Raw genomic sequence first — 72,089 nt, forward strand, 5'->3', positions numbered from 1 at the left:
ATTAATATAATATTATTATCAATATATAAGTTTTAGCCTATATCAGGGTCATCAACTATATTTGTCAAAGGGCCAGAATTTTTCTCGGCAGACACTGTAAGGGTAAACCGCTCCAAAATCCCGAACTGACTCAAATGATTTGTGAACCCGCTTTGAACTCCCGAACTGACTCAAATGATTCGTGATCCCAAACTCACTCAAGTGATTCGCAATCCCTCTACGAACTCCTAAACTGATTCAAATGATCCGCAAAGCCGCTCTGAACTCCCGAACTGACTCAAATGATTCGCGAACCCGCTTTGAACTCCCGAAACTGACTCAAATGATTCGCTATCCCCAAACTGACTCAAATGATTCACGATCCCGCTACGAGCTCCCAAACTGATTCAAATGATCCGCGAAGCCGCTCCGAACTCCCGAACTGGTTTTCAAATGATTCACGCTCCGTACTCCAAACTCCCAAATTGACTTAAAATGATTTGCAAACCCACTTTGTACTCCAAAACTGACTCAAATGAATCACGCTCTGAACTCTATTGACTTAGTTCTCTTATTTCATAAACATTTACTGATTTTAAGATACGAAAAGTTATGTTGTTAACAAAATAAAATATCAATATTTCCATTCCAAACTGCTTTTCCATATCGAAACATACCACGAACAGGGGCGGACTGGTCATCTGTCCTGTGATCTGGAGAACGGCGGGATACTCCATAACGGCCGGCAGGCCGGCCCACCACCTACCAAGCATGAAGTCATCACCTCATTCAGACTATAAGTCTCACCTTAGTATAAGTCGCATCAGTCCAAAAATACATCATGACGAGGAAAAAAAAAACATATAAATCGCACTGGATTGTAAGTCGCATTTATTTAGAACCAAGAACCAAGAGAAAACATTACCGTCTACAGCCGTGAGAGGTCATGTCAAATTCATTTTTATAAATAAGTCACACCTGACTATAAATCGCAGGACCAGCCAAACTATGAAAAAAAGTGTGACTTATAAGTCCGTAAAATACAGTAAGTATGGAACATGAGAGAGAAAGAGTTACTTGCTAGGGATGATGTCAGGAAGTGATATTCAAGTTGCTACATTTTTAATGATTACAGTAGTTAAAACAGCTGAACTTAAACATTTTAGCTGTAAATGAATATTAAGAAATATTTTGTGCTTTTACTTTTTAAAATGTTAGGTAACGTTACAGTTAATGCTTACAAACTTTGAAGATTTTGAATACAGAAGTTACATTTGCAATGGTGTATTTTCATTTAGATGTGGGTATTATTATTTGTGCAGTAAGATTAATTACTGCATAAATTAATTAAGATTATTAAGTAATAAATTCATTTTAAGACAGCATGGAATAGATTGTATAATATGTTGTTATAACAGCATATTATATAATCTATTCCATGCTATCTTGGAATAAAACTTTTTTTTTTTTTTATCCATTTCATAATTTGTTTATTCAGGTTGAGCTTAGACCAAGAGCAGAGAAAGACACTCACTCCAGCTCAACTTTAAATTACTTTTAAGCGCCCACAAGTCAGATTTTTTTTTTTTTTTTTTTTTTTTTGTCAACCACCCTCAGAAGAAGACAAAATACTTGACAGTACAGAGAGTGTTTAAGTTGAGTGTTTAAATCAACAATACACAAAGATGGCGCTGACAGACAGACTTTGGGCTGGGTTATGTCCAGGGCCGTTTTTTTATTCCCAGTCCGTCCCTGGTGTATTATTGCACATGTTGTATGCATGTATTGACAAGCAAATTTTTGATTTTAAATCCTACATGGCACCTGATACAAACTAGTTTAATTAACTGAATGCACACCTGCATTCCAGGTACACCTGGAGGACCTTTGTCTCCTTGAAACCCATTCTGGCCTGTGGTCCCTGAACAGACAAAAAAAAAAAAAAAAAGATCAGGGAGGTATAACACATCATAAAATCAAACACTACCATCGGACATCTCTTTATCTGTGCAATTCGATTTAAATAAGGGTGAAATGTACTCAGTACTCACCACTTGTCCAGGATAACCAGGAAGCCCTGGCTGTCCAGCTTCTCCCTTTGGCATTTGAAGATGCACCCTAAACAGATACACATGTTTACCATCAGCACATTACAACAGCAGTTTACATACAACAATAATGACATAATTATATATATATATATATATATATTTAAATAAAAACACAATCAAGTAGAATAGATGATAACTGATTAGAACTGATTTCTATGTGTATTTGTCATGCTACATTACCGGCGCTCCTGGTCGGCCTTTTCTTCCTGGAGCACCCTAACCAAAATAAACTGAGAAGTTATCTGAAGGATAAAACATCTTTATACTTATTTAATTTATTTCCTTTTTGATAAAAAAACATCCCAGTGTCACATCAAAAAACAGGCACCATTCAAAAGTTAGGATATGTAAGATATTTTCATATTTTAGAAGTCTCTTATGCTCACCACGGCTGCATCCACTTGGTCAGAAATACAGTGAAAAATATTATTATTGCAATATTATATATATTATATATTTTGCAATAATACATAAATAGAAATCTATTTAAATAAAACTTAATTTTTCTTTACTCCAGTCCAGTTTCACATGATCCTTCAGAAAACATTCCAATATGCTGATTTGGCAAGAAACTTTTTTTTTTATTATCACAGCAGAAAATGGTTATGTTGTTTAATGAAACTGTGCAAACCATGACACAGTGTCATTTTTCAGGATTCGTGGATGAACAGAAAGTTTGAAAAGCAGCATTTATTACTAACAGAAATCTGCAATATTATAAATGTTTTGATCAATTTAATGTGTCCTTTTTGAATAAACGTATCAGAAAAAAAATGAACCCAGTCTTTTGAATGGTAATAAATATCTACCTGTAACACCTATGAAATCAAAAAATGCAATTTGATAGTCCAAAAAGGTGTGAGCAAGATAATTCATCTCAGGATAGAGTGACACTGAATAGTACAGAAACTATACATTTTCAGAAAAAAAAAGTAAACAACTAGGATTTTACTCTTTTAGGTACCAATATGCATTTTAAGGTACAAAAATATATACCTTTTAGATTTTGTATCTTACAATACTGCATCTGTGACAGCTTTGTTCCTTTCTTCTGAGAGTAAGTCACAGTTACAGTAAGTCATAATGACAGTTCTATGTACAGGTGATACTCACAGGATCACCGTTATCTCCAGGTCTGCCTGAGGGTCCAGGAAGGCCCTGGTCACCCTGAACACACAGAACAGAACAGAACAGTCATAATACACTTTTACTGATAATGTTCACACATCGGATAATCTTAAAAACACGTCGAAAAATGGAGACGAATGTAGATGTCTGTTGTGCATCTGTCAGTTTTGTCGACAAATACAGGCTATACATTTATTTTTGTGAATTAATAGTTATGTCTGGTTGAAGTAATTTAGGCTATTATATAAGGTGGAACTGTATTATACTGTACCTGTACAGTATACCTGTACAGACGCAAACAAAAGCTATCAAAATAAATACATTTAAAATAAAGACACTCAAAACAGAACAATTCTATAGATTGTGTTAAAAAAAATGTGATGTGATGGCTGTTGTCAGTGGTTTGTTCATTTACATGTGCCATTTCATCAGATTTGTAAGGTAAATCATTTATAAACTTATGCAAACACAGGAGAATACATCAATATCCTTCTGAACATACGAGCTGTTCATCGCGACTTTAAAATAAAATCTAAAACTCTCACTCTGAGTTTACACATTTTGATGTCCATATATTCAAGAGATGACAGCAGCTTTAACATTTCTGTCTTAAAGAAATGGTCCAATATTAAAGTTTAATTAAATGTATTTTAGTCAATATTAAACAAGGATTAGGTCACGCAGCACTGGTAGTGTGCCGACATTATAACGCTGATTTACAGCACATCGTTAGAAACATCATTTCATTCAAACTGAGTTAACATTTTTCAGAAGGACTATAAAAAAAGACCCTCACCGGGAGCCCAGTATCTCCCCTCTCGCCTTTTGGACCTCGGATTGTGTTGTCTCTTCCTGGTGCACCCTATTAACACAAACAGAGAATCAAGCACAGACAAATCAAGTTGGTCTGTTTAGATGGCAAAAAAAAATTAGCTACTTTAAACACAGAGAAATCCTTACAGGATCTCCTCTCACTCCGCTGTGTCCCTTAGGTCCAGGACTGCCTCTGAAACCCTTCATATTCTGAAAAACAGAAATACTACTGTAAGGAAGCCACTGGGTTGTTTTAACATTTTTTCTGTTAATATTAACAATGATACATAAATAGACAGATGTGAGCAAACAAAACAGGCATTTGTTATGTGTGTTATAATGTAGTTACAGCACTGCCCGGGTCTCCTTTAGGTCCTGGAAGCCCATTTAGGCCAGCATCACCCTGCACGCAACAGAAACAAGAGTACAGTCAATCAAATGTCTTAATAACTCTTTTAGTGAGGACGTGTTGCTCTACTGAGCAGTTTCATACAGTAGGTCAAAAAAGAGAAATATAACCAAGGAAAACATGATATGGTGTGCAAGACGGATTATTTTCCAATAAAATGTTAGTTGTGCGCAAAATCATTTTAAATGTGTTTAAAGTTTTGTTTCATGCTTATTATTATTTTTTAATGCATTATTAGATTTTGGATTTATGCTTGTTATTTTTTGACCTGTGACAGTTGTTTGCTATTCTGAAAACTTTGTTTCCATTTACTTGCATTTTTTTAATTTTGGTTTCACACTTATTCTTTTTTTATTTGTCACTCCAATTATTTGGCAGAAAACTTATTCCATACATAACAGGCAAATCAATCAATCTATCAATCAATCAATCAATCAAAAGAGGGAATTTTATACTTGGAAGGTATAACTTTATATTTAATACAATTTAGGATTTTAATTCTTTTTTTTTTTTTTTTTTTATCAGACATCAACAGTTGCATTTTTATTCATTTTGACTTGTGTGGACACCAATGTTGACTTTGCTTGCACATTTAATTTCATGCACAAAAACAGAAAACGAGACTCAAACTGATTTGTACAGAACGAAAGCCTGATTTCCATCTAGATAGCAGAACTATCAAAAACATGGACATGGACATGCTGTTGCACCCCTGATAAATTTTAAGGCTTATTCTGCAGCGATTATATGTGCTTTTTGACCGGTTGTGTCATTAGGCTATAAAAACAGTTATACTCACTAAGTGAATGAATCGCATTTGTGCCACACTCTTATTACAATGCAAAACAAACACTCTCCTCCAATGCATGAACGTTTCTCTCAGATAATGCATGCGATTTCACACAGTCTAAAGTGCCTGTCATTGCATATCAACACATGCTGCTGTGAATGATTAAGCGAAGCATCTATTCAAACGATAAGAACACTCATTCTCATGAATAAGTTAATAGACACTGAAGCATCACCAACATACTATAGTCGATTGCCACGTCACAAATTCTGATGTCAACATGATGTGGATTTTAAACCAGGAAGATGAAAAGCGCAAAAAAAGCTTTAAATGGACCTTCTCCAATAGTTACAATTATTGGATGCTGCTAGCATTGTCTTCTATGATGTGAAACACAAATACCTCTGCTAAAATCTCAGAAAAAGTAGGCTGGGGTTTCATGACCCTTTAATAAAGTACATTTATTTGCATTTGTGACACTGTGAATTTAAGTGTAGAAAATAGGCAGAGGAGAGAAATAAAGATGTGACCTGTTCTCCATCCACTCCATCCAGCCCATCTTCCCCAGCTTCTCCCTGTCAGACAGAGGTCAAAGGGTCACACACTTAAAATCTCTTTAGGGAAGTCATTAATAACACTTAACAAATAAAACGTATACTTGCACTTATGATCCTAAAATTAAAGCAATTAAATCTTTCTCAGTCTAGATTTTTTTCCAAAAAGTAAACTGTTTAAGTGGGAGCAATGATATTACTAACAGCCAGTGAATAGAATAATAAATCTTGTTACTCACTTTATTTCCAGCGATGCCTCTCTGGCCCTATTGAAATTGAATTTGAAAACATTTCCTTTACTCAGCACAGCTGTAAAACATAATCTCATCTGTCCTCATACACAGGAACTTTATACGCTGACATAATCATATCCTAGCCATGCAGTTAGTAATAGGCATGCAGGTAGCATATATCAATACCTAAAACAATTAATTCAGTCCCACTTAATGTATAAATGTGTTTGCGCCAAATAACAAAATATTAAACCATTTTATTCTAGATTCATGGTAACTACTTGAATGTAAAAACAGAAAAAGTACCAGTTTATAGTTTTATTTACAAGTGGTGTATGAAGACATAGACTACAGTATTGTACTTTTTTGCATACTAAGATAAATCCTGAAATTCCAATCAGGGGCCTGTTCTTCATACGTGGATTACACAGTTAGCTGGATTTTATTGTTGATGATTTGACATGATACAGGATTGTAGGTTCCTTGGACCTCATCCTGGAGTTGCTGGAATAATTTTTAGTAATAATAATAATAATAATAATAATAATAATAAATAATTTTTACAAGTTTACCCATTGAGAGGTTTATTCATGAAGGAGTAACCATCTAAATAGTTTTTTCAATCATACACACATTACATACAGTTCGTCCGAGCCATGCATTATTTGAATGGTGAGCTTTGATGTGGGTGGCTTTAATGCATCGCAGGAGATGCACACTCAATTCTCACTTCTCAAATCTCAAAATTATTTTATAATGCACAATTAATTTAAACACAGTCAATTATGTCATAAAATGGATTGTATGGATTAAGAAACTGTAATTAATGCTGTCAGTAATCAGTCATCATGATTAAATGATCTGGCATCTGTCAAATCATCTCAGATGTATTAAGCGAGGCACGAAGAACGGACCCAAGATCACTGCACTAATAAAAATGACATCAAGAGATGCATCTCCAATGATAATTATATGTTACATTACCTTCATTCCTCTGTTTCCGCGGCAACCATTGTGTCCCTTAGATCCATTCGGTCCTGGTGGTCCTCTCTCTCCCTGCCAGAAACAAGAAGGGAGAAATACAACGTTCATCCTCTCTAAACTGCCTCATATGTAGCTATTAGTTCGTAAAGTTTACAAGCACGAAATGTACATTTTTGTGCATTTTGATTGTTGCTGAAACTTGCAATTTGGATGTATTGCAGTTTTTAAAATGTAATTACATTGTATTTAAAGCAAAAAAGTAAAAAATTTTAGATCAATTTAGATTTATATCAGTGCATTTTATATTTTTTTTCGAAAAGCTATTTCGATTTTTAGCCCCCTTTAACCTACCCCAAACCTAGGCATTTTATAGTGTATATAAAAAGATATAAAATGTATCTGACTGAAATATACATGGAAATGACCAATTTAGTAACAATAGAGGATTAAATAGATTTTTTTCGCTAATCCCTCTCCCACGTATAAACCTAACTAGTAATAATTTTATTGCTTAAAAATACAGTATAAAAAAAAACACGACAGAAAGATAAGCGCAATCACAATAATTTTATTTATTGCAAAAATGTCAAAAGCAGAACCAAAATAATCAAAATGTTTATGCGTTGCAGCCACAGTCCTCTTATTCAGAATACAATAGTTTTGTGTGAGGTGCAGAGCAAAATGAAGTTGTTAATCCCTGAAAACATTATCTAGATTATTATCCCGATCTACTCCATGAAGGCGTGCATGGCAAACATAGTAAATATTACATGATAAGTAATGGTTAGACGATTGCAAAAATTTTATTAATTTTAAGGGGTATAGTCTTGTTTAACATTATTTATACTTTGAAATAAGTCGGCAGCAGAAGTTACACAGAACAGAACAAAATTAGATCATATTTCATATTTAGTAAATGAGTAAACTTAATTTAATTGAAACTGCAATTGAAAGCATAACGCCATTTACAGGATAATTTACGCCATTTATATAATAAAATGATAATGCCACGATTTCAGTATTCATTAGGATTCAATTATAACTTTGTAAAGTTGTTCATATGTAAATCATTTATGTTTTAGGTGTCATCAATGCATCTGTATTGTGCTTTTACAGTAGATGCTGTAAATGTGTCAGTATTGTACATTGTACATTTGGTAGAACCACATTTTACATAAAATACATATGAATTCCTATGAGATCAGGTTGCTCTTAAACTTATTTTAAAATTATTTAGATGTTTATTGCACTTTATCTATTTGTGTCAGTAGATTTCAATTCCAACACATTTTTTTTTTAAATCCCTTTCCCAAAATGAGTTTTCTCCACTTCAGTAGCCCTTGCAAACACCAAAATTTCCCATCTATATTCTGACGTTTTACAGAAACATTTGTTCATATATAATTTGCCTTATTTTATATAACATTTGATCCCTAAAAACATGGTGATTCTTTTTTTCTGACCTTTGACAGTATTTTCTGATTTATGGAGGGTTTCAAGAGAAAATCCAATCTGTAAAAGCTTTTGAATCTAATATGTCAACAAAATGAAACAATGAATTTCCAATAATTTTCAAACCAGATGAAAATCCAGTAAACAGATTTCTGTTTTGGAAATGTATGCAGATTTGTTAGATACACACAATCTCATTTGATTATTTAAACATAACTTTTCATTGAACTATTTTTAATTTAATCAATCAACTTGGGAGTACGGTGACATCTATTAGTTCTTTTTTTACCGTATTAATCTGTGATGTCTTGCCTTCAGTACATGTTAGCTGACAGTTTCACTTACCATACTACCTTCATCTCCTGGAAATCCAGGATGGCCTTTCTGACCATCTAAGCCCTAAATAATAAAAGAAAAACAGGGTTGTTCCTGATGCGAAGGCCATTAAAAATCATACTGCCTTTTAAGATATCTCATTTTAGTTAAATTCTAAAGCAGCAATGTATTTAAAATTGACATAACGACATAATGCTTCAAGCTTAGTGAGAAAATAATCCATCCAAGGGAAACAAAGCAAGAAAAAAAAATATTTACTGTAAATCCACAACATTTATTATCTACATTATAAGAATTGAGGGGCTTTGACCTTTTTACCCGGGTTTCCAGGGGGTCCTCGTGGTCCAGGATCACCAGTGCATGAACAAGGCACATCGCAGCATTCCCTCAGCGCTACTGTTTCCTGAGGGGAGAGAAAAGCATACAATGGGTGAAACTGTTTGTATTTTGTTGCTGAAGTCACAAGCAAGGCATCCAATCAAATTTTAGGGTACTTTACTAACAAATGTATGAGTCACTTGGTAGTAGCTTAAGAAAATTACAGTGAAAACTATAAACACATATACAAGTTACAATTAAGAATTATTTAAATGTTTGTCCAGTTGCAATAGTTTGTGTTAACCATAATGTGTTTTGTGTGGTGATTTAAAGCCTACTAACAGAATCTGGAAATCAAAGATGTTAATAAACATCAATATTTGATGATTATACAATAGACAATTTTTTTCTGTGCAATGTAAAATGGGGGCCAGGAAGGAAGGCCACAGAGCAGAACTAATCCAAAATAGTAAGAGCTCATTTATTTAATAAGAAAATAAAAAATAAAGCTGACAATACGATTGTATCTAAAGAAGTTCAAGGGAAGTAGCTATGAAAAGCCTTCATTTAAAATACACAAAATAATATTTTAGGTTCAATATAAGATTTCTTTCAGAACAACTGCTGTTGAGTAAAATAAATTAATACAGTAAATAGATAAGCCATGCAAGAACTTCAAAATGCTTCTTTAATTTATTTTGAGTGAAATGCACCTTTAAGCATTGTTTTGATACTTACAATCTGTTTCATGAGAGCGTTGCCTACATTTAGCATGTTGATGGACAGTGGCTGCGATGGGCCGACACTTCTGCCAAATTCCAGCTCGTGAAAGTCTACTGTTCCCTCCAAAGACACAATCAGCAGTGCACTGACCCCTAGTTTACACATCAGAAATGAGCACACATGGGTTTAGTACAGAGTGAATGCAGTAAAAATTATTCAGTTGCCTTAAAATTTTTGCAGAAGTAAAGACCCACAAAAAAGGCCTGGCACAGGCGTAAGTGGGGGCCACTTACACAGGACTGCTAATTAAAGCTGCTTTCCATAATTTATTTTGGTTAAAAATTTTCCAAAATCAATTACTGTGCAAGTTCATAATGAATCAGTGTTCAATCTTCATACCTTTAACTAATTACCAATGGTAAGCGTGTAATAATGTTTTGAACAAGGTGGTGATGGCGCAGTGGATAAGACGCATGCCATTGGTCGGAGAGACCTGGGTTCAAATCTACTGTGAGACACCAATGTGTCCCTGAGCAAGACACTTAACCTCTGGTTGCTCCAGAGGCGTGCGACCTCTGACATATATAGCAATTGTAAGTTGCTTTGGAAAAAAGCGTCAGCTAAATGAATAAGTGTAAATGTTTTCTAATTTGAATGGTCTGGGTCATTCGTCTTTGCATTATTGCATCACGTCTGTAAACATAAATAAACAGTCCCAGCCAGTAGGCTATATTGCATGTGTAGATAATTATAGTCAGGGCCTAAAACTAACACTTTGCCACATCTCTCTGCGCTTGAGTTCATCCCTGCACCACCGTGACAATTATATATGCATAAACTATGTAGATTCATTTTTATTCAAGATATAAAAGTGGATCAGTGACTAGAACAGTCCAAGGATTTCTCTTTTTCTTTTTTTCTTTGATTTACATCAATGACAGACTTCAGCAGGTTTCACTTTAAAATGTCTCTTTAAAACCTGATGCTCTGACTTTATCAGTCCGTTTGTATCCTATTATTTAATTCAGATAATATTATTTTATTCGCTCATGTCAGAAACAGCAAATCTTTTTAAAAACTGGTTGTTGTTTTACTTCATTCCATTACTCTAATTCGTAAAAGTTGTACCCGCTAACTGGCGACTGATACAGTTACATATACTCGCCAAGTCTGATTTTTACGCATTTGAGTGTTAAGAAAATTAGATTAGACTACAAAGACATAAATCTACAGATAATGCTACACACTACATTTACCTTCTTATTTTGTTCATACTTCCAAGACATCACATTACTTTTAATTTCACAGTCCTGCAAATATGACAGAAAATTTAATTGTGCATTTAAAAATAAATGCAATAGTGATTTAAAGTGTGACCTGGATTTTTCTAATAAAACTGTAACTTTTTTATGTTTAACCTTTTTTTATAACTCAGAGAGCTTACATTTTACATATATGCAGTGAGGTGATAGATGCATTTTCAAACATTTCAATGTGAGCGTGGAGTTTTCAAATAAATCCAGATTAATGTGGACACAGCCAAAGACATCACTTACCACTTTGCCTAAGTTTCTCTGACCTCTCCTTTAAATGCTCAATTTCATCATCCAGCCCGTCTGTGAAGATTATCAAAACCTAGACACATGAATAAATGTCAGGGGATTGTGAACACTGTTTTCAAAGTGCCATCAACTAAATAAGCAATAAATATTTAATGGCATCTAGGTGCCCGATATGAATCTAAGGGACCAAAGAAAAAGAAAAAGTAGACCAATGAGCTGAATCTGATTTCCCAACCATGTTTAGTTGGACTCTAATATAGAGTTGACAATCACTTTGATGGTTAGTTTTATATCTCAAAAACACTCCCACCTTTGCCTTGGCTTTGGAAGAGACAAACTTTTCTCTGAAGGAATCTAACAGAAGCTTGTTAAAGTCCAGGGGTTCAGTAGGTCGCCATGACATCACTTTCTTCACCACATCCTCGCTGTACTTGTCAAAGCCATAATCTTCCAGAACTCTCGCATCTGTCCCAGACACAAGCCTATAGCCAAATCTAGTTGTAATCTTGTCCTTTGCGACGCAGCACAGATCACCAATCATGGAGATACGATGGATGGCTGCAGAAACCAACTGTTCCACCTGAGGTCTGAACAGAGTTTGTGTGCTTGTTCGTCTGGACACGTCAAACCCAAAGGCAATGTCAATATCACAATCTGTTTGAACAAAACATTCGGTCACAATCTTCAAGAAAGGGTATAGACAAAATAATATACGTCTATAGAAGAATATTCTGAATTAATTTCCAAAGGAATTGCAAATTGTATTTTCAATTGCATTTTCCATATGTGGATGCAATAATTGTTACATAATCCAAACGCAACGACCAAATTTCAAATGTTAAAACAACTGTATTTCCCCCAAATTTGCCAAAACTCAAACTAAATCACAATTCCTTTTTCATTTTAATTTTCGATGCCTTACACAATGAGAGCCACAACAGAATGACAATTTTCACCATTAAAGGGACAGTTCACCCAAAAATGAAAATATTATGTTAATATGCTGACCCCCAGGGCATCCAAGATGTAGGTTACTTTGTTTCTTCAGTAGAACACAAATTATCATTTTTAATGTCAGCCGGTGCAATCTCTCAATTGTACAATGGATGGCAATAGTAACAGAATCTATGTATTATTATAAGTGCATTACCGTCACCTATCTCTCAAGTGGACCACTGACACTCTATCTACAATTATCTACAATATCTCAATTAGTATACATGGGTTTAGTCAATGTCCATTTGAGAGACAGTAGGGCACTTAGAAGTCTGCGATCCACCATAAAGAAAGTAGAAGAAGATGATACCTCAGGTGCCTGCTGCTGTGAAGCACTTTCACAAAGGTTCTAACAGTTCGGGTATTGCGTGAATCAGACCCAATTTGCACTGTCTGTTCGCTCAAACGCATCTATCAGATAGGCAGCTGCCTTTAACGATGCCTTATTATTTTGTTCAAAGCATTGGGCACAATCGTTTGTGAGTAATGTCACTTCCCAATACAAACACGGCACATAGTATATTTACATTGCAATTCCATTTGAGTTTTGGCAGGTTACATCCCACTGCGTGTTTGTGAAAACGCAAACAGTAATTTTGCGATTGCATATGGATTATGTCACAATTAATGTGCCCATATATGGAAAATGCAATTGAAACTGAAATTTGCAATCCATTTAGGACTCATCATTTTTTTACAAATGCATACATATGTACACTCCTCAGTATATTACCATGTTAGATTATTAATTTTTTAAGTAGTAAGGGTTTTCCAAAATCACTTACAAATTTTCTGCCATCCACAGGTGATTTCAAAAAGGACATTAATTTTGTATCTTTTCAGGACATCTGGCAAAAATTAATTCCAAAATTCTGAAATGTACACATACGTATACTATAAAATCTAGTCACTTACCACGTGTGGGTTGATCGTCTGGGACATGGTCACAGAGTAAATGTAACACTCTCCTTCTGGTTGTCATCAGTTCAAGGCCATCAAAAGATTCAATAAGGACCTGATTCTCTCCAGTCATTTTCTGCAACTCATGTTTCTGTATTTCTTTGCCTATCCCAATGCCAGTAATTGATATGCCCTTGTCTCTGAGATATTTTACTGCAGTCAAGTCTTCCTTATCTTTAGCATCTCCGTCTGTGATCAGCAGGAGATTCTGAGCTACTCCTTCATCTATTCTGGATCCATTCTCTTTTGTGAAGTAGTATCGAATATTTCTCAGGGCATTCCACGTAAATGTGCCCTGTTCTCGCTGATCAATATTTTTTATAGCTTCCTTCACTCCTTCAAAACTATTGTATGTGTTCAGGTAAAAGTAATGCATGAATATATCGCTGAACTGGGCAACAGCCACTTGCCATTTGACTTTAGCAATATCCAGCTCTCTCACAATGCCAATCATGTATCTTTTGAGAGCAACCCAACTTTCATTTTTAATAGACTCTGATCCATCAATTAAAAAAACAAGATCTAACTGTGTCCTCTCACAAACTAGAAAGAGAATAAAAAAAAACAAAAAAAAAAAACATTAGAACTACATTAATGGACAGTTCTTTAAAGCAACACTGAAACTGTAGATTAGCAGGCCACAAGTTTAATCATTTACTGTAGGGGCTATTTATACTTGGTCACTTCAAATCACACATTTTTTTTTTTATACCGATAGTTACAGATAGTTCAATAGGTGGTCTAAGACCCCGACCCCCGAGTTCCCCAGATCCCTTAGAGGGGCACAGACTGACCACCAGGGCTGCGCAAGATAATAATTTTGATGACCATCCATCTCTCTAAAAAGTGTGGGAAGTCAAATTATGTTTTATTGATAGCTAAAATTCAGATTTTTTTCTAATATTCAGTCAGGGCTTGACATTGACACCTGCCAACCTGCCAAATGTGGGTGGATTTCAGCAGTGGCGGGTAACATGGTTACTCCGACTTTGATGGGTTAAATTTATACAATAACAGAACTTGACATTAATGCTTGTCTGGGACAAGGGGATTTTATTTATTTTTTTGAAGGGGCATGTGAAAGAGAATTTTACATGCCTGACTGGACAATTAACCTAATCAATACATCTAAATACGGAACGGAAGCACTGTAATTTCGGCAAGAATGATTGTAATTTTATTACATTTGATGTAAACGTGATTGATAATGGATAATGTATTGGCAGCAACAAGGTTTCTTAAATCTTAGTGAGGAGGCGGGGCTGACCCCGTTGCTAGCTATGACAGTCCTTTGAAGACTGTGATTGGATGGTTGTCCAAGAGGGAAATAAAAGAGCTGTTTTAAGAGTAGTGTTTATTATAAGCCTTCACTTTTAAATTACAGGTGCAATTTTCATGTTTTACCATACTCTGGCTCTCTCTTTCTCTCTCACACACACACACATTATATAGGTGTATATAAATATTATTTTTTATTTTTTATTGACCATGATGTCATACTTAATGTATTTTATAGGAAATGAACAGTGACATAATAAGTATTGTAATTGTTTGTGTGATCACTTAAGGTTTTGACAGACCCAAATCATCGCTTCTGCATAGTTGTATTTTTCCAGTTGCCAAATATGCTAATGTGGTTAATGTAGTGATTTACTTCCATTTCTGGCGCTATGGTGTTTCAATGCGGTGTCGGAGATGTTAGCATGTCTTGGTCACAAACATAATCCCTGCACAATCTAATGTTCAGCGTCTTGTTAACTCTCTGCCATGCATTGTGTGCAAAATATTTCTTCTCCCTCTTCATGTTTCTTCCATTTTCTCCACTGCTAAAGAAACCATTAAGCCTCTTAAAAGTCCTTAAAACCTCCATTAAGGGTGAAGTTGTTTTTTTAATTACTTTTTTTTTCTTTACTACGATCTTTTATTCTAAGAGGAAACACCCACATTTCTAATAATTTTTTTTACTAGGTTACTAGGAGCAACTTTTAGCACTACGATTTTTCATGAGTGTGGGCCCTGATTGATAATTTGACATTGATTTTATTGTCAGTGTTGATTGTTTTTTACCCAATTTAGTTAACGAAAATAGAACCAAACCCATATTGCATGATGAGTGGACATTTAAGCAGTTTTTATAAATGTGCCATAGATAAAAACACTACTTTTGTGCAGACAGGGACAAAACAATGGAACTGACATGTTTTAAGATTATTCAGAGCAAGTTACTTTCAGTTAAAACGGATCATACATGCATTTTAGTCTGGGACTGGGGGGTGGGGGTCTGTACTGTGATAAGGGGTGTATGGTGATAAGAATAAGATTTACTTGGTTCGCAGAGCTCTTGGGCGACCTGTTTTTGTAGTCCACACAGATCATTGTAGGTGTTCGCATAGTGCACTGTTCCTTCATATCCCACCATCTGATTTAGCTGTGTCTTATCGGCATCTTGGATACCAATAGCAAAAAAGATGACATTTGACTCTGCAAGGGTTTCAAGCCATTTTGCCAGACCATTAAAGTCATTAGCCTTGCCATCTGTAATCAGTAATAGCACTTGGGGAACTTTCTCTTCCCGTCGTCCACCATGAATTTTATCAAAGTAGTTGAGTGTATACTTCAGGGCTCTGGCCGTGTTTCTGCGTCCTCCTGAAGCTTTGAGGTTTGAGATAACCCTCTGAATATCATTTTTACTGTAGTACTGTTTTAGTGTGAACTCCAGCTGCGGGTTGTCAGAGTAGGTGATGGCCCCAAATCGTACCTGTTTTTCTCCAACTACAGATTTGCTCACCATATATTTCATTAAGTTTATAATTTCTTGAAAACCATCTTTATTGGGACTTCCAGAGGCATCAACAAGGAAGATTATGTCAATAATTTGTTTTGTCTTGCATTCTGCAAAGATATAAAATGTTAATCAAAAGTGTTAAAGTCATTTGGAAAAGTCACTTTAGCAGGAGACAAACACACTTTAGCTAATATTTGAAGTGATTTTTACTGTAATACAATTACAACTGTAACAAGCAATTACAAGCTTTTAGTGGATGTACACATTACAAATGTGCAATCCTTCTCTTTAAGCTAAACAGACATAAGCCATAAAAGTCTACATGCTACACTAGTCAGATTCATATAGTCTCAGGGGACTTTGGAAATGGAACAGATTTTGAGTGCAAGATGTGTTATCAGTACTTTTGTTCCATTTTAATGGAGAAGAAAGACTATTATAAATGTTTTCACTTTTAGGAGTACACTTGCATGTAGATGCCCTCAAAGATAACAGATATTGACTAAAAACATTTTTTTTCAAGTGGTTTAACATCAACTGACAGAAGTTACTGACATGATGTGAACTCTCTTGATTTGATTTACATACCTGTGTTGCAGATCGTGGGAAGGATGGCATTACTTAAGTCTTTTGAGGAAGCAAATGTTTCTTCAAAGAATGCTCCTTCTTCGGATCCATTATGGGATCCAGCAATGGCAAGAATCTGTAATTTGTTTGCATGTTTCATACCAATGGCATTAATGTTGATGAAATTGTCTCTCAAGACTTTAGCAGGCTCGGCTACATCATCCCTGCTCTCTCCATCTGTAAGAACTATCAATAGCTTTAAAGCACTGCAGCGTCCTCCTTTAGAAATGGAGAAAGATTTTAATACTTCTGTAAGTGCGTTTCCAGTCTTCGTTTCTCCATTCATCTTTTTAATATTCATAATTTCCTCTGATAATTTATCTTTATCTTTAAATGTATTTAATGAAAACTCCTCCTTTGTGTTTGTGCCGTACTGAACAACCGCAACACGCTCCTTGTCCAGTCCAATTGCAAACTTATCTATCACAAGCTTCATTATCTCCTTCATATTTTCAAAGTCCTCAGCATGAACGCTTTCTGATCCATCAAGCAGAAAGACAACATCTGCCAAAAGACCTTCACAACCTAAAAATAAGAAATTCATAAAATGATCACTGCTCCTGTGAAAGGAATCTTGAAACAAATTCTAATTAGGCCAAGAGAAAATTTTTATCGGCATGCACTGTATTATTTTGCAAATCAGGTAACTGTGCAAAAATATCATACAAACGTATGCCATAAATTTCTCACCGCATATTTCTGTAATGATATCTTTCTTGATTTCATTAAGGAAATCATAGTTTTTGACATAAAATGTTCTTTCTGTGCTGCCAGATATATCTCCCAGCTCTGGCACAGATGCATTTTTCACACCAATAGCATAAATGATGACATTATGTTCTGTTCTCAGCAGATTAGCAGGTACTTTTACGGGCTCGGCTGTCCCTATTGACTCGCCATCTGTGATGACAATAAGAATCTTTCGGACCTCTTCCCCATGTGTCCGTACAGCTTCTCCGAACAGCGGGATCATTTTTCTCAATCCCAGATCAGTCCTGGTGCCCCCTCCCTTATGTATGAGGGATGTCACTGCATTTTCGATATCAGCTTTTGAGTTATATTCATGTACTCTAAAAACTATGTTTGCATTGTCTGCAAATGTAACCAACCCAAAGCGCACATGGTTTTGTCCAATCTCAAATGCTTTAAGCAATTGCTTAGTAAAGGCCTTCATATCATCAAACTCATTATTTTGAATACTTCCTGAATCATCCAAAAGGAAGTATATGTCAGCTTTGGTTGTTTGCTTGCAACCTGCAGTGGAGTGAAATGAGATTTTGAAAATTATACAGATATTATTATTATTTTTTTTTTCATAATTACTGTGCTCTTAGTAATTTAAAAGAAATTTAGTAAAAACATCTTACCAACCTTGCAATGCAAAGCTCTGTGAGCCTGTAGGTATCAAGGAATCTGTGATTTCATTGCAAAGTGTTTTGGTTAAAATATTTGAAAGTGAATTTAGTTCATCAAATTCTTTCACATTGAACACAAACTTTTTATATGGATATGATGCAATCTCTCTCAAGTCCTCCTCCTCTGTGTCTTTGATACCAAGCGCAAATACAGTGACGCCAGATCGCCGCAATGCTGCCGCAGCACTGGCCACCTCATCTGTTGACTTTCCATCAGTGATCACAACAGCAACCTGCTGAACATTCTGATCTCTTCTGCTACCTCTTTCTTTGGTGAACACTTTGTCTTTGGCAAACGTGAGAGCAGCTCCAGTGTATGGTTTACCACGACCATATGGCATGCTGCTGATATAGCGCAGGATGTCAGTCTTATCATCGAAGGTGTTGAAGTACACATCTGCTCGAGGGATGTCACTATAGAGGACCACAGCTATTTTTATTTTTCCCTCACCCACGTCGAGACCTCCGATGGTGTTCTTGAGAAAGTTGCGCACCAGTTGGAATTTTTCAGATCTGATATTTTCGCACTGATCAACAATAAAAGCAATATCTGCCACCCTGTCAAACATGCACTCTGTCAAAAAGACAAGAGAATTTTAGAACTTTTGTATTGTATATACTACATAATAGTTTTTCAATCTTAAACTCTTAGCAAATCAAACGTTTATAGGTTTTAAGGAAAGATTTGAAGATTGTGCACGCACTCACCCCTTGCGACAGCAGCATCTTCCCATTTGTCAATGGAATACGTAATTTGTTGTAGTACTTGTTGGATGTTACCTACTAACTTGTAGTTGTGTGGTGGACTAGAGATGTCCTTCATTTGATTTGCATCAGCTTTGCTCAAGCCAACAGCAAAAACTGTCACTGCATCTTTTCTGATTCTGCGGGATGCTTGGATTACACCATCGGCGGATTCTCCAGCTGAAATTACTAACAGAAACTGCTTAGAGCCTTCAGAGACTCGGCTTCCAGTGGCAGTACTGAAGAAATTTTTGTGAGCATATTCAATTGCATTGCCAATTCTACGCTCCCCTGTAGGCCTCAGTGTCAGGCTGCGAACAGATGCCAAAATCTCATTCCTGGTCTTATCAGTATTTAGCAAGAACTCCTCCTTGACATTTTCGCTGAACTGAGCCAGGCCGACACGATTAGTATTCTTTCCCACATTGAGCTGCTGGATCAGTCTTTGAAGAAAATTCCTTATTATTTGCAGCTCTTGTCTAGATGCTGAACTATCAACCAATATGAAGAGATCAGCAAATTTTGGCTCAAAAGCTGAAGAGAATGGAAATCAATGAATAAAATAATTTGCATTTAAGCAATACATCAATAAACTGTGCCATACTAGAGCACATAAAAGAGCAGATAGGAGTTCACTGTATTATGGGAGTGGGACTCAAAGCTAGTACATTTAAGAAAAGTTTTTGTTTTGCTTGTACTAATCTTAAGGTTTTCATATTAAACAATCCCACAGTAAAGACACAAATAGGAAAGCATAGCAAATAAAATGTGTTACCTTGTGACTGGAGTGTGACAGTAAGGCACACCTTGTTGCGAAGACTTTCTTTTAGACCTTGCAGTTCTTGATAACTGTCGATACTGAATAAGAACTCTTCATGTGGGATATTAGCAATGGTACGCAGTGTTTCCATGTTGGCCCTTCCCACCCTGACGACAAAGATTGAAACTCCTAGGCTTCGTAGTCTTTGGGAAGGTTCCTCCACATCATCATTTGATACCCCATCTGTGATGACTATGGCAATGCCAGGAACTTTCTCTCTGGCCTGTGTAAAGTAATTCTCACGGATGAAAGTCAGAGCCTGACCAGTGTTGGTGCGTCCTTTACGGTAGATGAGATCATTCAACTTTTGGTGCAGGTCTCCCTTATCTGAATATTCACCGAGCAGGAACTCTTGGTACGGTCTGTCACTGAACTGAGCAAGTCCCACTCTCACCTTGTCGGGTCCAAGGTTAAAACTGTCCACAAAAAAATGGAGGAACTTCCTCACTTCTTCGAAATCACTCTCTCCAATGCTACCAGATGAGTCAACAAGGAGCACAATGTCTGCCTGAGTTTCGGTGCAGCCTAAAACAAATACCAAATATAATGCCAAGATTATTTTAAGGGTGTAATCAGTATTTGCTGCAAATGGGCCACTGTTTTTATGTTGCCTTAACTTGAGACTTAACAACATAATTTTAAATGTCTGCCTGTTCTGATTCAACTTCCTATGTCTTTTCTAATGTAATCAGAATTCATATACAGTATATATATATATATATATATATATATATATATATATATATATATATATATATATAAATCTCTTACAATTCCATGAAAAACTTATAATCTGTAGCTAGCTTTCAAGTTATGTGCATCAAAATTAGCACAGTCCTTCAGGCTGTTCTGACGTAATACATTTTATTTCTTATAAATGATTAGACTTGCACATGGCAGATTCTTAAAAATCCAATTTACATTGACAGAATACTCAGAGACTTGCTTGGAATGGTTTTGATTTGATACAAATATTCAAACTATATAACCTTCGGACTTCAAACTAACCCTCAAAATGTTTTTAACACCCAAGCAAAGGCTTTGTCACACTAATATTAAAAGGACAAAAAAATAATGAAGTTTTAAGAATTTAATTTATTTTTTGCCACTGATTTCTCATCAGGTTCTCTCACTCAAATATTTTCCAGTAAAGCTGTGACCCAGAGAAGCGCAGCAATTTTTCAATGTAATACGTTACCTCTTGACATCAGGATGACATCTTTTTGGGTTTCCTCTACAGTGGTACACACTTTCCCAATTACCCCCTGAAAGATTCCTTGCAGAGCTACAAAGTCTGATACACTGTAGAGATGCTGATCGTACGGCTCACTCACGATGTCCCTCAGTAACGCCATGTTTGCATCTTTGATCCCTATGGCGAATATTTTGATTCCCCTTTGCCTCAGCTCCTGAGCCTGTGACTCGACCTCATCTTGAGAGTCACCATCTGTGATAACAATGGCAATCTGAGGAACATTCTGCTGTGCTCGACTTCCGGCCTTTTCAACAAAGTGTTGTTTCAGCATAAACTCCAAACCCTTGCCGGTAAATGTCCCGCCGGTTTTATAACGCAGATTTTGGATGTAGCTGAGAATTTCCTCTTTGTTCTGGTAAGTGTTGAGTGTGAATTCAGTATATGGTGTGTCAGTGTACTGGACCAAACCAATCCTGATTCTGTCAGGAGCAACTTCAAAGTTCTCTACGAGTGAGGAGAGGAATTCACGGATTTGCTGGAAGTTCTCTGGCCCAATACTGGAAGAGCCATCCACCAGGAATACAATGTCAGCCACTGTGTTCTGTGTACAGACTGAGAGAAGGAAACCAGAGACTTTTAATTCAATCAACAACTAGATCAAGTGGAATATGCAGAAATTGTGCTGAATAATCTCATCAAGTAAAATCTGTCCCTACCAATGTTTTGACCATTGCTGACAAGAAAACATAATGACAGAACAAGGAAACCAAGTAATCTCCACTCCTTCTCCATGCTCGAGTACCCTGTTCCTGAAAAAAAGCAACCAATGAGTTTAAAAGTTGCTGCACAGCTTATTTCACAAAATAGAATTGCAAATACAGCACGCATAAAAAAAAAAATTACACGCTTCAACTTCAAGAAACACATACAAGTAGAAAGAGACTGAGATCTTCCCCTTTTCCCATTTCCTGTTTTGTATGAAATGCTTGTAAAAATTGTCAGGTTGAGATGTGAGAGCCAGTGATGAGCGGGTTGATCTGAAATGAACGGGTGCCTGCGGTCACCCGCGGTTACCCGCGGTTACGAGTCATCCAAAAATATTTTTAATGATATTCGGGTTGCGGTCGGTCGGGTCGTTTGAAATACCTTTGTAATTTATATAGTACTAGACACAATTTTGAAATACATAGGCCTACACTTTATTGGCTGAATAACTGGCACAAATAGAGTGACCACCTGTCCCGCTTTGTTGTACTGTACAGCATTTTTACCCTTTGTCCCGCCTCATGCAAATTGAGCATCTGTTCCGCTTTTTCATTTGACCCTGCCTAATAAATACACGGATACGCCCATAGGCTTACTGTTAACTTATGTCCAATAGTTCAGATGAGAGCAATAAAAGCGTCAGTCAATAGGCTGAGTCGTACATCAATCAAACTGTTGACTGGTGCACGAACGCCTCCTCAACAATCTCAAATTGGAAAGTGAACGCGTTGTTCGGTCAGGTTAAGCAGCCATGGCCAGTGTGGCCATGAAAATGAGAAGATGCACTTTTAATAGAGAATGGACCGCAACATAATCTTGGTAAAGACCTGTAGATGGCGAAGCAGAGAGAGCTTTTTGCATTTTATGCAAAAGCAGTTTTTCTGTGGGACATGGTGGAGAATGTGACGTGAAGCGACATGATGCATGTGAGTAGGCCTACCACAGAAAAAAGCGCATCATCAAGAAACAAAATGCACTCTAGTACAGCATGCATGCATCAACACTTACCGAAATTAATTATTAATTAACTGATTCATTATTTTGTATAGTATTTTAAAATGTAACGACAGTACGCCATATTAAGTTAATTGCCTGCGAGCTTCTCCTCCTGTCTGTACGGTAATGCGACAGAGAGACGAGTGGTTATGACGCAATTGTTAGCCTATTTTTACAAAAACTGTTACTACGGGGCCATAATGTAACATAGAAGGTAATGGAGCCCTTTATACATTGTTGTGTATCTTTAGAAATAATGGACAAACGGAGTCTTTAAACGCCTCAGATGTAAAGTTATTCGCTGTAATTGTAATTGGCGCGGAGAGAGTATAAAATGCCAGGAGAGACAGAAGCAGTCGAGAGAGAGACACCAAAGCAAGGCACCAAACCCCCAACTGCTCCCCGGGTGCTGCAGCATAAATGGCTGCCCACTGCTCTGGATGTGTGTTCAAGGTTTATGTGTGTTCACTGCTGTGTGTGTGCACTTTGCATGGGTTACATTCAGAGCACGAATTCTGAGTATGGGTTACCATACTTGGCTGAAACAAGTGCATACTACAGTTAAGCCATTCTACAGTATAAGGTGACATTTAAGCACTTGAGAAATGGATTGCAACTCTTAAGTAAAATTTAAAGCACGGTTATGTGCAATTGCATTAAAGGGGTTTCAAGTTTCCCTTCTCTTTGGAGTGTTACAAGGTGATTGTGCATAGATAAGATTCCTGAAGATGCAAAGATGCAAAGTCTCAAAACCAAAGAGATGTATCTCTTTATCAAAGTTAAGACTTTGCCACACCTCACTAAAATGGCTCATTCAAACACGCCCCCACACGTCTACATCAAGATGTAGGAATATTTGCATAATGCTGCCCAAATGTTCACGCAAAGAAAGTAGTCGTGGTTTCAGTAACCTCAGTTAGTTTTGAAGCAGTCGTGTCACGGAGACGCTGTGTGTATCTAGGCGAAAGCAAAAGCACTTGGCCTTCCAAAAGAACAGTAAATGCATTTAGGAATCTTAAGATTACAGTACTTACAACAGAACTGCAACGCATTTGATAGACAACCGTTTGGTGAACCTAGGAGAGGAAGTCATTCTGACTTTGCTACGACAATATGGCGCTTCTGAATCAGCTACTTTAAGTATATTTGCTATTGACTGTTCAAATGCAGAGTTTTGCACAGTGTGTGTGAGCGTGTGTGTGTGTGTGTGTGTGTGTGTGAGAGAGAGAGAGGGTCACACAGTGGAGTCAGCTGTCTTAACCGTCTGGGGCTTGTGTTCTGCAAACAGATACAAGCTTCATCACTGTGTCTGTCATGTGACTCTGTTCCTCTTTCAGGCTTGAACTGATGGTAAAAATAAGGACATTATTTCTTATAGTCTGTATAGTCTTTACATTTATTTTGAAAGATGAAGCTTTTGATTATGGAAAGGATCGTTTGAGAGAGGCGGGGCATAGAGGACCTACAATAATGTACAGTATTTCAAAAATAATAATGAGTAAAGAATGTCAGCATATTCTGTTACACCAAATACACAAAATTATGATCTTTAAAAAAGCATCATATGACGCATGTGAGGAAACGCACGTGAAATAATAACAAACGATCGTAAAATGACGTTGTTGTTCTTGTTGCTTTTTAGTAATTTAATTTAAATGTGTATTTCTATTTTTTTTACTGCCCTTTTTAATTTATTAATTTATAAATTAATAAAAAATAAAGAAAGAAAACAAGTCATAAAGTGTACAATAAAGCACAACCAAATCCTTATATTATAATCACATTGCACTTGAATCAAGTTAAAGGTGTAATCTGCTGATTGTCCTGCAGGTGACTGCATAAATCTGTCTTTTTAAGATGCATTTATGGCTTTGAGATTACTCCAGAGCACTCGTAGATCTACGATGATTTTCAAGTGCTACTTGAGTTACGAAGCTTTTGGGAAACAGACTGTGATATTAAGATCATTTGTACAATCGTTTTTACAAACTTCTTAGACTTACGATGCCTTTGGGAAACTCAGCCGAGATCTGTTCCACCAAGATCAAATGCATTAACATTGTCGGTAACACTTTAGTATAGGGTGCAGTTCACACTAATAACTAGTTGCTTATTAGCATGTGTATTATTAACATATTGGCTGTTTATTAGTGCTTATAAAGTACCTAAAATGCATGACATCCATAATCCTACCCAATACCCTAAACTTAACAACTACCTTATAAACTATTAATAAGCAGCAAATAACGAATTAATTGAGGCAAAGGTCATAGTTAATGGTTAGTTAATAGTGAGAATTGGACCCTAAAATAAAGTGTGACCACATTGTCATAACTATTACCATACTAAAATGTTCAGAGAGATTTCATGACTGAAATGTATTTTATAAAGATCACTAATATAATTCATGGAAAGATGGCGAAATATTTTTTTTTTTAAATATATGAAATAAAAATGTATGCCAATATTTTCTGTAAAATAAGTAAATAAGCCCATTTTGTTTAAATTAAGGATTACATTAATGAGTACACCCTATATTTAATTCAGAAAATAATAATATTCTAGTACTTAGTATGTACTCCAGAAGAACACTGCTCTGACGCTTCTTGGCACTGAGTGTTCATGTTCACAACTTCATGACAAATTTTCACATCTGTCCTGTTTAACTCCTGGACGACCTCCTTAAATGCTCTGATCTTTAATGAGGAGTTTTGCTTATCTCAACTCAACAGAATCCCCCACAGCTGCACAAGAGCATTGAGATTGGGTGAAATAAATGTCCACTGAAGGATTTTAACCTTGGGAGAATGAATGTCTTTAATGTCATGCTAAAAAAAATTGCCCAATAATGCAGGGAATAAGGGGAGGGTAGCATCTTCTGTTTCAAGTTTTTGTATTACATCACACAGTAGTGTGTGAATGCAAGTGTTGACAAAGCACAACTCCCTCACACCTTCAGCACTCATTCATCCCTAAAAGCTTTACTACCACTGAATGTCACTGTGGCTACCAAGAACTTCTCACTGTACACCTCTAGCAATATTTCTGATTCTTTTGGATCTGAAATGATTGGCTTGGTCTCCTGAGACCAGAGTATGGATTCACAGAAGTCTCTATTGTGTAAATGTGAGCATTGGAAGAGGTTAAATCAGTTTATCAGTCCCTCCAGGATTTCATATAACCTTTTTCTGTTATTTGTGGCCTAAAATTACTGATTTTGCTGCTGCTTTTCTCAAAATTTGCAGTAATATTGGTGGCATTTAGTATTTTTTTTTGCAGTGAAAATATACCACAGACAACATTCATCTAACACTGTTATAACTTTTCTGACTTCGAGAAACATTATAGGGCTCCAGACTAATGTTTGAGGAAAACCAGCACTATGCCATTAAGTTTTACAGAGGGTGACACCAGCATCTGACAGTAAAGCACCCAAATCGCACATTTACATCTCGGAGATGTCTATTTGATGTCTGCATTTACATATGCAAGATGTACATTTAGCCACAGGCTCATCATTTCTGCCACAAGTTGTTCCAGTAGTTTTAATGTTAAATCCATGGTGAATATTGGTGATTTGTCTTTATGATGTGAACGCAAGACTGTTAATTAAAATTTTTGGAACTGAGAAACAACCTTTCTTTGAAAATCTGTGAGCTTTTGTGAAAATTGCGGAGTTTGATTGATTTAGCTTAATCCTGAAGGGACTGGTTTATTTTGCTTTCCTATAGTAGGTAATTCTAGTGGTGACAACAAGCATGCATGTAGCTAAACTCGAGAGGTTGTTGATCTGAATGTGAGAACTAGTCATATTAATACTTGTATTTGTAAGTACACTCACGGCTCTGATGTGAAATGCTAAATCTTTCAATTTGCACACACAATGATCAAAACACCCATCACTGCAAGAAATAAATATATATTTTTTCATGTATCAGTTATTTGTAAAACACTGCAAGCTATTTTCACTGAATATCCTTAGCTTTGACAGGATTTTAAGACTGCATTCATCTTGTCATTCAGGTATTATATGGTACACAAATAATACAACATATTTCAAATGTATATCCCACTGCATATCACTGTACCAGAGTTGTGACATAACTCTGTTGTTTTTATCATTTAAATGTTAAAAAAATGTAAAAAGAATTTAAACTTCTTCATTGGGTTAAATTCCTAATTTGCTTGTCAGTAAGGAACCGTTTTATATGCAACATTTAAAAAATCTAACTTATAAAAATCTAGTGTTTGTTAATGTATAGATGTACATTAAAGAGCAAAACCTAAAAAATAAGCAGTTATGACCAGGAAAACTGTTTTGAGCAACTAAAGTAGAGCTAAATATATGTAGGCTATTTATTAAACATCCATAAGACCATCTAGTGGTTAAACAATGGCATTACATATGAATATTATCTTTGTGGCCACCGAATGCCTCTAATTTGTCTCTTTGCACTGGAATTTAAATACATTTTCTCTATTTTAACCCTAAATACTACACTCATTGTAATATAAATAATAAGCATATTAGAAAATGTTATATTTTGAATTGTAATTCATGGACCATAATTATTGCCCATATTATTTAGTACCAAAATCTCTTCAGATTAACTAAACAGAAATTATCTAAAATGTGGAACAGTTATTTTATTGATTAAAAGTTACACTTAAGGTGTTTGATCACATTTGACTGCCAAGGAGTATGAGAACATAATGTTGTTTCATCGCCCAAAATAAAATGCTATCGTAAAGCATTAGTCAGCTTATCAATGCACAATCAATGCACTTTATGTGCTAATAATTACTAGAAATAGCTGCAAACATAGTGAAACTGCTGTCTGTCCTGATTAATCCCATTCAAACATAATGACAGCGTGATTTGTGTAAAATGATTGATAGCTCCATGAAGCATGTGACCGAGTGGTGGTGAGATCAAAGCATGTCACAACTGTTTCTCAGCTGCTGTGGTACAGCGAGTTTACTGTATACAGTACATGGATATAGACAGGAAAGATGTTGCATTATTTGTCTACCAGATAATACCTGAATGACAAGATGAATGCAGTGTCTTAAAATCCTGTAAAGGCTAAGCATATTAAGTAAAATAGTATGAAATGTTTTACAAATAACTGATACATATGCATAAAACACAAATTTCTTTCTTGGCAAGTCATGATGGCTGGCGTTGTACACTGGCCTGGCATCGACCAATAAAATGTCTTCATTCGCACCAAAGCCTCGCCCCCGGCTCTGCTCTATAGAAGCAGATTAGTCTCAAATATAATTCACGCAAATAATATGATTCACTCGTGCGTAGACAATTTCATATGCATGAAACCTAATTCACGTACACACAAAAAAATTCATGTGCGTGAAAATATATATATATTCACAAAAAGCAATTCATAAGCGCAAAATAAAATTATATATTTATAAAATACATTTCACAAATGCAAAAAACAATTTGTAGATATACAACTGTGCACAAAAACTTTTGAATATTTAAAATGTACGAGTGTCTGAATGTACAAATCGTCATTTACCAGGGGGCAAGGAACTCGACCGGAAGTTGGGGGCTGCGATCTTTTAGCAGAACTTCACTTGCGTTAGCATTCCCATTGAATCCCTTTAATTTTGGCGTCACTTTGACAGTGAATAACTTTACATCTGAGGCATTTAAAGACTCCGTTTGTCCATTATTTATTTCTAAAGATACACGACAATGTATAAAGGGCTCCATTACCTTCTATGTTACATTATGGCCCCGTATAAACAGTTTTTGTAAAAAAATAGGCTAACGATTGCGTCATAACCACTCGGCTCTCTGTCGCATTACCGTACAGACAGGTGGAGAAGCTCGCAGGCAATTAACTTAATATGGCGTACTGGCATTACATTTTAAAATACTATTCAAAATAATTAATCAGAATACTTACTCCTGCTCACTCACTACAAAGAACTCCCCGCTCAAGCTCGCCATCTCTGCAAGATTAACGATGGCAGTTTGCACGCACAGCCACTTAGAAGATTTACATCTGTGAGACAGGTTGCTGACGTCGTCAAGCTTCGTTTGAGTCTGCGCGTCAGAAACGGAAGTGCTAAAAAACGCTAAAAATGGGCTTCACTTGTCTCAATTGAGTTCCAATGGGGTCGCTGTGTCCATTTCTTTTACTGTCTATGTCATTTACTATGAATCCACTCAGATTTGTGTGTGTGTGTTTTTGAGACTTTCCTGGCAGAGCTCTCTTCCCACGTGGGTCTGTCGTACTTTTTAGCCAATCAGATGCGAGCTTACCGTTCAACCAATCATATCATAAGCCACTGATAGTGCATTCAAGGAGCACGATTCTGCGCACCTTTTGCGCAATATGGATTAATTCGAACGGAAATTAAGCCTTTACCTCAGTAATCCAGCATGGCGGGATGCACGGGTAAGAGTTTAGTTTATTTCATAAAAGTCTGAGTTTACACATTTTATCGTTTACACATTCAATCAAGACTAGTTAGAAAACTAGTTTTAAAAAAAAGTTGTAACAGGACAGTTAAAGTAATTATAAATTAAACTACAATCAGGATAAAGACAAAAGTAAAATTTGGAGAGTTGTGAAATTATAATTCTAAATAATCTTGTTTTATAAATTGATGTCTGTTAGGTCAGTGTGTACTTTCTTACAGTAATACATTTTAAAACATGTAGCCTAGCCATTGTTAACCACTACGTTGAAGCAATGTAGTTCGATCAAGATAAACAACATCAGATATTTAGAAAAGTTGTTTAATTTGTAAATATATGTCTGTACATTGAAATGCATCTTTCTCTTCTTATAATTTAGGAATATCTAAAGCAGTATATTCTTCAGCGACTTTATGATCGTTTAGTTCAGGGATTCCCAAAGTGTGGTGCGCGAGAGGAAAAAAGTAATGGCGGTCTGCTTTTTTTTAATGGGATTTTTCCATACAATAAAAAAACATGAACAGTAAACATTTCCTTTGTAATCGCTTTTATTTTAAACAAAAAAAACCTACAATTTATTAGTTTTCGATGGAAACGTAGAAGATGGATGCTGTGTTCAACGCACTGTTCTTCTTTTATGTACTGCAGGCTTATATGCGTGCCAACTCGTATATTATATATTATATATTATAAATATGCTTGAAATCAGAGAAACTGTCAAGTTGGACATCTTATGATAAAGTTGTTAGTCAGGAGGAGAGGGGCCAAGAGAGAGTGAGGATTTGGAGGCAACAGAGATGAAGAGAATAGAGAAAGAAAATGAGCAAATAAAAAATCTTGAGGAAATCTCTCTCTCGCTGCAGGCTGAGAGACTTTTGCACTGCACTCGAAAACTTCCAGATGCATCCTCTTTCATTTTATTTTATGTTTGAGCCTATGCTCTTTGCAACTTAATTATGTTGTGGATCGTGTGTAGGCTAATTTTATTGTCGCACTTGAAAAGTTTCAGATTGATCCTAGTTTTTACTTATTTTATATATTTCTGAGCTTATTCTCTTTAATGATGTGGATCGTTTGTAACTTCATTACAAATCCAGTGGCTTATGATATGATTGGTTGAATGGTTGAATGCTCACATCTGATAGACCCACGTGGAAAGAGAGCTCTGCCAGGAAAGTCTCAAAAACACACACACACAAATCCGAGTGGATTCGTAGTAAATGACGATTTGTACATTCAGACACTCGTACATTTTAAACATTCAAAGGTTTTTGTGCACAGTTGTATATCTACAAATTGGTGTTTTGCATTTGAGAAATGTATTTTATAAATATATAATTTTATTTTGTGCATATGAATTGCTTTTTGTGAATAGATTTTTTTTTTTTCACACGTGAATTTTTTTGTGTGTACGTATAATTAGGTTTCATGCATGTGGAATTGTCTACGCATGTGTGAATTGTGTTTTTTGCGTTATTTATATTTGAGACTAATCTGCTTCCATACTGCTCTCTCACATCTAAGTGCGCAAAGTGAGTTTTGCAACAGCAATACTGCAAAAGGAGTAGCAAAAGTCAGAGAGCTAGGATTTGAACTTGTACTGTCAGATGTGAGAGGTTTTAAGTGCCGACTTGGCACTGAACTGAAGTAAAGTGCAAAAGTAAATATGTCGTAAACATTTGTGTCCGTCATTTTCTTTATGTGAATATCATTCTACACATTTGTAACTATTAATTTTCCAATTCAAAACACAGGTGTTTTGATCATTGTCAGTGTGTGAAAATTCAGCTTTTCACATCAGAGCTGTGAGTAAAAATGTTAACTTACAAATACTAATGTTAATATGACAAGTTCTCACATTCAGATCAACAAGCTCTCGAGTTTTGCTACTGTTTTACCTTCATACTGTACTTCTGCAGGCTGCGTCATACTCCGTGAGATAATGTGTCATTCTTTTCATAGCTTTTGTCAGCTCTTAGACAAGCATTTTATTTATTATGCTCTTATTTTAGAAAATTTCACCCATCACTAAATAAAAACTTAAAGTGAAGACCTGATTGTTTATGAAGCCTTATAACAATTTATTTATTTGTTTATTTATTTTTTGGAATGTCGGTGCCACTTCTGCTATATTTTCACACTTAAAACAACTATATGGTATTCCTCTTGTACCATTGTCCTCTTTTATGCTAAGTCACCCGGCAAATCTTTCCTAAGTGCTTCCACTGCTGCCAGCATTAAGTTTGAGTTTGATTCAGTGGACTAACACTTTTATTTGGCAGGAAATTACATGTCTTTAACATTTTTGTTTCAATACATTTACTTATACATTTTTTTAGTAACTTTCAGAAGGATGTAGTCATATTTGCAGCAAAATTTTCCAAAAGAATTGTAAAAGGAAATGAGCATCCCTATAGCCTATCCTCCCCCCTCTGAAAGGCTGAGCCCTTGATGTGTGTTCTTTGGCATTGCTGTCTCATAAAAGCGTTTGTCATTATATAAACTCCCTTGGCGAAGGGAATGACTGACCAAGTGTTACCTTGACTATTCTGCCCCTGCAACATTCAGCCCTCCATCAGTTGTTGCAAATAAATATTTTTTTATTTGAATATTGTCAATTTATGTCTTATTTACTTTTAAACTTTTTCCAAATAAACTTGCTTGCACTACCTTCTTACATCATATTTCTATCATTGACGAAAAATATTTTGTCTTACATTAAAATAGACAAATTTAATTAGTCTATTTTATATACTTTGTATGTGAACTCGAAATCAACCCCAACTTTGCTTTTAAATGCATCGCAAGATTTCCTAACTGCAGATCACATGATCACAAACGGATATCTGTGTGAAATGACCATCGCATGTTCCTTCGCTAACGGACTTCGAGAAGGGATTCAGCGGTTCATTTTCGTTTGGAGCCTCCCTACAAATGGCGTCCCCTTCCCGAAATGAAAAAAAAAACGTCTGTAATTCACCCCATATTTCCAAAGAACCCTAACATGTCTTCTAAGTAAAGAGTAATTGCTGAATTTATTAAGTTTAAGAAGGGGTGTACTCATTTATGCTGTGCACCGTATATAGGCTGTGTGTGTGTGTGTGTGTGTGTGTGTGTGTGCTGGTACGAGTATCGGTTCACTGGGTAAATTCCAAATGGAAGTGATCGCCCCTATCCCCTTGGAATGGGGACTTGGAGTGAGCAGGGCACGTGCGTGCCATTATGTAGTCGTTTAGAATGCACTTGGCAGAGGGAGCAAGGTAATTTTCTCTATTATATAAGCGCGTTCGACTTGAAGCAGCGCTGCCCAAAATGATCACTGCATGACATCAAAGTACCGCGAGAGCGGTAAGAGAGCACACTGATCCAACGCATTCGAATCGCTCTCGCGGTACTTTGATGTCATACAGTGATCATTCTGTGCAGCGCTGCTTCAACTCGAATGCGCCTATTATCTTCAGCTGGCATGTTCACGTGACACCGCAGCAGTTTCCGTCAGCAGATAGCGCTGTTTTAATGTCATAAATGTATTTTTATTGTTGTTAGCATAACTGTTGCAAATAAACATACATTTTATATTTTAAAAAGTTTTCTTAAATATGCTATATATATAATATATGTATATGTATATAACTTTTTTTAATGTAATTTTTTTTTTTTTTATGCCTGTGTCCATAATCGAATATGCTGACAGACACCGTGCTTCGTTGTCAAGGGAACATACCAGCTAACGTTAATGATAATGATAAGATCCCTCTGGCAAGTGCATTGCAAATTATATTTTGCAATATGAACTGTACAGTACCGACACTCATACCGGCACACCCCTAATATAACAAAACTATATACCTTAGTGCTTTGATCAATTATGACAATCCAAACTCAAAGCGGAGCCTGAACATTCATTAACTAAATACCATGACAGTCCTATTTAAATAAAATGACATATCTGAATCTAGAAACAGGGACTTGAATAAAATCTATGCTTAAGATTGCTTTAATAATATTTGTTTATAAAAACACACCTGGAAAAGCCAATCATCTTTTCTGAGAAGTGTCTCTTATAAATATTCTTCAAGCTAATTTTTTATAAAAAAAAAATAAATAAAACACTACACATAATAATATCATCATGCTTTTGTAGTATACTCCAATTGCCTCTCTCTGAATGATCTAAATATAGGAACAGAGTAAAGAGGTGAACTTACACAGAGCCCAGGCACGGATGAGATGAATTTAAACCGAAGACACTGGATGAGAAACTAAAAATCAGAAACAGAAAAGGGCACTTGAATAAATTATGTAAATAAAATCTATGCTTAAGATTGCTTTAATAGTTTTTGTATATAAAACAGACCTGGAAAAGCCAGTCATCTTTTCTGGAAAGTATTACTTAAAAAAACATAGGCATCTCTGCAAGCTAATAGTAAATTTATTTTATTATTCAGATTAAAAACACAATACATTATAATATTATCATGCTTTTGCATGGTTTATACTCCAATTACCTCTATGCAAACAGCTCAATCTAAATATAGAAATAGAGTAAAGAGGTGAACTTACACAGAGCCCAGGCACGAATGAGATGAGTCTAAATCGAGACTGTGGATAAGAAACTGAACATCTGAAACGGTCCACAAAAACCTATCAAGCCACTCCTCAACATCGTAATTTCCTTTTAAGGAGAAGCTTTTTTTTTTATTAGTATTTTGTACTAAACATGTATATACAGACCCACACATGGATTATATATTTTTAATTTGTTTAGCTTCACATTACAAAGCTTGAATGAAGTGTGTTCATATTACACTTTTGGATTATTGGAGATGTTTACAGCTTTGTGTTTGTTGTTTCCATAAAGTTCTTAGATAAAAAATAATTTAGTTCACAAAAAAGTTAATTTCTGTCAATTTCTTAACCTAATGTCATTTCAAAAAAATTTTTTTTTGTCTTTTTCTCTCTCTCTCTCTCTCTCTCTCTCCCTATGGAATAAGCACTAAATAAAATGTCCCATATGCTTTTGTTCTAAATTTGCAGATCTACTGAACTCATTTGATAGCTGTAAGACACAGACTGCCTTTAAGTCGTATTCACTGAAAATTTATTGCCATTCATACTGATTTAGACACATTTGAGAACAAAAGGTAATTGCCCTCAATGACCTCAAACTTGGTGTTGATAATAATAAAAACCATTAAGAACAGAGCATCAGTAATAACTGAGCAGCAAATTTACATATTTTTATGATCATGTTGCACTGAAGACTGGAGTTATGATGCAGAACACAGAAATAAATAACATTTTAAAATATATTAAAATAGAAAAGTTATTTTAAACTATAATATTTCACAATATTCAGTTTTTTTTACTGTATTTTTGATCAAATAAGTGCAGCTTTGGTGAGTGAGTTCTTGCAAATCCTTAAAAAAAAATATTTTGGCCACCATTATGTGAAGACAAGGGGTCATATGATGTTGCTAAAATGAACATTAATTTGTGTATTTGTTGTAATGAAATGTATTTATGCTGTTTAAGGTAAAAATAAATAGAAAAATATTATTTTCCACATACTGTACTTCATTGTTTCTCCTCTATGCCCCGACTTCTGAAACGCATTGATTTTTACAAAGCTCATCGTTCTGAAAAGCGAGGTGTGCTCTGATTGGCCAGCTATCCAGTGCATTGTGATTGGCTGAATATCTCAAGCGTTGCATGTCGTGCCACTTAAATACAAAATCCTGTCTGCATTTGTGATTGGAGAAATGACAAACAACAAGCTCTACTCTACACTGCTCAAAACTCACATTGAATCATCAGTGGCAAATTTTCTTATGTAAACATACTAACAAACTGTGATTTAAAACAGCCGGCATTGTAGTTCACCCTCCCAGGACCAGGAAACAGTAAAATTACATAAAATAAAATGTGCTGCACACATCTGAATATTTGGGTTGAACTGTTCTGGAACAATGTTGTAAATACAACTTAAAGGGGGGGTGAAATGCTATTTCATGCATACTGAGTTTTTTACACTGTTAAAGAGTTGGGTTCCCATGCTAAACATGGACAAAGTTTCAAAAATTAAGTTGTACGTTTGAAGGAGTATTTCTGTTCCAAAAATACTCCTTCCGGTTTGTCACAAGTTTCGGAAAGTTTTTTCCGAGTATGGCTCTGTGTGACGTTAGATGGAGCGGAATTTCCTTATATGGGTCCTAAGGGCACGTTTGCCGGAAGAGCGCGCGCTCCCGTATAGCAGAGCACTGAGAGCACAACAGACCTTCACTGATCAGAGCGAGAGCGTCGCGAAATGTCACAAAAGGAGTGTGTTTTTGGTTGCCAGGGCAAGACAACCCTGCACAGATTACCAAAAGAGAAACAGCATTAAGGGACCAGTGGATGGAGTTTATTTTTACAGAGCATCAACCGAGTTGTGCAAGTGTTTGTGTTTGTTCCCTGCATTTCGAAGATGCTTGTTTTACAAACAAAGCCCAGTTTGACGCCGGATTTGCACATCGTTTATTTCTTAAGGATAATGCAGTCCCAACGAAAAGGGTCACGACCGTGTGTTGGAACCGCATGCGGTGAGTAAAACTGCTTCAAATATCTCTGTGTTGTTAACTTAGCTATCGGCGCATAAGCACATCAAGTAAACAACAACGTTGTTGCTGATGCTGCTCTTGTTAAATTTCAGCCTCTGGATCTGATTCTGGATCATAAATATACGCTGAATCTGACTGTTAGCCATGGTTTGTTTTGGTTGGTTTTGTCCTCACGGTGTCACAGCTTCCAAACGCTCTCAACGCAAAAGCCTACTGTCGCTCGTGATTCTTTAGCTCCGCCCACACGTCACGCCTCCAGCCGGTCGTGTTTTTCCGGGAAAAATCGGTACAGACTATCTTTCTCTTATGAATATAATAAAACTAAAGACTTTTTGGAGTTATAAAGGATGCAGTACTACTCTATAGGTACTCAAGATTAACAGGATATTGAGTGAAAACGAGCATTTCACCCCCCCTTTAAAGGGGTCATATGATGCAATGTCAAGTTTTCCTTTCTATTTGGAGTGTTACAAGGTGATTGTGCATAGATAAGAAGTTGAAATTGCAAGACTAAAATCTCAAAGCCAAAGAGATATTCCTTATCAAAGTTAAGACTCTGCCACACCCTTCTGAAATGGCTCGTTCAAAACTGCTCCACATCTACATCACTGCATGGAAATATTTGCGTAATGCTGCCTAAATGATCATGGAGTTGAAGCAGTTATGTCAGGGAGATGCTGTGTGTATCTAGACAAAAGCAAAAGTACTTTATTTGGCCTTCAGAAAGTAGAAGGCAGAAAGTAGAAAGTAGAAGTAGAAGATTTAGGAATCTTTAAGATTACTTACAACAGAACTGCAATACATTTTATGGATGACCGTTTTGTGAATCTAGGAGAGTAGATCATTCTGACTTTCCTACGACAATTTGGTGCTTCTGAATCAGCTACTGTAAGTATGTTTTGTTATTAGTTTAAGCATTTTCTATCGAATGTTCAAATGAGGAGTTTTGCATTTTGTGTGAGTGAGAGAGTCACATCACAGTCTTAACCGTGGCTTGTGTACTGCAAAAACATACGAGCTTCATCACTGTATCTGTCACACAACTCTGTTCCCCTTTCAGGCTTGAACTGATGGTAAAGCTAAGGAAATTACTACTGTCTTTACATTTATTTTGAAAGATGTAACTGACGTTTATGGAGAGGGACGTTACATTTCTGTCGAGTGCTTCCGGTGTTCGGCCAATCACAATGCACTGGGTCAGCTAGCCAATCAGAACAGACTGTGCTTGACGGAAGGAGGGACTTTGTAGAAAACAACACATTTGAGAGAGGCGGGGCCTACAATAATGTACAGTATTTGAAAAATAATGTGTTTTTTGAACATTAAAGCATGTCAATATTTTGTAACACCAAATACACCAAATAATTAACTTTAAAAAAGCATAATATGACCCCTTAAACCTCTAATTTTTAGTCTTGTCCTATTTTGAAAGGCCAAACAAAGTATCTGTGCTTTCGCAAGTATACACAAAGTGTCACAACATGGCGGCAGCAGTGGCAGCACAGGAAAGTTGATAACTCAATCCATCTGCAAACAGCATTTCTGTAACTGTATCTGGAACAGATACTTGTTTTATTTATTTTTTTATGCTGAATCCACACTGACTACACCATTAAAGGGATCCTGAACAGAGAAATAAAAATTCCTTTGATCTTTTGACATATAAAATGTCATAGCACTATAAAAACATCCTGTAAGTTTTACAGCTCAAAACTCTCTCGTAAAAACAGATTTTAAAGTGACGTGTGCCAAAGTATGGTGACACATACACAGAATTTGTGCTCTGCATTTAACCCATCCAAGTGCGTGCACACACACCGTCAACACACACCTGGAGGAGTGAGCAGCTATATTGGGAGCAGTGCCTTGCTCAAGGGTCTCACCTCAATCGTGGTATTGTGGGTGGAAGAGAGCCCTGTTGATTCACTCCGCCCACCTACAAATTCCTGCCGGACCTGAAACTCGAACCCCAAACCTTCGAATTACAAGTCCAACTCTCTAACCATTAGGCCATAAAATAAACAAGAGTAACAAAACAGTACTTCATCAAACAAGGCTGAGTCCACATGGTATATATTAAGGTGAGCTAAACTGGCTATTATTACACACATCTGGATATGATGAGGCATGATAGTCTGGCAAAGTTTAATGAGAATTGTAGTCCAAAACAAGAGGCTGTCATCTGGGAAGAGTGCCCTCTGGTGGCTCTCATGGACACATGGGTTAACGGCTGTGACAGACAGATTGTTGAATGTGCCATTTTATGTCTTAATAGTGTGACTTAACCTCACCTCTGCAGAAGATTATCGCCATTTTCGACATCACTTCCTGCTTTATTCATTATTTTATTCACTTAGCTCAGGTTCAGATGTCCTGCGTGGATGTGTACAGTGTTGGTTCAGTTATCAAAAAAACTTGGCTAATTTTTTTGATTTTATACAATATTATTTATATTGTTATTTCTTAAGGGGTGGGTCACCAATTTAATTCTGAAAGGGTCAATTTAATATTTGAATTTAAGGAGATTTTTGTTTAGTTTTGTAAAGAAAAACCAGTTGTGAACCACTGTTTCTGACACATATTCTACAATCTTGAACGATTTCATAAACCAGAGGAATCTCAATAGGCATTTTATTACTTGACATGTTGTGTTTCGTTAAGAAGTAAATGAATAGTTGACCCAAAAATAAAAATTTGGCTTAATTTACATAGCAGATTTACATAGACAGGGCCAACATGTAAACTTACCACAGTTCATTGTATTTTATTTTCTGTGTGTTGTTTAGGGCCATTCTGAATGGGAATCAAATACAGCAGATGTTCTAATAGACAGACATGTTAAAAAAGCAAATAATAGAGTAGGAGTTTGCATGGACAAAAAATAAATGTAAATTTGCTGTCATTTCGTACTTCTATCTACCATTGTTCTTATGAAATGATGCAGTTTCATGATTAAAAACTCATCAAGGACTGATTAAAAATCACAATTGCTTCATCTGATAAAAGAGCTTAATTTGAGAGAAATTAGAAGTTCCTACATATAAACAAAACACATTCAGTATGGTACTCCAATTTCACCTCTTTTGCCCGTTCACACATACAGTATTGTGTTGCTCTTTTCCAAAGAAATTTCTCAGGAAGTTCCAGGCACACACACTGAGCTACTAATAGCTTACAGCTGTTAAACTCTCTACTCTCTTTTCCAAAGAAATCACAAATTTATCGAGTTAGGATGGTCCAGTGGCCAATATATATATTTTTAAACAATTAAAGCTAACATTCTTGTACTATTTAATTGGTGCAGCTCCCAGTGGGACATACTCCCCCACATTTTGGATATTTACTTTCAACCTAATGCTTTATTTTGTCTCATCACAAAAGTTTCTCACATACAAGTTTAAGTGTTGTCGTATTGTGAGGCTGTCAGCTGTCATGCTTTCTAGTAAAATAAAGAAGGCCTTCTAGCTAATGGATAAAATGGGTACTGTATTTGAAATTCTAAATAATGGAGAGAGTTGTTTCTCCCGCCAGCTCTTCCTCAGATGCTCACATGTGTTCCTAGATTGAAAACAGGTAACAGGAATAAGAACAATTGACAATGAAAGGTGACAAGACTTACGACTGTAATTTGTTTTGAAACTGGTCGTGAAACCATTTAGATGGATGCCAAAGCTTTTTAGGTCATGTAGAATTTGCAATCTATGTCCCAGATTGTTTGCTGTATTCCATGGCTTCCCACCAACTGGCAACCTGGGGTTTTGAAAATACTTTTGGGTAAATTGGCAGCGGAGGAATCACATATACCCCCCCAAAAACAACATATGTTTAAAATTATGGTCACTGAGAAGTTCTGAAGAAATTTCTCTGGAAGTTTCAGACTAAATGAGACTGATTTCCTCAGTTCAACAAAGCTGAGATGCCTGCTGATCATATGTCCTTCAGTCTTTTCTCTTTTCCAAAGAAGTTTAGAGTCAATGTATTCCAGATGCCAGAATTAGACTTTCCTGCTCAGCTGCAGAACATGAGTGGTGCAAGTTGATGGTTAGTCCCAGTGCTGGTTTTTAATGTGTAATAAGGAGAGATCATGTGTGGATTAACAGGGCATTGGGTTTTCTCAGTAAACACAGATACAGGTGCATCTCATTTAATTAGAATGTTGTGAAAAAGTTAATTTATTTCAGTAATTCAACTCAAATTGTGAAACTCGTGTATTAAATAAATTCAGTGCATACAAGTCTTTGGTTCTTTTAATTGTGATGATTTTGGCTCACATTAACAAAAAAAAAAAAACAATTCACTATCTGAACAACTTAGAATATGGTGACATGGCAATCAGCTTATCAACTCAAATCACCTGCAAAGTTTCACCACTTGCTGCAGCCTGTAGTGCATTGACGTCACATACCTATGTCAGGTATGTGTTTACCGTGCATGCGAAAAGTGACATAAGGTATGTCTATAACACATGGTGCCTACACATGGTGACTGCACATGTATTTGTAATTTGCATTGCATGATGACGTTAGTTGTTTGCGTCGTGCATGATGTCACACGTCGTTAAAGTACTCTAATAAACTAATAAAATGTTAAAGTAATAAAGAACATTAGGATGGAAAAAAAGAAGGGAAAATTTTAACCATGTTTCATCTGATGTAAAATTAAATGGAGTTTACAATTTACAATATATTAACATTCTGTTGCACTTTACTTCACTGTGTATGCTGTAATATTACACTTTAATGGCACCTCATATATTTCTTATTAAGCTAGTCATCATTACAACATATAAAGAACAGTTGTCTGTTATAGTGGTGTAGATGGTAAAACGTGTGGTTCACAATTTGATGGGAACGACCCGGCTTTGAATCTGCTTTTTGACTATGTTTTTTTCCCTTTTCAAATCTCAAATCACACCAGAAAATAATTTATTTTCAATCAAAATTAAGGAAATAAGGGCTTTATTGTCCCAATAAGGTAGCATCCATTTAACAATTTGAATTAAAATTATAATTTACATACTGTTTTATGATGTACTACAGTACTGAGCTGCAGATAATTGCCACTATTTGCAATAAGAAGTATAAATAGCAGAAAATTCTGCTATTTTAACAGTGTAAATAGAACATATAGCTATTTGCATTTGGAAATAGCCACTGCCTTTCTTATTTAACTTTTTCCTCTGCCATGGTTCTTGTTTATTTATTTATTAACTCTAATTTTGGTCATTTTTCATTTGAGTCAGTTCGGGAGTTCGGAGCGGGATCGCGAATCATGAGTCGGTTCAGGATTTCGGAGCGGGTTCACGAATCATTTGAGTCAGTTTGGGGTTCGCGAATCATTTGAATCAGTTTGGGAGTTCAAAGTGGGTTTGCGAATCATTTGAGTCAGTTTGGGAGTTCGGAGCGTGAATCATTTGAGTCAGTTCGGGAGTTCGTAGCTGGTTCGCAAATCATTTGAGTCAGTCTGAGGATCGCGAATCATTATAGTCAGTTTGGGAGATCGGAGCGTGAATCATTTGAGTCAGTTCGGGATTTCGGAGCTGGTTCGCGAATCATTTGAGTCAGTTTGGGAATCGCGAATCAATTGAATCAGGTTGAGAGTTCGGAGCGGGTTCGCGAATCATTTGAGTCAGTTCGGGAGTTCAAAGCGGGTTTGCGAATCACTTGAGTCAGTTCGAGAGTTTGTAGCGGGTTCGCGAATCATTTGAGTCAATTCGGGAGTTCTGAGCGGCTTCGCGGATCATTTGAATCAGTTTGATAGTTCGGAGCGGGTTCGTGAATCATTTGAGTCAGTTCGGGAGTTCGGAGCGGGATCGCGATTCATTTGAATCACTTCGGGAGTTCATAGCGGGTTCGCGAATCATTTGAGTCAGTTCGGGGGTTCAAAGTGGGTTTGCGAACCCTAAGGTTCTATATAGAACTCCAATGAAACCTTTTTTCTAAGAGTGTTGTCCAGTGTTGGGCAGTAACTGTAAGTGTAACGCAGTTACTTTTGACAATAACTAATACTGTAATGCATTACTTTTTAAATAAATTAACTCTGTTACCATTACCATATGGTGCATTGTCTGCTACTTTTTTTTAAATTAATTAATTTTGACTGAAGTGCAGCCTAATCTGTTTGCAGCAGCGACGCATTGTAAACATCCACTGTAAACATGAAGACGCACTGTGGGCATGTTTCCGTTTATTCAGTATGTGCGGCAGTCATGGCGAGTCAAGGCGAGAGCAACACAAGTTTCTCAAAGTGGAAATATGCTCATTATTTCACTTTAGTTGAGCATAAAAACAAAAACCTTTTAGTCAAATTTAAGCTGTCTTTCTGGTTTGAATGTCCCATCTTAGCCCCACGAATTTCTAATCCGTGCGCTGAGATTTTGTAAACCGTACCCTCGGTTTTTTAATCTATACCCACAAATTCATAATCTGCGCGCACACTTGCGCAATCCGTTCCCATGGATTTGTAAACTGTAGCCTACTCACGGATTCATGCAGCAAGCTCCTACATGTTAACATACAGTTTTAATGAATATTATTATGTGGAATGGGTCTACAGCAAAGTGTCTTAAGTGATTCTCTGTATGTATGCAAATATTTAATCGTTTTTGGAGCTCTAGATTAAAACAAACACAGTAAACAAGTGCACAAGAGGTTGCACTTTATTCTTATTAGTCTATGCCAGGGGTTGGCAACCCACGGCTCTTTCCTCCCTCTATGGTGGCTCGCTGTGGTGTACAATACACGGGGGAGGAGTCCACCCGATTTTTAATAAAACCTAAACACTTTCCCATGCACTTTTTCTCAGGAAAGTGTGTTCACATAGAGGTTTTCAAGGGCCAATTTGAATAAAACTTTTTGGACACCTTATTCTCATCCAAAACGATGTGAACATCAAAGAGCGCTGTAAACTAGTGCGCTGTGTTGTTCATTCATACTCAAAGCCAGCAAGGCTGTTTTTGGTTTGTTCCAGATCGGACTCATATGATAGAAGTAACTTTTGACGCCAGGAAATCCCTATGGACAAAGGCATCCCATTATGGCTGTAGCTAAGCTGATTAGCAAACATAAACCTGCTTACTGACCTGACTGAGGATGATGGTTAATGATTTGCAATTCCTCAGCACCACTGACAAACATCTAATAATGTAAACTGTGTGGTAAGTACTGCCGCTCCATGAATAAGTGTGATCGTGAATCTCGAAAATGAAAGTGAAACTAAAATGGATCGTCTTAATAAAATAAACACAAAGAGATAACTCACTGCTCTTGATTGAAGAACTTTGATACAGTTGCTAAAGTTCAGTAGTGATAAAATAACTTGAAATTTTCAACAATTTTCACCTCATATCTTTTTTGACCAAATAGTATTGATAACAATATAAATAAGTACCAGTATCGATACGCATTATCTGTATCAATAAATTGTAAACGATACTCATCCCTAAACCTGAATGAAGCATGTTGAAGGGTGCCCTCTCGCTCTCTTTGCTTTGTTTGCACGCTCTTCCAGGAGAAGTGTCCATATAAGCAACTCTGACTTTCATGATGTCATACAGGGCCATACTCTCACGAGAAGTGAATCTTCCTCGCTCTGTTGCAAAGCCATTCATGGACACACGCTCCACAAACTTAGGATGAAAGCCTGAGCTGACAAAGAAAGTTGATGTTCAGCTTGCATTTATTTATAAATGTGATTTATATTTTATCTTTATAGCACACGTGTGCAGTATTAACAGATTTGAGTAGTGTTTAGTCTTTTAAAAGTGCATTCATTTATATTTTATAACTCAAAGTATGAATTGCAGTTTAAACAGTTGTTTAAAAATTATGGTCACTAAAAAGACATATGTTGTGAAGCCTTCTCTCTTTTCCATGGAAATTGCTCAGCAAGTTCCATACACCAAAATGAGACAAAGGCAAAATGCCTGCAGAACATGTGTTCATCTCATTCACAGCTAGCAGTCTTCATACAGTCTTTTCTATTTTCTAAAGGATTTTCTTCAGTCAAGATGTTCCAGATGCCAAAATTAGACTTTCATGCTCAATACCACAAGAGATGGAGGATGTTTACACCCTTCAATTCCCCCTTCAACTTAATGCTTTATTTTTTGACTTGTCACGAAAATCAAGTTTCGGATGCAAAAGCCTTGCCAATTAATGCATCCAAATAGTTTGAAACCTTATTTTAATCCATTTTCATGCAAGAAGATGCTAAAGAGAAATCAATTAAGTATTCATGCACTGTTTTCCGTGCATGCACAATGAGGGCAGCATCCACAGCACACAAATGACCCATCAGCAAGCCCCCCCACTTTAGTTACTGTTGCACCCTCGGACAAACAAATGGAGCTGCTCAATGTGTCACAATGAGAGCTGTCAGTGTGAAAACCTTGTCTCACAATGTTTTTGCACAATTTTGGACACAGAAGGGCAACCATTCAAGTGGGAATTAACAGAGGTGGAAAGTAATGGATTACATTTACCTGCGTAATTGTAACTAAGAAGCTTTTTTTGTGTTCTACTTTTTAAAGTATTTTTTTTTTAATCTGTAAATTTACTTTTACTTAAGTATATTTTGTTTAAAGTATTGTACTTTTTTTAAATTTTGAAACACATTAATTACAGAGTTAAAAACTGGTGGATGAAGTACACCAATCAAGTACTTGAGTATAAGTACAGATGCGTATTATAAAATATTACTCCAGTAAATGTAAAAGTACTCCTTTTTAAATTTTACTCGAGTGAAAGTTCAAAATTACTCAATTTTTATGTACTTAAGTAAAAAAGTACTGCTAGATAGATTTATTTAGCAAATTTTATATAGGCAACTTAATTTACATACAGCAGATTTATTTCACAGACAGTTTTGACCTAAATATGATTTTCAGTTACATTTACATTAATATTTTACATTTAATCATTTAGCAGACTCTTTTATCCAAAGCGACTTACAAATGAGAAAAATAAAAGCAATCAGAATAACAAGAGAGCAACAACAGTATACAAGTGCCATGACAAGTCTCAGTTAGCCTAGTACAGAACACGTAGCCAGGTTGTTGTTCCTTTTTTTTTCTTTTTTATAAATATGATAGACATGAAAAGAAAGGTTAAGTGCTACTATTAGTTGGTTAAGTGCTGGCGAGTCTTTAATCATTTTTTTTTAAATGATTAAAGACTCGGCAGGTCGAATTGAGATTGGGAGGTCATTCCACCAGCTGGGCACAGTCCAGAAAAAGGTCCATTAGAGTGATTTTAAAACTTTTTGGGATGGCACCACAAGGCGTCTTTCCCTTGCAGAGTGTAAACTTCTGGAGGGCACATAAGATTGAACTAGTGAGTTTAGGTATGTTGGTGCCGTGCCAGTGGTCGTCTTGTAGGCAAGCATCAGTACCTTAAATTTGATGTGAGCGGCTACTGGTAGCCAGTGTAACCTGATGAGGAGAGGAGTAATGTGAGCTTTTTTTGGCTCATTGAAGACATACATACCTGCTGCATTCTGGATCAGTTGGAGAGGTTTGATAGTACATGCAGGAATGCCTGCCAGGACAGCATTACAATAATCCAGTCTAGAGAAAACAAGAGCTTGGACAAGACATTGGGTGGCTTGCTCTGACAGGAAGGGTCTAATTTTCCTAATGTTGAATAAGGCAAATCTGCAGGACCGGGTTGTTGTAGCGATATGGTCTGTGAAGCTTAACTGATGATCCATCTCAACTATCAATCACAAGCCAGATCCATCAGGTTTCTGGCTGTCCTGGAAGGAGTTATGGTTGATGAACCCAGCTGTATAGAGAAGTTGTGATGAACGGATGGGTAAAATGGAACCACCAGCAGTTCTGCCTTAGTAAGGTTGAGCTGAAGGTGATGGTCATTCATCCAGCTAGAAATGTCACTCAGACAGGCTGAAATGCGAGAAACTAATGTCAAATCATCTGGTTGGAATGAGAAGTAGAGTTGAGTGTCATCAGCGTAGCAGTCATAAGAAAAGCCATGCTTCTGAATGACAGATCCTAATGATGTCATGTAGATGGAGAAGAGAAGTGGACCAAGTACTGAGCCTTGAGGAACCCCAGTAACAAGTTGTTGTGACTTAGAAACTTCGCCCCTCTAAGACATCCTGAAGGATCTATCAGAGAGATAGGACTTATACCACAGGAGAGCAGTGTCAGAAATGCCCATCTTTCAGAGGGTGCACAGGAGAGTCTGGTGATTAACAGTGTCAAAAGCAGCAGACAGGTCCAGCAAGATGAGTACTGAGGATTTTGAAGCTTCTCTTGCCAGTCGCAGGGCTTCAGTAACTGAGATCAGGGCAGTATCAGTTGAGTGGCCGCTTTGGAAGCCAGATTGGTTGCTATACAGGAGGTTGTTTTGTAAACAGCTTGCTCAAGTGTCTTTGCAATGAATGGAAGTAGGGATATCGGTGTGTAGTTTTCTAGAAGTGCTAGATTTAGAGATGGTTTCTTAAGCAGCAGGCTTACCCAAGCCTGCTTAAATGCTGAGGGAAAGTGAAGTGAAGAGAGGAGTTGATAATGTGAGTAAGTGAAGGTATGACTGAAGAAGAAATCTCTTGAATGAGGTGAGTGGGGATCAGATCAAGTGGACAAGGAGGTGGAGGTGGATTAAGAAGAGAAAGTTTTGTAGCCTGTCCGAGCGTCACAACAGTTGTTAATTTTGTTGCGGTAGTATGATGTTTTTACAATAATCAATCCTAAAATCCAACATTAGTAACTAACTTACTTTTAGCAACATCAGTCGCACACACATGATGTACAGCCAAGTATGGTGACCATACTCAGAATTTGCCCTCTGCATTTAAGCCATCCAAAACACAGAACAGTGAACACACACCCAGAGCAGTGGGCAGCCAATTATGCTGAGGCTCAGTGCCTTGCTCAAGGGCACCTCAGTCGTGATATTGCCGGCCCGAGACTCAAACCCACAACCTTAGGGTTAGGAGTCAAACTCTCTAACCATTAGGCCACAACTTCCCCAATGCAATCTATTTTTGCTTCTAAGAAACCGAAACTGCCATTTACTGTCATGATTCTGCCCTCGTGTCCTTGATTTTTCCTAGTCTTGAGGCAGGATCATGACAGACCCATGTTTTGTGTACAAGCGCATGGCCTTGTCTTTGGGCCATGTGCTTGTGTTGTCTCGTTCCCTTGCCCCGCCCCCCTTGTTAACCTAGTCGTGTCTTGATTGTCCTATCTGTAACACCTGTCGTGTCTTGATTAGTACCCCTATTTAGATCTCCTAGTGTGCTCTGTCTTGCGTCGGTTCATTGTGTTATTTATGTGCTTCTCAGATGTGTTCCACACTGGTGACTGTGATTGTATCCTGTATACCGTGAGTGTTTGTTTATAGTTAGTGTTTAGTGTCTTTATCTGGTCAGCCCTGTCTTGTTTGGTTATTTAGTCCTTACCCTAGCCCTTGTTTTCCCCCTCGTGGGTTTTTGTTTTCCCTTTTTGTATTTAATAAACCCTTTTGTGTTGAATCCTGTCTGCACTTGAGTTCCTCCCTTGCAAACCCTGACAGAATGAACCGACCACCAAGGAACTCAGCAGACAGGAGGCAATGCTGGATGGCATCAGCCAGCCAGCGAGATTGTTTTGAGGGCTCTCGCCTTGTGGTGTTCCGGGGGACCAGGGGAGGTCGTTCCGGAGCGAGCGGGCGAGAGGAGGAGCCCCAGAGGTCCCCACCTACCCAGCTGCCGGCGATCCCGGAGGGTCGTGTCCTGGCCGTGGCAACCCTGGGGGGTCAGGCAAGCCCCTCCCAGAGTCCTGAGGTGCCCTCCTCAGCCAGCAGTCTCCCCATGAAACGAGGGAGACGGTTTTCATGGGAGTCAACTTCTGAGTCTTCGGCGTCCGAGACTGCCCTGCCCGAGACCAAACTCCCCCAACCCGCCTCTGACCCAGCTGTGGCCTCTGCACCGCGCCCAAGGAGGAAGAGGAGGAAGAGGGGGCCTGCCGGTCCTGTGACCCTGTCTCCTCCCGTGCCAGCAGCGGAGAGCGCTGGCGTGCCCGTGCCAGCAGCGGAGAGCGCTGGCGTGCCCGTGCCAGCAGCGGTGGGCGTTCCCGTGCCAGCAGCGGAGAGCGCTGGCGTGCCCGACCCAGCAGCGGTGAGCGTGCCCGTGCCAGCAGCGGTGAGAGCTGGCGTGCCCGTGCCAGCAGCGGTGAGAGCTGGCGTGCCCGAGCCGGCAAAGAAGAGGGCAGTATGCAAGTCGGCAGTCGTGAGAGCGCAGGAGTGCCGCGGCCGACTCTGCAGCAAAGACTTTAGTTCAGTGTATCTCATCTCGTAAGGAGATGCCCATTGTCTTAGCGGCTAAAGCCTTTTCTGATTATTTGTCTAGTCTTGTCCGTATCCTAGAAGTCCCCGTCAGTCCTGTCTTGTCCTCAGACCCTGTCCCCAGAAATCCCGAGTGTCCTGATGTCGTCTCCCCGTGTCCTGTAGATGTCGTCTCCCCGTGTCCCGTGAGTGTTGCCCCGTGTCCTGCTGATGAAGTCATGTATCCTGTTGATGTGGCCCCGTGTCCCGTAGATGTCCCGTGTCCTGTTGTCCCCCCGTGTCCAGTAGATGTTGCCCCGTGTCCCGTAGATGTCCCGTGTCCAGTAGATGTTGTTGTCCCATGTCCAGTAGATGTTGTCCCCCCGTGTCCAGCTGTCGTCTCCCCGCGTCCCGTAAGTCTTGCCCCGCGTCCCGTAAGTCTTGCCCCGCGTCCCGTAAGTGTTGCCCCGCGTCCCTTGTCTGCTCCTATCATGTCCCCTGTCAGTTGTCCCGAGACCCCTCCCCGCCCCTCACCACCCAGACCTGCCCGTACCCCCCGTCGTCAGCCTTCGTCCTACCCTCCTAAGATTCCTACCCCTCCCACCCGCCCTGGTCTGTCCCCCATGAACTTTGTGGTCCCGCCCCCTCCCCTTCCCTGTTTGTTTTTTTTGATTTGTCACCCCAACCCTGCTGTTGTGTATTCTTGTTTGCCGTTGTTATTATTTGTCATGTCTTGTTGGTTTGTGTCTGTGTCCCAGTCTGTCATGTCAGTCGTGTCCCGTGTTTGATGTTCCCTTGAGGAGCGTCTGGAAGCCGCTCCTTAAGGGAGGGGTTCTGTCATGATTCTGCCCTCGTGTCCTTGATTTTTCCTAGTCTTGAGGCAGGATCATGACAGACCCATGTTTTGTGTACAAGCGCATGGCCTTGTCTTTGGGCCATGTGCTTGTGTTGTCTCGTTCCCTTGCCCCGCCCCCCTTGTTAACCTAGTCGTGTCTTGATTGTCCTATCTGTAACACCTGTCGTGTCTTGATTAGTACCCCTATTTAGATCTCCTAGTGTGCTCTGTCTTGCGTCGGTTCATTGTACCTGTGATTGTTCCACTCTGTGATTGTTCCTTAAAGAAGTGTTTGTATTACCGTGAGTGTTTGTTTATAGTTAGTATTTAGAGTCCTTGTTTATCTTGTTAGTCCAGTCCTGTTTTAGTTATTTAGTCTTTACCTTGCTCCGTGTTTTCCCCCTCGTGGGTTTTGTTTTCCCCTTTTTGTAATAAACCCTTTGTTTGAGAATCCCTGTCTGCACCCGAGTTCCTCCCTTACCAAAACCGTGACATTTACGGCCCGCCATGACTTTTAGTATGGCCTGCTAGATCATTTTAGACTCGGATGATCAATTTTAAAATATCTGAAATCTAAATTCGAGTAAATGTAAGTGCTGTGGTTACCGGGGAAACTGCTAGATCCGAAAGTGAAACTTGTTGGCAGAGAATGAATTTGCTTGTTCAATAAACCCGTCTGCTATTTTTGCTACATATTTTTAAATCCTTTATAAAAATCTAAACAATTAAGAAACTAAGATATATTCATGTAATTTAATATAATAATTGATTAATAATAGCCTAATTTTTTAAATTTGTATAATTGATACTTTCAACCCTTTCTGTCTTTAAAGCTCTTACATTTTATAAAAAAATTCTGCAGTTAACCGGTTATTTTATGGTACCATTTGGAATAAAATGTATTTATATGTTTTTAATAAGCCCTTTTTAACTGTCCTTTTTATGTTGTTTTAAGATTGTTCTGTAATAAAAAGGACCTCTGTACATTTGTTTTTTGCAAATTTAGAGACAATGAAATCGAGATGTTTATTTGTTGGGGTGACATTGATATCAAATTAAATAAAATCTTTACAAATAAATTACATTAATTATACTTTAATTTCCTTAAATAAAAAGGAAATGGAGTAAGAAGATGTTAAAGGTGTGTGAACGTGGATTAGTAATCTGGCCTCTTGATATAAAGGAGAAACAATGCTGGCCCTTGTAACTATCAAAGTTGACAATTCCTGCTATAGAGCGTATAGACTAAGAGCATTATAATAAAATCCCAAGACACCCCAAGTCTGAACGTCTGTTTATTACTTCACACTGTCTGACATGAACTTTCCATTCATTCATAAAGAGACAGCAGTGATTCTACAGTGGGTTACATTTGAGAGATAGGCCTACTGAGTTAGAAAATAGAGTAAATGAAGTCTGATTAACATGACACACAGAGAGAGAGAGAGAGAGATGTGAATACTCAAATGGAAGAATTATTTTGTTTCAGATTCTAGGTTTATGCTCATTATTGTCATATTATACATTCTGCTATTTTTCTATAGATTTCATTACATACAGTAAATAAATAGAAATACATACAATAAATTAATAGAAACCATCATATAATTTGTATTGGTTTTACTGGTTATAATTACATTTTATTGGTTTTAGTGGAAACTGTAATGGTGCCTGTTGGTTTCTACTGTTAATTGGTAGCCTACTGTTGGTGGCTTTTGTTAAAATCATTAAATCCTAATGTAATGTCACAAAAAACACTACATGATACCATTATTTAATGGTTTTAATGATTAAAAGTTGATGGTATTTGTAGTGGTATTTTTAGTGGAAATCTTTTGAATTTCTGTGATGGTTTTTTTGTCAGCAGGGTCACCATTGGTTTTGTGATGTTATTTGCCATAAACGCGACAGAATTGCTGTAATATTGTGGGATAGTAGCGACTGTTTTGGCCTATTTGAGAGGAAATCCAGGGCCTTTTTTAACTCCCAGTCCGTCCCTGGCTGAGATGCGTCAGATCATGCATGGACGATAGCCAGAGATATTGTCAAAGGATCAAAAATAGGCAATATTAAGAGGATTTAGTATCTCCAAATATTGTAGGCCTGTTACATTCTTCTTATTATTAGGCCTTTTATTATTACTAGTAGGTTACTTTTATTATTAAATTTCATGAAATTATTGCCTCGAAATTATTTCATAGCTTACCACTGCATGATGTGCTGTGAGGATAATTAAAGCTTAGTCTTTTAGCTTACTCCTCACTGAAAAAGTTTATATTCTTTAAGGTCTATTAATTTATGCTATAAATTACAAGCCTATAATAATAATAAAAAATATTAACACTGCAGTCATCAATAAAAATTAAGAGCAGTTTTATTTCGTGCACCTATTGTCAAAAACAACCTGTTTAACAATATGTATCTTCTCATGTTTTTCACTATATGGCCACAAGATAAATATTAAGAAAATAATTCATGATATAATATGTTGAAGTAATTTCGTCTTTCGTCTCATTGTCTCATAGAATATTAGCCATTAAGGCAGGGTTAGAAAGCTGTCAGTTTGTTTTCTTTTTTTTACTTTCACTTTCTCTACTGATGTTCTCCAGCATATCCCTTGCACAGTTTGCGTGTTGCTTGCCTGCGCCCTTCTCCATAATGTAAATTGTTTATAGGCCAAGTATTAGGCACTTTTTTCCTTTTTTTTTTAAAGGTTTTTAATGTTTCTTTTTCAATGTTAATGAAAGTGACACCAAAAAAAGGAACATATATGGTTCATTCGAGGTGTTCCCGAGTGCAAATGAATGTGAACGAGCATGGTACTTATGCGCATGTGGAATTTATCAACAATGATTGCTTACTCATGTGGGTAAAAATTGCGTGCGCACGTTTGATAAATTCGGATTTCCTTGTACTTAGGCACATTCTAAATTTTATTTGTAGGACTAAATATAGAACCTTTTCTATGCACTGATATGAAATGAGGGTACAGGAACTTTTCCTTTTCCACTAACATTATCTTGTCTGACACCACATGCATGTGAACATTTTGTTGGTTGCTTGATGTTTTCGTTTACTGCATCTGTATATAGTTTTCTTGGTATTTATTCGGCTATGTTACTTGGTTCTTTATCTCTCCTTTTTTTCTTTTACTTTTTTACGGTGTCTGCATGTATTTATTATCTATTTTGTATCTCTCAATTTCTTTGGTTTTTTTTTTATTTCACAGCCTCTGTATGCTGCACTGTGGTCTCCTCCACAGTTGGAGCATTTCCTAGTTGTTGCATTACATTGTTCGTATTCCCCGCATTTTACACATCTTTGTTTTTTATCTGCAGACTGCTGCTACATATCCTATCCTTTGACTTTTGTTGCATCTCAGAGGAGAAGGTATATATTCTTTTACTCGATAACTCATCATGCCCAGTACAACCCGATTAGGAATTGTATCACTTAAATGTATCATTACACTGAACCTTTCCTGTTTTTTATTGTCTCTACTTGATATTAGCTGTTTGACATCTTGTGCCATTCCACCTTTCAAGTTTGCTTTAGTTTCTTCATTTTTTGCTGATGTCGACAGCCCTGAGATTACTCCTCATTGCGTTTCTCTATCTTTTCATCATTATTTTTCCTTCATTTAATGATTTGGTCTAGCTGTTTTGGGTTTTTAGCTACCACTATGACTTTACCTCCTCGCAAACATTTAGCATTTTGATACTTTTTTGGAAGATTCCAGATTTTTAAAATAGTTGCATCTCAGCCAAATATCCTAATAAATCCTAATAATCCATACATCAATGGAAAGCATATTTATTCAACTTTCAGTCTATTTCTATTTTTTCATATATCTACTCTATACTCGCATATACATAGTCTATATTCCTACTTCTGCAACAAAGCTTTTATTATTATTTTTATTACGTATGCATGTATGTCTGTATAGTTGTGTATGTATGTTTGTATAGTTTTGCAGTTGTATGGGCTTTCGTGTTGTGGAGAGCCAAGAAAGAATTTCATTGCTCTGGGAAACTTCTTTTCCTCACTGGACATATGACAATAAATCCTTTATATCCTTGAACTAACTTAAGCTTCATCTGTGACTGCACTGATAGAGAAAGATATTTGTTTTATTTGCCATCTTTCCTGGACTAGTACTTTCTTTATTGTGAATGCATTTAAATTCCTTATATACTTCAATCTCTTGACATTTAATTAAAGAGTTTTGAATCTCAGTCGTTCTCTCGCAAAAAGTAAATCTTCCTCACTCTGTTGCAAAGCTTGTGATTGCCTTTATGTAACACATTCATGCGCACACACTCCACAAACTCAGGATCAAAGCCTGAGCTGACAAAGACAGTTGATGTTCAGCATACTAACAAAGCCAGAATGGAGTGGTTTGTTTTTGTCAACTTTAAAGTAATCCTGTAACTCTGAATTTGTTCAACTACCATCATGGCATGGGCCCCCTGATCAGGTCAAATTATAAACACTCAAATTACAGATGATTGTCAGAGGGAATCAGTAAATGCATTTTATTCATAGATTTGATTTATATTTTATCTTTATAACACGTGTGCAGTGTTAACAGATTTGAGTATTGTCTAATCTTTTAAAAGTGCATTCATTTATATTTTCTAAATTAAAATATGAACTGCACTTTAAACAGTTGTTTAAAATTATGGTCACTGAAAAGACATATTTTGTCACACACATTGTTGTGACGCCTTCTATGTTTTCCAAGGAAATTTCTTAGCAAGTTCCAGACACCAAAATTAGACTTTAAACCTCATTACAACAAAGGCAAAATTCCTGCAGAACATGTGTTCATTTCATTCACAGCTAGCAGTCTTCATACAGTCTTCTCTCTTTTCCAAAGAAATTTCTCGAGTCAAGATGGACCAGATGCCCAAATTAGACTTTTATGCTAAAAACCACAAGTGATGGGGGCGTTCCCACCCACTTTATGATATATGCATACTTCAACTTAATGGTTTATTTCTGAGTAAATTAATCACACCCATGTTTTTAAGCCTTGCCAGTTCATGCATCAAAAAGAAAAAAAATATTTTAATCAATTTTCACACAAGATAATGCTAAAGAGAAATTAATTAAATCCTCATGCACATATGGCAGAGTCCACAACCCCCCCCCCCCCCTCCCCTCCCCTCCCCCCAGTTACTGTTGCTTCCTCAGAAAAACATATGGAGCTGCTCAATGTGTCACAATGAGAGCTGTCAGTGTGAAAACCTTTTCTTACAATGTTTTTTGCACAATTTAGGACACAAAAAGGCCACCATTCAAGTGGGACTTAAATATCCCATGGAGTGATAAAATATTTGTAAATAAATATGGTGCATTTTTGAACCCTTTTTGAAGCAGGGGTTTACAGATCACAATGCAAGCTGGGAACAGTCGTCGCGATCACGGAAGACAACATCCTGGATCAACACCATTCATGTACCTCAGGGTACATTAGAATTAATGCACATTTAACTCGTTCAATATGGAGATGCACTGAAATGTAGACCTTCGTTTGTGTTTTTGACTTGCACTGTACATGATGTGAGGAACAGCCCACTATTTATGTTTGTAAAAGCATTGACACACTAACTTTAATTTTAGCTGGTTTTAGCCAGAGATACATTGCTGAAACACAAGATGATATTAATGTTCTGCTTGAGCAGACGAAAATTATAACTTAATGAGAATATGACAACCAGAAAATGTTGTCTTCATTGGGATTGGGGTTGAATGCTTAGGGACATTTTTGCTCTGTTTTGTCTGTGTTTAGGAAATGTAATAAAATAAAATTTATTGCCCATTCTCTTGGGAAATCTAGATTCAGTGTTTCAAGTACCACAGGCACATAGTTTTTTTTTTTTTTTTTTTTTTTTTTTCGTAGCATAAACACCATCAAACCGATGAAAGCTTTGGATCTTCCAGTGTTTCTCTATGGCGCTGAAACCTACAAATGTAGGATGCTCTGCCCTCCCCATGTAACTGATACTCGACTGCCATTGGGACATCTGCATTTGAGGGGAGGGGCTTATGATAGGTAAATTAAAGCAAAAGCTGCGTCCTGTTGACACGCTAAACATTATGCATTTTGTATTATGTACTCAACCATGTAGTAAATGAATTGTAAAAGGTTATTTTGTCATTGATATTCAGAGTCTGATAGCCCCTCCCACTATGTTACATAATTAACGCTTGTCAAAATAATGATTGTACAGTTTATGTTAGTCCCACCCACAATTATGTTAATGACATGAAGATGCACATGTTTGAAAAAATTATGTTAAATTTGAAAGTTGAACTTGAAAATAGTGATACAAAAATTTTTAAATTAAATATTGGATTTCCCAATTTAAATGTTAAGTCTTTAGTAGTATTGTGTATTGAATCTTAGTGCTGTATTTTTGTTGGCCATTTGATATGCAGTTTTCATATGCTAGACTTATGTCTCTATTTGTTTCTCGGTTTTGCCATGGGATGTAACTAGGATATACACAAGCTCCAGTCTGGATCCAGAACACCTGAGAAAACCCCTCAGAGAACCTCAGATGATCCTAACCCTGAATTATCAAACAGAACTAACAAATATTGCTACAAGTGTGATTGCATCACATAATAATTGCTTTTAACAGTGTTCATCATTGGTTTACATCTTGTATTAATTTTTCTGAACGTTTCTGTCATATCCACATTAACTGACAGTCACCATTTATAAGCTACTACTAAATATTGCAGAAACTTAATTTACTGTAAAGTTGCTTTACAATGATTTGTAACGTAAAAAGCACTATACAAATAAACTTGAATTGTCTGCTCAAATCTGCTCTTTACCGAATAACTTATTTTGCTTCAATGACGATTATTCTATATTTAATGTTTTAGTATTTTGTATCTGATACTGTTAGACCTTCCTGAAAAACTTCAAGCAGTTTAATTTGTACCTAATCAAAAGGACACAACATACAGTACATCCTCTTCCTGAGAGTAACAATGTTCAACAGAACATTTTCCTGCTCACACGATATAAAATCGGTATATGCCTTTATATGCATTTAATGCAAAATCAAAAACAAAAAAAAACTCTGTAATTAGTTCATAAAATAGCTAAAGGAACACTGCAATGTTCCCCCTCAATAAAGCAAACTGAATTAAGTACTATCATGCAACAATGTACAATGGAAAAAGTAAAAAATCACAATAGACACACAAAAATGTATCCGACCTCTCAGTGAGAAACTAAACAGAAGCATGACTCAATGATCCTCGATTTTATACCGATGATAGAAAGAAAAAGCTAAGACAACAAATATATATAGAATAGTGAAAATAAAAAAAATAATAAATCATAGCACGGGGCTCCTGTGGAAAATATCTGGTACTTTAGCAAAGTATTGATGGGAAAGATGGTTTCTTTTTTGCCACTGGTCAAGGGAGACTAACAGACATCTGGAACGGGATTGAAGATAATTCCTATAAACACAAGAGAAGAGAGAGAGAGAGAAAAAAAACAACACATTGACTAAAGGAAAAAAAAATCACAGGTTTCACTCCACACCATAGAGATCTAACTATATACTTCATCAAAAGTACAACAGCAAAAATAATATTGTATATATGCACATATACACACACATTATATATATATGAAAATTGTAGATTTACACTGAAGGCATCAAAACTATGAATTAACACATGTGGAATTATATACATAACAAAATAGTGTGAAACAACTGAAAATATGTCATATTGTAGGTTCTTCAGAGTAGCCACCTTTTGCTTTGATTACTGCTTTGCACACTCTTTGTATTCTCTTGATGATATGTGTGTGTGTGTGTGTGAAAAAAAGTATGTGCATCCTATTGAATTCCATGGTTTTTCAGTATCAGGTCATCATAAAAAAAATATCCAGTCCTTGGCAGGTTTTACATTTAGGAAAATAAAACCTCAAGATGAACAACAACATGACACATTGCCCCGTTTCATTGTCTATTTAACAAAAATAAAGCCAAGAAGCCATGTGTGACAAAGTTAAGACCTTTTTATTAGAGTAAGTAATGGTCAGGCACTGCTAATCAAATACCTTTGATTAACTGATCATCAGCAAGTGTGAGCCAGTGGCTCGTGGACTGACATGAGATTTGCTTGCAAACATTTAAGCAGTTATTATAGGCCTGTGTGAATTTATCAGTCTTTTGCATGCCAAAGTCAATTTCTGCATATAAATATGCCAAATAGAAGCAGAAAATCATGCATTATGCACTTTCATGAGATCGGGTTAGCCTACAACATTTAATTTGTTGGCTATTTTACAAACTGGAATACAAGAATTCACAACAACGTTTTACATTTAAGATACCCATAAAATTTATAGTGAAAAGTAATTTAATTGTGTCTGGAACGCAATAAATTAATTTTTAAAGCATTTGCTGCATGGATAAAAATAAACATAATAAATAGGCTAATAAACAATTTACATATCAGACAAAAATGCCTTGCAGCAAATCCTTTAAATTTTAAGGTATTCAAGAACAGAGGCACATAAAAATCAGAAAATATAAGCAGTTTTACATATATGCCATTATAATTTGTTATATTTTTTAAATTGTACAGAATTATAAAATAAAAAGCTAATTATAATCTGGCCTTTTTTAGGATTTTCCCTATTTTTTTATTTTAGACATGCATCTATTATGATAATGAAAAAAAATGACTCCCCGACATATTGGCTGTGATCAATTCACTGTCTGCCGCTGGGTCATTTACCTAAAATCACCCTGTGGTCAAATATGGTATCCCTTAAAATCTTAGATCATCAAAATGACATAATTGTTTTATTTTTCTTGTGAAAATTTTCTCATGCCATAAAGTAGCTTTATATGTAACTCTACACCCTTGCCTCATTTACTTAGTGGATCTATGAATATGCAAATTTGCCCTGACTCCACCCAGTCACACCAGCCAGTGCCTCCTAATCCACCCAACTGTTGTAAATGCCAAACAATGGCATACACAGATATTGACTGATAAAACAGTTTTTAATAGTGGATAACTATACTGTGGGGTTTGTTAAAGTTACTAACTTGACGATGTTGTGTCCTAAAATGGCTTAAAGACTAATGCAGTGGATTGTGATTCTTAATTCACGCCAGTGAGCATTCACTTGTGAAGCGCCTTTTACTATTGCCATGGCTTATAATGCAAATTAGCAGTTCTAAATACACATTAAACCACAGCTTCATGAGCTTTTTCTCTCTTTTTTTTTTCTTTTTTGTGCTGGTATTGGTATTTTTTTCATGCTAGTAATTAATCTATTATTTGACGTGATTGGCCATTGGATTGTGACGTTGCAAACCGAGGGCTGTTTCAAACCACACTTCTGGGACTGCCATTGGGAAACTACAGTTTTAATGGATAGGCACATAGTTTGTGTAAAGGCATGTTAAAAACACCACAGACAAATAAACAACATAAAACCTTGATTTTCACTAAAGGGAGTAATTAAAAGACAACAACTTACATTTAAGAGCACAAAAAGCTTTTCAAAAAAAAAAAAAATTTCCATTACATACGAAACTTAACTATTTTAATAGCTGGAACTCAAGTAGGTCTAAGTGCAAGGCTCTAATCCAACTTATTCCATGATTCAATGCTCTTTTCATCCAACACCTCATGTACCCACCCTTGCATATCCTGCAGGCGCCCCTGGTGTGAGCAGCTCTATTAAAGAAGTCTTGGCAGTTTGCTGGTCCGGAGCCTTCAGGTGTGTGTTAACACAATGTCAAAGAGGAAAGACATCAGAATTGAGCTTACAGAAGCAACTGTTGCTGCTATCAATCAGGGAAGAATAATGTGAACATTTCCAAACAATTTGAAGTCCATCATTCTACATTGAGGAGGTTTGTTCACAAGCGTATGACATTCAAGACAGAAGTGGACATCGCAGGAAATTCAAACCGAGAACAGACCGTACTACACCTCAGACTCTACAGGCCACAGTTAACACAACACTTCAATTAGAAAAATATGGCACATTTGGAAGGCTTAGGAGAGCATAAGTCTAGGTGGACGTCCATGACATGCGGAGTCCCACAATGCTCAATACTTGCACTGCTCTTGTTTAGCCTGCATATGCTCCCATTATGTCAAATAATGAGAAAGAACCAAATTGCCTCTCTAAAGAAACATGGCAGCACAGTTTAGGTTTGCAAAGTTGCATCTGAACAAACTATAAAACTTCTAGAACAATGTACTTTGAAAAGATGAGACCAAAGGGGAGATGTTAAGTATATACAATACATAATGCAGAGAGCCATGTTTGGTGAAAACTTAAAGAGCATATCTGCACAAACACCTCATACCAAAAGTCACACATGCTGGTGGAGGGGCTGATGATTTTGGGCTTGTCTTTAAATCACTGAATCTAACATGAACTCCTCTGTATGCCTAAACTAGCGTCAAATTTGAGGTAATCTGTCTGAGAGCAAAAGTTGGGCTGAAATTGGGTCATGGAACAGGACAAATTATCCCAAACACACCGCAAAATCTACAACAGAACGGCTCAAAATAAATAAAAATAAATCACCTCAAGGGGTTGCAACAGTGTGGTCAAAATCCAGACCTCTTCCTGACTGAAATGCTGTGATGAAAGCTTGGCTTAAACAAATGCCGATAAACCTCAATAAACCTAAGCAACGTAATAAATGAGATAGAATTCCTCCAGAACAAATCTGAGACTGAAATAAACAATGAACCATTGTGAAGTTATGTGATGTTGCTCGTTTTATTTTCTAAATTTTAAGACCTGTCAAACACACACATTTTCACACACATACATACACACACACACAAACACACACACACACACATACATACATATACATATAAGGATGTACATGCTTGGTTTTAGGATCCAAAGCTCTGTAGTTTTTATTGTGGAGGCAAAACAATGCAAGCCAATGATGATTGAGAACCTGATGGATCACATTTGATTCTGACCATTTTAACATAACTTTTCTAAAGATTATATAAATCAAGCAAACCCAAATTACTTCCAAAGTAAATGTTCAAGTTAAAATACTGCAAAAAAATATAAAAGTATTGATGTTTACTTTAAAAATGATTAAACTTTTCACAGCAAAATACATTTTTACAATTACACTGAAATGAATTTAACTTTAAAAGGCATGAACTATTCATTAGACGACAGAAGGCACTCTTTTCAAACAAAGCAGACTCTGGTATCCTTTATAGGATCTCAGGGTTTTGTAAATTTAGCATTTTAGAGTCTGTAGCCTCCCTCTAGTGGAGGGGCTCTGTTAATAGACACAAACAAATGAGGTCAGTTGAGGTACACTACTGGCCAAAAGTTTGGAATAGATTTTTGAATTAAGTTTTCTATGTTCACCAAGGCAGTAAAATACAGTAAAAGCAGCATTATTGTAAAATATTATTACAATTTAAAAGAACTGCTTTCTAACTGAATACATTTTAAATTTGAATTTATTATTGTAATGGAAAAGGTTCATTTTCAGCATCATTACTCCAGTCTGCAGTTTCATATGATCTTTCAGAAATCATACTAATAAGCTGATTGGCCCCTCAAAAAACATTACTTGTCATGAGAGTAAAAAAAAAAAAAAAAAACATTTCTTTTTGATTTGCACAAATCACATTTGCCTGTTTCAATAAATAGCAATGAGTTTGCAAGTTTGATGGTGGTAAGTAAGCCAGACTTTATGATAAGAATTATGATCAACAATCTTGGTACATAAGACTGAATTAAGCAGCTAAACAAACTTTTGATTTGGGGGTAAAACGTGACCCAGATATATTTACCTCTGTGTGAGGTCTGACGGGTGTTGCCAGTGTGGTCCATTCCCTCCAGTTTGGTGACTGGCCACAGTATTCATCAAAGTATGGAGCTCAGTGATGACACCTGCCAACACAGACGTCACACCACCAATCAACAGTGTCCTACAGTGGGGAAAACATTTGATTCCCTGCTGAGTTAGTAAGTTTGCCCACTCACAAAGAAATTAAGAGTCTGTCATTTATATGGGAGGTTTATTTTAATGGACACATGGTCTGTCACAAGCCTCGTCTCGAGAGTTTATCTCACGTTGCCTATCATAAAAGAATATAGCCTAATAATGTTTTTTGTTCGGGAGCTTTTATAAAAATAGAGATATTATCATTCATTCTAAATATGACGGCTATACTGTGGCTAATAAACAGAAACAGACTCGACTGAATAAGCAGGCTATTTTCATGAGCGTTAAAAATAAATAAATAAATAAAATAGAAATAATTGTATTTATGTGTGAATAATTTTGAGTCCTGATAAATTAAAACAATATAATCAATGCATCACTTATTCTATAGTAGTTAAAACATCGATGCTTTTGAATTTGAATATATAACAAAGCATGCAAACAAACGGCTGCTTTTATCATCTTCGTTTTGTGATCGCGCATGTTCCAGTGACTTATTTCTTAGTTTTCTGATAACTTCTCTTTGTTGGTGAAATTTTGAGGTTGCATGACGTTGTTCTAAGAGGCGTGTAAAGGGCATGTTTTAGTGACGTGCAGCGGTGCTTCAAGCTCCACTGTGGAAACCCTGCGCTATTCTGCCCTTGGTGCTACTGGCCCGGGGGTATGAGCCCAGCCCCGCCCGGCCCGGCCCGACCCGACAGTGGAAATGCGGCTAATGACCCAAAACACACCGCCAAGGCAACAAAGGAGTACCTCAAGAAGAAGCACATTAAGTTCATGTAGGGGCCTAGCCAGTATTCAGATCCAATAGAATCTGTGGAGGGAGCGGAAACTTTGATTTGCCAAACAACGGCTAAGAAACCTTAAGGATTTAGAAAGAATCTAAAAAGAGGAGTGGATCAGAATCCCTCCTGAGATAAGTGCAAACCTGGTGACCAGCTGCAAAAACATCTGGTCTCTGTGCTTTCCAACAAGGGTTTCTGCACCAAGAACTAAGTCATGTTTTGCTTGGGATCAAATACTTATTTCACTCACTGAATTGTAAATACATTTCTAACCTTAATAAAATGCATTTTTCTGGATTTTTTGATTGGTATTCTGTCTTTATACGTTAAAATAAACCTACCATAAAAATCAGACTCTTCATTTTTTAATAAGTGAGAAAACTTACAAAATTAGCAGGAGATTAATTAAATATTTGAGAAAGATTTCCTGTTACATGTTGCTGTAATATGTAAAAAAAAAAAAAAAAAAAAATGATGATGTTTCCCTAAAAATTCAAATTTGCTGAAAACTTACTCTTAGGCCATCTAAGATGTAGATGAATTTACAAGAAAATACAAGTCCATAATCCATAATAACTTTTTCCATTGAAAATGTCCTCTCACGTCAAATCCAGTTACATATGTTTAGAACTGTTTTGGATGGTTTTCTCTTGTAAACTTGCATATTTCTCTCCTGATTCAGACGAGATGACTTTTTCACAAAAGCAAGCAATATTATTGATAGAAGGTTCATATTTTAGCCAGAAGCAATGGTTTAAAATTAAAAACACATTTTGATGGATTTTGTTTTTAAACGCACAGCTTTTGACTTCTTACAAGACATTAACTGATGGACTGGATAGGTGTGGATTATTGTTTTTATCAGCTGTTTAGGCTCTCATTCTGATGGCACCCATGCACTGCAGAGGATACATTGTTGAGCAAGTAATGCAATGCTACATTTCTCTTAATCAATTCCCATTAAGAAACAAAATCATGAACACCTTAGATGGTCTAATAATGATGATGGTAAATTGTCAGAAAACTTTCATTTTTAATTAAACTACTCCTTTAAAGTGAAAAAAGTGGTCACTGGTATTAACACTATTATTGGAGCATCATTGCCAGCTGGACAGCAACAGGGGGAATGTTCTTTTTACAGGTTTGGCACGCACAAATTACACAACTTGAGTGAGACAGAAATCATAGTGTTTTGATTATTGCGGTACCGTTTGCTGCTCCTTTTTCTTTCATATGTCTTTTTACAGACTCAACATATGTCTTCTTCCGTCTCTCCCACTCCTCTTCATAAAACACCAGAGGTTTGCTGGTGGTCTTTGTGTTGTCTGGATCAATCACCTCAGACTTCACCTGCTCAGAGGGCAAAGGGACCGTTAAACAATGACACGGAAAAGAGAGTTTAGTTTGGCTACAAAAATACTCTACAGGTTTAAATTTGGTCTGTTTCTCACATGAATAATTCATGTGGCTTCATAAGAATGTAGATGTTGCAAATTTTAATGGTCATTGCAAAAAAAAAAGCTTCAAATGTTCTGGGTATTACAGTATAGACAAAATACAGAAAAACTGGTTTAAAACAACATCAGGGGCCTGTATCATGAAGGATTAGCTGGTCAGGTAAATTTCAGTTTTAGTTTGCACCAATCCAGGGTTTTAGGTGCCATGTAACCGAGTCTTTTCCTTTTAGCGGTATTCATTGCCATAACTTACACTCCATGGCTAACCTGCTCTGGGGTAGTTTATACTTTGTGTTGCAAGGCTCGTGATTGGCTGTTCGCCAGTGATGTCACATTCATGTGCAGAGGCTTCACAAACTCAGGATCAAAGCCCGAGCTGACAAAGAAAGTTGATGATCAGAATCATGGTACCAACAAAGCCAGACTGGAGAGGTTTGGTTGTGTCAACTCAAAACTAATCCTCTAACTCTTATTGTGTTCAGCTACTACCATGGTCCAGGCCCCAGGAAGAGTAAATAATGAAGAGAAACTAGTAAAACGATCACAAGTACATAAAGGATGGAGCTCAAACCTGGACCTGTGCACTCTCAAAGCTCTCTGCGGTGGTTTCTTCATTTCCCAGAGTCACCTTGGGCTCTGCCTGTTGACTGACAGACACTCCTTCCTCCTCTTTCACCAGGACAACAGTTGGTGCGATGTGGGATTTTGATTCACAGACTGGAATAAGATCACACAAAACCTCCCGGACCTCATCTTTCACAGGCCCCTGAGAGCCATCTAAAGAAACCGAACTGCAAATATCAAAATTTAGAGACGCACGCAATGATATCTCAACCACAGGAACCTCTCTGTCCCATTTAAGAGCCGGAATCTGGGAGGGAGACCAGCTCTCCCGAACTTGATCTATCCAGTTCTGTTTGCACTTGGACAGAGGGACGGACACAACAGGGGTCACAGGCTGATTGACCTTTGACCGAGGCAGTGTGATGGCTTTTGATTTTAATGGCTGCATAGGTCTCCATTCCTGGACTCCAGTTAGGACGTCGACAGAAAAGCATCCCTGATCCAGGGAAAATGTTCTTGTGATGCATTGTCTTTTCAGGGGGGTCTCGCAGGTCTCATCGAAATAGGAATCATCCAACCGTCTTTTACGTGCTCTGGCTCCTTTATGGGAAATGTGTAACTGTATGTTGTAAAAAGGGCTGATGGCATTGTACTGCTGTTTGGAGAACACCATGTGTGAATATCCTGATAGTGGTTTTAAATGCAAAGATGAATAATCAGACATATATTTTTTTTAACTGGAGTCAGTCAGGATTGAAAGAGGGAAAAAGGAGTGTCTGGTCAGCTATATCCAAGCAGGAGACATAAAACTGTCTTGGCCAGAGGGCATGCACCTGAGAAAGATTGTTTATCAATAAATCAGACATTTCCATTTTGATTGGATGGGGTCATTAATTCAAACTGACCCCCCAAAAACCAATTTGATGCATATTTAATACTTCCTTTTTATGCAAACAAAGAAATGCATCAGGACAAACAATGGTTTAAATAAATACTTGCCCGAGTAACTCGCAAACAATTGATCTTCGTTTTTCAAACAACATAAAAACGGATTTTGGTTAAATGCGTGCAACGAGTTTGTAAAACCCTCGAACACACTGTTTTCTAAGATGATAATTATGAAAATTAAAGAATTGAGAGCAGATTACAATTTAGAAAATTTACCTGTTAATTTACCAATAAAATGTTCAGTTTCGAAGTGCTATTAATCTAACTTCAGTTAATCAAATCCATCCTCGACTTTCAGATTGCGGATTACACCTGACATTCATAATTTGCCAACCACACTTCGTCTTCTGATTGGCTGGAAACCAGAACATGAGATTTTTAAACATACAACCTGAATTTTATTCACATTTTTTAAAATAATTTTAGCATTACGCAAGTGAAGATGACCGAACTTATGATATAAAAATATAGTTATTTATGAATCCTACTATTAAAAACGTGTACCTCATGAATATTAATTACATAATGCGAGGATCTGTCAGTGATTGGCTCAAGGTGTTAAAAGTTAAAGTTAAAAGTTAAAATGCGGACTATCCTATGTGCAGAGACGATTACAATAGTAAAGAAAATAAAATTAGCAAAAAAATAAATTAATAAAATTACAAACTATACCCTCTCCAGCAACCTCAAACGACTGTGGTAGGTCTATTCAGACCAGCGAGCAACAACTGAAAAGTACTGAAAAAGTAACTTGTTACTAAAAAGCATAGACAGTAAAAGAAAAAAAGTAAGAGGCATGAATATTAATAAATGATTCTGAAAACTACGTGCCAGCGCCGCCTAATCATTAACACTTTAATACTGACTTGCATAGCCACTGAAATGAAACCACAAAAAGAAAATCTAAATATGAAACATAATATTTGGATTACTTACCACAAAATAAATCTTAATTTCCTGACAAAAATGTCCAGTCATAACTGCACTACATTATTTTCACCACTAGATGGAGGTGATGTCAACGCAAAACAGTAATCAGCACAACATTTTCATTAGTTTTCATTTATGAACATGAAATAATGCAAACAGAAACTAACACTGACTTACTATAAATTTTACTTATGAAGTCTAATGAAACCTAAATATAGGGCGTCAATGTAAACCACAAAAGAACTGCCCGCGTTGTTTTCAGTCAAATCCAGTGTTAGATATCAGTTAATTGCTTATTTATGATGATCATGTTTCAACAAAAGTTAAGCGCATATAAATAATATATTTTTGCACTTAGATTCAACCCGAAATTAATTCCAAGTATATTTTAGGGGAAAGGGAAACATGTTACACAAAATAGATCTGTATTTCAATAAAAACATACCATAGACATCCACGGTAATACAATGTTTTTGTTTTTTTTTAGACACTACCATGATAGTAATACCACAGTTTTCTTTAAAGTAATTATAATACTGTGACTTACTTCCTCATTGCTTTATTGGATGGGTATAGCCCGGTGAAGAATGAACTATATAAACAGAAAGAACTTGAAATGAAACCATGAGCACTGAGACGCAGAGAGGAATACAAAAATACATTTTAATAGAAAAAATAAGATTCTCGTTTAAATAGATTTTTTTTTTTTTTTCATTATTGTATGCTGTAATGTTTGCCATCCATTTTCACACATCTGAAGGCAGACAACTGGTCTATACAAAACCATCACCACTTAAAAAACACAATCCAACTCCACACAAACCTCAAACATCGGGAAATTAGGAAGAGGAAAGCTAGCCTCAGCAACCAAATCCATAAAAAATTAAAATGATGATAATAATAACAAATGAGAAAAACATATATAGTTATTGTCATACACATATATTTTATATTCATATATACATTTACAAAAAAAAAAAAAAAAAAAAAAAGAAGAAAAAAACTTATGGGATGTAACAGAAAATGTTAAATGTCAATATACTTAGTCATTTGGAAAAAAAAAAAAAGATATATATATATTCTGTATTGCTTTTGTCTGTGCTTTTGTTGAAGTCATCTGTAGGGTTTGCCGAACCCCATGTAAACTCAAAGCCGGTATCAGCTACGGTCAGACAAGCTCGATTCTCTTCATGTCACCAACTGAACGCGTTCACGCCGTCTGCAACCTCAGCATCGCCTTTGTCCCCGTTGCTAGGTGACAAGCACTCTTCAGGGTTGTAGTCCTGAGGATTTACCCCAATGTCCAGCATCTGGGGGTTAGTGCGAGACTCAGCGAGTCTTGGGAGAAAAACCCAAAAACAGAATGAGTTAAACCGAAAAACACAGGGCAGCAAACAGCTCTACAACATCAGAAGCGGTTCAGATCATGTTAGAGAGCCGGGAATACATGTTCAAAACACCAGAAAAACAACACTTTAAATATGCATGGTAAACTTCTCCCTGAACTTTGCAACAGTTCTTTGCTACATTTTAAAGACATGATAAAATAAGTGTATTACTTGTATGAATGGACAGCGCTCAGCAGAAGAATTTTTTTTTATATATACATACATACATCAAAAACTGTTGAAAATGTTATATGTTGTTAAACTGTTGTATTATTAGTTGTATTAGTATTAATATCTAAATGTATATATGATTATATGTAGATAACATATATACATTAATAAAACATAAAAAAAGAAAAAAGCTCATTTACAACTTACTTAGCTTCAACTAAATAGGAAAAGAAATTGAAAAGCTAATATTAATACCTCAACTAATAATTAAAAACATTATGAAATACTACAATAAAAAAGAATAGTAAAAGAATATACAGATGGTATCTGCAGAAATACTTCATGTGTAGGGTTAGGAATCACAAAGAGGTTATTTTTGTGAATTTTAATTATAATTCAGTTTAATATGATTGTATGATGATTATATAATATGATGATTGAAATTAAGGCTGGGCACTGAAATAAAAACAAATCAAATAAATTGGCAATATGTCTTGCAATGCAACCCATGCAGAGTGATCAGTCTGATTTGTGGAAAAGTAAAAAAGGTTTTCCACTGATCAAATAAAATCATGAAGGTGATAAATAATGACAGTAAGTTGTATTTATTTATTTATTTTCCATACTATGGAAGTCAATGGCTACCGTTAAGTGTTTGGTTACCAACCTTCTCCAAAATATTTTCTTTTGTGCTCAATAGAAGAAAGAAACTCATACAGGTTAGCAGCAACTTGAGGGTATGACAGAATTGACATCTTTGGATGAGCTATCCATTTAAATACAGCGTCTATCCAGAATAAGGTTCATAGTAACAGAGTTTGTGACAAGGCAGTGGCGGGAAACTGACGATTGATCACAAGATGAACTAGGAAAATATGAAGATGAATTCAAATGATGTTTCTATGACTCTTGGCAAAGAACCCTAAAGAACGGGTGTCTGGACAGGGTTTTGAGCTGTGAGAAGGAACATGCGTGACCTGCTACAGATGGAGAACTGGACTACAGTCGTACACTGTTGTGAATGATCATGGTTTTGTGAAAGAGTGGACTATGACGGACGAGACAGGCACCTTTCACTACAGCTCAGGTGAATGACATCTTTACCTGTGTTGGACTCAAAACTATCCAGACTGCGGCTGAAGGAAGTAAACAACATCAGTGTGAGAAAACAGAAGCAGCAAACGGCAGCATGTTTAGTCAGCATGTCTTGGTTCGCTGTTGCCATTATAGAACTTCCACCTTGTGATATTTTTATCAACCTTTTTTCTTTTTTTTTTTAATGTCCTGATGGAGTTTATTGAGTAGCCAATGAAGTCAAAAGTCACCGCTGGGCTAATGTTGAGAAAATGAGGCCAGAGTTGCAGCCAACTCGCCAAGATCAGCTGAGAAGATCTCTTGACAATAAAGATTAAACGGCTGTAAGAACCATTTCTTTGTAAGACTAAATGCATTTTTAAAGATTTCAACACTCCCAAGCAGTGATGGGAATAACGGTGTTATAAATAACGGCGTTACTAACGGCATTACTTTTTCCAGTAACGAGTAATCTAATTGATTACTCTTCTCATCTTAATAACGCCATTGCCCTTAATGTCAAAAAATGCGTCGCGTTACTATAACTGATGATGAAGTTGTTTTTTTTTTTTTTTTTTTCATCAGACCAACTAGATCTCTGAGCTAGAGGCAAATGCTCTTTTTTTTTTACTGTTCTTCCTTGGTTAGTGGGCAGAGCACGAGACAAGCGCATAAATGCTGACGATTGGCTGAGGTAGAGTAAAATTTCATTGTAAGCCAATCAGAGGTAGAGTTGGGCGGGTGTTCGAAAGCAAGCATAGTTGTGATGGGAATTCGGCTCTTTTGACTCAGCTCACTGAAAAGAGCCGGCTCTTTGGCTCACAAACGGCTCTTTAAATGACTTTGACTATAATATTTCAAGTTGTATTACAGAATTATTTAATTTCTATAGGCTAAATTTGAAAAAAATAGAGTTGGCTCTTCAGATATGCGAGCCAGCTCCAGAAGTTCAACTAAAAGAGCCGGCTCTTAGAGTCGGCTCATTCGTGAATCACGAACGACTCATCAAAAGCTCATTCGCGAACGAGTCGATCCATCATCACTAACGCTCATGGATTGCGAACAACCCATCATAACGCATAGTCGGACAGGACAGGACACACAAGGAACAACACAAGCCAGTCAGTCAACGAGAGACAGGTATGGCAACGAGCCCAAATAATCCAAAAGTAGCCTTCTCTAAATGGAAGTATATACATTACTTTTTCCTTCAAGAAATTAAAGAAACAATAAAAGGAAATATCAAAAGTTCCCAAAAATGTATCGTGTTATTTACATTGATCCACTATATAAACATAATATCTACATACATTTGATTGGAGGCTAGTCTCACTTTGTCCCACAGCAACATTTTTTTTAGATGTGTGTACAATGTTTCATGTTTCTGTTAATAATGTATTGTATTAAGTGTCCATTTCATTATAATATTCAGATTTATCATAAATAATTGAACATGCACATGCATTTTAAGTTCCTTTAAAGAGGGGTAGAGGTGGGGTCACATTTGAGCATTTAAAATTTAATTTTACTTGAAAGTAACGCAATAGTTACTTTCTTAAGTAACTAGTTACTTTTAAAATTTGTAACTGAGTAACTAATTTAGTTACTTTTTGGAAGAAGTAACTAGTAACTGTAACTAATTACTTTTTAAAAGTAACTTGCCCAACACTGCTCCCAAGTATCAAACATTAGTGTATAACCAAACAACTTTTAACAATGTAGTTATTGTTAACTGAAACTTAAAATGAATAAAAATTTTAATAAAAATCAGTAATAAATATAAAATAAAATAATAAAATGAAATGAAAATATTAGAATTATAAATGTTGGCTTGACAACTAATTAAAATAAGGAAGTTTAAGTCCACTTAATAATGGTGTAGTATTAACTTTGAAACAATTTTCACTCAGAAATCACAAGTTATTTTTCCAGATAATTACAAAGAAATGGCAAATTACATTAAATTAAACTTCAAATTTTAAGTAGAAAGACTTGTATAGTATTTCTTGGAAAATTTACTGCAATAAGCTGATTTTGAACATTTTTACAGTGATGAAGTATCAAAATTACTAAAACTAAGCTAAAAAAAACAAAACAATTAAAGATTAATAAAAAAAACAGACAAAAGTGCCAAGTTACAAAAACTAAAATCAAATAACTATAAATATAAACATGAAAGCAAATTCAAAATATTAATAAAGAGTATAAAAATAGTACTAAAATAACACTGCATATAATTTGATCATTTGTGCTATGAACATTAATGACATTAAATTGTGCAGCAAAAATTTCAGTCACAATAAACTTTAAGGATGCAAAATTACTTACAATGCAACAAAAAGTAACATGTAGCAGGACATTTTTTTATACAAAATAAATAAATAAAAGCACATTTAAAATGTTAAAATATTAAGCACTATATACTCTGAAAATAATACACAATTTAAAGGATCTATTTCTTCATATTGGGGTCAAGAGATCAATCTGACATTTAGTTCTTCTATTGGACAAAACTGAAGGTCAGTACAGCAAGCAATTTAAAATATTTTTTTTTTTTTGTTCTATTTGTAACATCTCTCATCCAAGTGTTTTGGAGAAGAAAACACCTCGAAACACTAAAACCGCCTCAGTTTTTGATGGAAAGCACTTCAATAGTCATTAATCAGGGATTTACTCACTCCCAATTCATCCTTGATTGGAAAAGTTCTTGCATGTCAAAGATCTGGAGCGTCTCTCACACTTACAGGCTGAAAGCATGCTAAATGGAGATTAACGAAGCGCTGCGTTTGATTAAAAGCCAACACTTTTAATTACTGCACACGACAAATAATCAGCGTAAATCAGAGATGGACTGAACCCCCGCTGCTGTAAAACAGCTCATCTCATGTCTGCTAATCTCTCAGGAACAGCACTCTGTGTGTCTGGAAGAATAATGACCATCAGTACAAATTGTTAAACAGCTGTTGTTTGGTTTGCAGAAAAAAAAAAAGACTGTTAATTAGTGCCCTTACGATCCCATAGTATGCAAATAATATTCATTTCAAACATGACCTAATCATTTGTCATCACAATTGTTTGATTTGTGTATACAGGCAAGCAGGAACATGCATATTATCCCAATAATTATGAGGGATCCATTTTTCCTCAATAGTTTCAATTGAATGCTAAAGAGTGTAATTTTCAAATTTTAAAAATACATTTTCCTGTCTGTTAATTGTCAAATGAAGGCTCCCACAAATTGGGCACAAGGTGCAATATGATATCTCATTCTGCATGATCCCTATGTCAAGTTCAAGAGTCCATAAATAAACATTGGTAAATTAAGAAAATATCAACATTTTGGATTGCATTACAGTCATAAACTGTATATCATTCTTAATTTTCAAATGTCATGCAAAGTTGAATATGGCTGAGAAAGGCTTATTCTAACTGCGCAGAGGGTGCAACATGACATCTCAATTTTAAGGATCCATAAATTAAGATTGATACAGTAAAAAAGTTCTTATTTTGGAATTAATTTACAGTTTGAGACTATTAATTGTCAAAACTGATGCCAACTTGAATGTGGTTGAGAAAGGACTCCCTGAATTAGGCAGAGGGTACAACACTATCTCACTTTGCATTAGCACTTTGTCAAATAAAGATTGATATAGCATCTTGCACATAACCTCAGCACAAGTGCACATAAAATCAACCAGTGACAGTCTGTTAGAACATCAGTGTCTACTCCAGATGTCTTTTTCTTTTCTATGAAACATAGAAACTGTAAGTGGACTGTAAAAATAGTCGGGATGACGTAAGACCAACCAAAGAATTTATTCTCAGAGCTGAATGCATCCATCCCAAATACCGCTGTGGTCACATAATGGAGCGCCAGGAATAGTCATGTCCTATACTCCACATCTGTGCTGAAGTTAT

The 72,089-nt window shown here is 36.5% G+C and overlaps 3 protein-coding genes across 9 annotated transcripts in view; all 3 read right to left on the minus strand.

The window, feature by feature from the left end:
• Positions 1–656: 656 nt before the first annotated feature.
• Positions 657–33,774, minus strand: LOC113082024 (collagen alpha-3(VI) chain-like; the record flags this gene model as incomplete). Its single annotated transcript, XM_026253938.1, has 27 exons — positions 33,713–33,774; positions 33,358–33,411; positions 21,651–21,743; positions 20,938–21,546; positions 19,695–20,264; positions 18,884–19,453; positions 18,132–18,749; positions 17,451–18,014; positions 16,722–17,285; positions 15,674–16,240; positions 13,304–13,891; positions 11,703–12,046; positions 11,387–11,465; positions 9,846–9,982; positions 9,100–9,192; positions 8,799–8,852; positions 7,002–7,073; positions 6,024–6,050; positions 5,761–5,805; positions 4,381–4,434; positions 4,179–4,241; positions 4,015–4,080; positions 3,204–3,257; positions 2,271–2,306; positions 2,031–2,097; positions 1,839–1,900; positions 657–741 (listed from the first exon to the last, which is right to left on the minus strand). Coding segments are annotated over exons 3-27 (6,064 nt in total), but the record flags the coding sequence as incomplete, so codon positions are not given.
• A 22,037-nt stretch (positions 33,775–55,811) lies between these two features.
• Positions 55,812–65,214, minus strand: LOC113082021 (uncharacterized). Of its 2 annotated transcripts, XM_026253924.1 has the most exons (5): positions 64,825–65,214; positions 63,668–64,493; positions 62,848–62,989; positions 60,700–60,799; positions 55,812–56,334 (listed from the first exon to the last, which is right to left on the minus strand). In XM_026253924.1, the coding sequence occupies exons 2-5, from the start codon at positions 64,382–64,384 to the stop codon at positions 56,208–56,210; spliced, it is 1,086 nt and encodes a 361-aa protein (XP_026109709.1). In that variant the 5' UTR covers positions 64,385–64,493; positions 64,825–65,214; the 3' UTR covers positions 55,812–56,207. The 2 variants fall into 2 exon arrangements, with proteins under 2 accessions (XP_026109709.1, XP_026109710.1); XM_026253925.1 differs by lacking the exon at positions 64,825–65,214 and having other exon boundaries at positions 63,668–64,798.
• A 1,311-nt stretch (positions 65,215–66,525) lies between these two features.
• The window catches only part of LOC113082022 (low density lipoprotein receptor adapter protein 1-B-like), a 35,903-nt gene continuing 30,339 nt past the window's right edge, over positions 66,526–72,089 (minus strand). For 2 of the 6 annotated variants that reach the window (XM_026253930.1, XM_026253929.1), the window contains exons 9-10: positions 68,202–68,233; positions 66,526–66,876 (exon numbers count right to left, since the gene is read on the minus strand). In XM_026253930.1, coding sequence (XP_026109715.1) covers positions 66,830–66,876; positions 68,202–68,233 — 79 coding nt within the window. In that variant the 3' untranslated portion in view covers positions 66,526–66,829. Of the gene's footprint in view, positions 66,877–68,201; positions 68,234–70,716; positions 71,093–72,089 lie in introns of those variants that run through there. The other 4 variants (XM_026253928.1, XM_026253927.1, XM_026253932.1 and 1 more) reach the window with 2 other exon arrangements.

This window comes from Carassius auratus, unplaced genomic scaffold (assembly GCF_003368295.1).
Source record: "Carassius auratus strain Wakin unplaced genomic scaffold, ASM336829v1 scaf_tig00035538, whole genome shotgun sequence".
NCBI lineage: Eukaryota > Metazoa > Chordata > Actinopteri > Cypriniformes > Cyprinidae > Carassius > Carassius auratus.

Excerpts from the sequence above, each read along its gene's own strand:
- LOC113082021 (XM_026253924.1), bottom strand. The coding sequence starts at position 64,384 with ATGTCTGATTATTCATCTTTGCATTTAAAACCACTATCAGGATATTCA. Across the intron at positions 60,800-62,847 it reads AGAAAAAGGAGCAGCAAACG|GTGTCATCACTGAGCTCCAT; the intron begins GTACCGCAATAA and ends CTGTGTTGGCAG. Across the intron at positions 56,335-60,699 it reads CCGTCAGACCTCACACAGAG|GAATTATCTTCAATCCCGTT; the intron begins GTAAATATATCT and ends TTGTGTTTATAG.